The sequence below is a fragment of the Loxodonta africana genome, chromosome 5 (genome assembly GCF_030014295.1).
Source record: "Loxodonta africana isolate mLoxAfr1 chromosome 5, mLoxAfr1.hap2, whole genome shotgun sequence".
NCBI classification, from domain to species: Eukaryota; Metazoa; Chordata; class Mammalia; order Proboscidea; family Elephantidae; genus Loxodonta; species Loxodonta africana.
In genome coordinates, this window is record NC_087346.1 from 72365653 (window position 1) to 72437741 (window position 72089).

Here is a 72089-nt window from a genome sequence, read left to right on the forward strand (position 1 = left end):
TGTCACTGTATCATAATTCATTTAACCAGTTCCTTAATGACAGGCATTTAGTTGATTCTAGTCTTTTTTTTTTTTTTATTCTATGAGGAAATGAGTAACTCTGTGTATTATTTCACATAAAGGGTAGAGTGTATCTGTAAGATAATTTTCCCTAAGTGATACTGCTTGATCAAAGGGTGCGTGCAGATTTGTAATTTTATTATATCCTGCCAAATTGCCTTCCTGAGAGGTTACACTCAGTAATAGTCTCACCAACAAAGTATGAAAGTGCCTGTCTTCTCAAGTCCTTCCTAATACAGTGGATTTTGCCAATCTTATAAGTTAAAGAAAAAGATATCTCAGTATAGTTTTAATTTACATTTTTGTTACTATGAGTGAAGGTGAGCATTTTTCATCTGTTTAAGATCCATTTGTAGTTTCTTTTCTGATTTGAGCTGTGTCTTCATATCCTTTACTGGTTTTCTTGTAGGTTGTTGTTGACTTTCACCTGGCACAATAATTAAGTTCATGGCAGCTAACCAAGAGGTTGGCAGTTTGAACCCACCCAGAGGCTCAGCAGTAGGAAGACCTGGGGATCAGCTTCTGTGCGGATTACAGTAAAAAAAAAAAAAAAAAAAAGAGGCAGTTCTACTGTGTCACATGGGGTTGCTATGAGTCAAAACTGACTCCATGGCACCCAACAACAACGCATTTGCCATTTCTTAAGTTTGTGGTGGGGTCCAAAAACTCATTGCTGTCTCATGGATACACTATAGGACACAGCAGAACTGTGCCATAGGGTTTCCAATGAGCAGACTTCCAATTCGAACTGCCAGCCTTTTGGTTAACAGCCGAGCTCTTAACCACCGCGCCACTAGGGCTCCGGGTTGTGATGGAGTAGGCTTCCTTCTGGGGAGAAGATAGCCATTCTTATCTCCTTTGAAGCTACAGGTGGCTAATTTGTCAAGCACTAATGAATCATAAACCCAGTGCCATCGAATCATATATCTCTGTAATTTGTTTTTAAAAAATTTGGCCAAAGATGAATGTGAACAAATAGAAGCATAACTATGTCCAAAGTCCTTCTCTTTTTATAGCAGTCCTCCGCGTGGTTGAAATGTGTTCAATATGTTTTTAAGAAACAAAAATTACAGCTAAGACGAACCCCCGTCTTTTTTTTTTTTTTTCTCCCTCAGTAATTCTGCAATCATTTCACCAGTCATTCAATAAGAACTGTAAGGAAAAAAAAAAGAGAGAGAGAGATCTGATCCTTGTCTGCACTATAGCTAAATGATCTAATCTAACCCTGTAGCTAAATGATTGCTCTCTTTTCTCCTCTAAGAGGAAGTTTGAATAAGGTTCTTTTTCAATATATATATGGTTTTCAGAAATTTGGACAATAGTGGTATGTTCTGATTTCTGTAAGCATGCTATAAAATTAACCTCTTGGCTTCATAATACACCATTTAGTAAAAAAGGAAAAGAATAGGAAAGGAAAATGAGGTTGCCTATACTCTGAATGTTACTTAGTTAATAATAACAATTAATTCAGCGTTTATTATTGAGCAGCAATTATGTGTCAGGCATTCTGCCCAACACTGAAAATACGTAGTAGTAAATAAGAATTATGTGTCTCTTGCCTTCTTAAAGCCTGTGTTCTAAACCACTGACTTTTCTGTGGTGAGAATCACCCTGGAGGAGCTTTTACAAAATACCAATGCCTGGGCCCCAGTCAAGACCAATTAAGTCAAAATCTCTACCACTGCAACTTGGGAACACATAGTCTTTAAAACTCCCCCTGTGATTCAAGTGAAGCGAGGGTTGAAATCCATTCATCTCGCCTATACCTCAGAGATGGCTACGAAACCACAAAATACTTTGAAGAGGAAGTGGTAGTGGAAACGTTGATATGATGTCATATGAACTACATAACATCAACTTTGAAGTTGTTCTTACCAAAATCTTTAACTTTAAAGTCATGAAACCTTAAGACCTAAATTCCAATTTATAGATAGAATAGGCATAGAGATAGGATAGAGGAATAAGTTAAATGGAACCTTGAGGAGAAAAAAAATCAGAGAAATCCATAAAAGTGGTATTTTCTCTAAGACAAATGACCTGGTTTCTTAGAAATTATAATGTCAAGAAAAGCAGAAAAGGGTTGGGGGTAAGGTGGAGGGATTAAAAAAAAAAAAGAAACCACAACCAAATAACACATGGATTTATTCCACACTGATTCAGAAAATCCTTAGGACCAATTTTGGGGGATAATATAGGACATTTAAATATGTACAAGAAGTGAGATAATATTTGGGAATATTGTTGAATTTTCATAGGTAGTAACAGTGTTATTGAGTATGTAGAAGAACGTCCTTATTTTTAGGAGATGCATGCTAAAGAATCTGAGGAATGTCTGCCACTTCCAAGTTGTTCAACAACAACAAAATGAAAACACACGTGTAGGTAAACAAATACAGTCACAGTGTTTTAAGGGGTTCAGAAGAGGGCAAGGTATTAAGGATGAAAGAGACAGGTTGAACAGTGATGGTAATTATATTAATTAATCAATTACCATGAATTGAGTGCTTAGTGTGCTCCAGATATTGTGCTAATGACTTTATATACATGGTTTAACTTCATTTTTAAGTAAGCATTACTATTTTAATTTCGCAAAGGAGAAAACTGAAGCTTGGAATAATTAAACACTTGTTCAAATTCACACTGCCAATAAATGGTCAGTCAGGGTTTGAACCAAGTTTTTCCTGTTTCCATTGTCAGTGATCTCGATCATTACGCGGCATTGCCCCAAGGTCCAAGCTGAAACATAACCGCCTCTGTGGTAACGGACAGCACGTAAGCTTTGGATTTACTTCAGTTACAGCACTTATTACAATGCAAATCCATCTAATCATTTATGTGTCTGATTCCCCTGCTAGACTGTGTTCTCCTCATCATATTCGTTGTTGTTGTTAGGTGCTGGCGAGTCAGTTCTGACTCATAGCGACCCTATGCACAACAGAACGAAACACTACCCAGTCCTGTACCATCCTCATAATCGTTGCTATGGTTAAGCCCATTGTTGCAGCCACTGTGTCAGTCTGTCTCATCGAGGGCCTCCTTCTTTTTCTCTGACCCTCTACTTTACCAAGCATGATGTCCTTCTCCAGGGACTGATCCCTCCTGACATGTCCAGAGTATGTGAGACGCAATCTTGTCATCTTTGCTTCTAAGGAGCGTTCTGGTTGTACTTCTTCCAAGACAGATTTGTTTGTTCTTTCAGCAGTCCATGGTGTGTATTCAATATTCTTTGCCAACACCTCAATCAAAGGCGTCAGTTCTTCTTCGGTATTCCTTATTCATTGTCCAGTTTTCACATGCATATGAGGCTATTGAAAACTCCATGGCTTGGGTTAGGTGCACCTTAGTCCTCAAGGTGACATCTTTGCTTATTAACACTTTAAAGGAGATCTCTTGCAGCCAATTTGCCCAATGCAATACATCATTTGATTTCTTGACTACTGCTTCCATGAGCATTGATTGTGAATCCAAATAAAATGAAATCCATATTGTCTACATTAATTATGAAGTTGCTTATTGGTCCAGTTGTGAGGATTTCTTTTTTTTTTTATGTTGAGGTATAATCCGTACTGTACCCTTAGATCTGTTATGAGTAATGAATAAACATGTATCTATAGAATGCACTTAGCGTTCTCTAAATGTTAATCACCTACAACTTCTACCACAACCTTTCCTTAAGTTTTATTTCAATGGCCACAGATAACTCCTGACTATACAAAGCTTCTGATGTTCAAAGTGATGGCCAGGGCTAGATTCTTCAATCATATCTGTTAACTTTTGGCTTGGCGTCGTGACCATGGCATTGGATCCCTAAAACCTTCAACAGGGGAACTAAATAAGTTTTCAAAAAAAATGTGCTTGTTAGCAATATATAGTCAGATACTCATTACAATTCATTTATTAAGGCTTTGCTAGGTGTTATAATATCACTTAAAAAAAAAAAAGAAAGCAGTTCCCATTGATTCAGACTCATGGTAACTCCAGGTGTGTCAGACTAGAACTGTGCTTCACAGGATTTTTTTTTTTTAAAACAATTTATTTTTTTCTTGCTGTTGTTGAGAATATGCACAGCAAAACATAGATCAATTCAAGTTTTACACGTACAATTCAGTGATATTGATCATATTCTTTGCGTTGTACATTCTTTCTTGCCCTCCCTTTTCTGAGTTGATTTCCCTCATTAACATAAACTCACTACCCCTTAACGTTCTTAGCTAATCTTTCAAGCTGCTGTTGTCAATTTGATCCCATACATACCCACTAAACCTCACTGCCATCGAGTCGATTCCGACTCATACATATAGATCCCATACTCATACATATAGATCCCATACATATAGATATTAGAAGAGTGTAATGCTCAATGCAGATATTCATTCCTAGTTAAAGTATTGTTTGGTTTTAAGAAGACTTCAGGGGATATTTTTGGTTTAACATTTAAAGATTATCTTATGGCAATAGTTTCAGGGGGTTATCTAGCCCCTATGGCTCCAGAAATCCTAGATTCCATGGGAATTTGAAATTTTATTCTACATTTTCACCCTTGTGCTCAGGATTCTTATATAGAATCTTTGATCAAAATGTTCAGTGATGGTAGCCAGGTACCATCCTAGGGTTTTCAATGACGATTTTGTGGGAGTAGATCACCAGGCCGTGATTTCCCATGCCTTTTCGAGTGCCTGGCCCATAGAAGGTTCTAAGCAAGCATCTGGGGTATTAGGGTGACCAGCCGTCTCATTTTGCTAGGAACTGAGATGTTGTCTGAGACATAGGCCTTTTAGGTCTAAAACTAACTGGGATAGTTTCTGGCAAATGAGGGTGGAATGTGTATCTGTTGGATGAAAAATTATTCCCTGAAACAGATGTTCCATCAACTAAGTTAATCTCAAGCCTATACCGTGCTACCATTAGTTATAGGCACTGTCTCTAATACAAACCAGTTGCCATGGAGTCAGTTGGACTTGTGATGACCCCATTTGTGTCAGAGTAGAACTGTGCTCCATAGGGTTTTCAGTGTCTGCTTTTTTAAGAAGTAGATTACCAGACCTTTCTTCTGAGGTGCCTCTGGGTGGAGTCTAACCTCCAGCCTTTCTGTCAGCAGCCAGTGTGTTAACCCTTTGCATCACTCAGAGACTCCGTGTCTCTAACATAGGCCCAGAGATTGAGGGAATAGTGAAAGTGGTCCTCCTGGGAATCTTTCAAGGATCATAACAATCATCATAATATTACAGAAATTGGGCTTTGAAGAAAAGATAAGCCAGTGATTACCAAACTCAGTGGAGTTTGAGTCAAGTCTATAACTTCTAGGTCTCCTCAAGTCTCCCAGGTGCTGAGCTATTCAGATAGAATCAGTCTAAAAGCCAACAGTTAAAAACCACCTTAATTTAATGGTCTGACTGAGACTAGAGGAATCCCGTCGGTCATGGTCCCCAAACCTTCTGTTGGCCCAGGACAGGAACCATTCCCAAAGACAACTCATCAGACATGGAAGGGACTGGACATTGGGTAGGAGAGAGATGCTGATGAAGAGTGAGCTACTTGTATGAGGTGGACAATTGAGACTGTTGGCATCTCCTGTCTGGAGGGGAGGTAGGACGGTAGAGAGGGTTAGAAACTGGCAAAATTGTCACGAAAGGAGAGACTGGAAGGGCTGACTCATTAGGGGGAGAGTAAGTGGGAGTATGGAGTAAGGTGTATATAAGCTTATATGTGACAGACTGACTTGATTTGTAAACGTTCACTTAAAGCTCAATAAAAATTATTTAAAAAAAAAAACGCATTAATATGAGGTAGCATTTGAGAGCTAGAAGACACCTCTTTAATGGATTGAATTGTGTCCCCTAAAAATACGTATATCAGTTTGGCTAGGCCATGATTCCCAGTATTGTGTAATTGTCCACCATTTTGTCATCTGATGTGATTTTCCTATGTGTTGTAAATCCTACCTCTATGATATTAATGAACCAGGACTCAATCTATAAGATTAGATTGTGTTTTAAGTCAATCTTCTTTGAGATATAGAACAGAGAAGTGAGCAGAGAGTCACGGGGACTTTACACCACCAAGAAAGCAGCACCGAGAGCAGAGCACGTCATTTGGACCCCAGGTTCCTGAGCAGAGAAGCTCCTAGTCCAGGGGAAATTGATGGCAGGGACCTTCCTCCAGAGCCTACAGAGAAAGAAAGATTTCCCCTGGAGCTAATGCCCTGAATCTGGACTTGTAGCCTGAGACTGTGAAACTATAAACTTCTGTTTGTTGAAACCATCCATTTGTGTTACTTTTGTTATAGCAGCACTGGATAACTAAAACACCTCTGAAATCATGTAGTCCAGTTTCTTCATTTTACAGCTGAGGAAACTAAGCATCTGAGATGTTAACTTCTCAAATGAAGAAGCAAGTTTTACAGCATCCTCTTTATTTGTTGCTGCACTGACTGGAGTCCCTTTGAAATATTGGCCAACTGTGCTTGCCCTACTGGTGAGAAAATGAGTCCCTTCCATTGTTCACTCTCCACTGGCTGTCCTGTTTTGCATTTCCTCCCTCCTATTGTGTGCTCTGGAACAGGTTCTACTAGCATTTTTACATATGACTTACTTTAATATACTGGTTATTTCTCCCTAAAAGAACTCCTGTTTAACAGGTTTAAACACTCCCTCTCCCTTAAAGTGTTGACTGATTACTTTGAGATTTGGTGTGAACATTTTTCACCATTATGTAAATTGCAGATTAAAAAAAAATGCAAAACAGAAGAACTTCTATGAAAGGTTTGAAACGTTATAGACACCATACTTGTCAGATGAGATGTTCTTCAAGTTTATGTCAATTGTGATATACCTTAAAGAGTTGGTTCTGGCTGTATATATGTGGTTTTCTCACCAGATGAAAAAACACAGATGAACGTTCACATTTATTCTTATTGTGTTGTGTGTTTTGAATAGAAAAATAACAATATGTTCTGTCATTAGCCTTAATCCAAGAGCAGAGACAGGACTAACCAAAATTGCATCTATTAAGAGATGTTTTCAAAACAGGATGTCCTAGTTCAACTATTTTGAGCAAAAATACAGCTTGCTGTCAGTATTTTGGAAGTCAGAAAGTTCGGGTTCATGATTGCCTTTCATAACAGCTGGTGTTTGACTTTCTAAGCTTAGGAAGGCAGGGCATTTAAAAAAAGTTAGTTGTGAGTTCTTAAAAAAGAAAGAAAGAAAGAAAGAAACCAAAACTTAAGAGAAATGTTTTATTTATCAGGGGAACTTTATCCAGGCTGAGACATTTTATTTTATCCTTTGCTGTGGATTTCCTGCTGTGAGAGGTGTTAAATGTACACCTCTGTGAATAAGTGTCTATTCTATCTTAGACCTATTTCCTTATATACTCTTTCTTAGGAGAGAATCTCCTTAAAATGATTGAGCAGCAGTCTAAGCCAGAACATTCCTTCCCCTCCCCTCCCCTCCCCTCCCCTCCCCTCCCCTCCCCTCCCCTCCCCTCCCCTCCCCTCCCCTCCCCTCCCCTCCCCTCCCCTTCTCTTCCCAAACTCCACCTCTATGAGCAACAGCTGTGTTCTTCCACCCCAACTCCTTCTGCAAACATCTCCAAACATGCACCTAGAGTCTTGCCACAGACCTGAAGGAAATGGGCCAGTCCAGTGATGCGGGAGACATCTCAATATTCGATCTCCATTTCCCCTTAGTTCTTGGCCACTCAATTGCATTGATAATTGTAGATTCTAAAATTATTTTTGATCAAAATAATTTCTTGAATATACTTTAAGAAACCTGACTAATGGTCTAGTCCATGGTGATTTTAATGACCAAGTAACCAAAGAATTTACTAATTTAATACCTTGGATATTAAATAAGATAATAAATGGTATTAGCAACATTCTGAGAATTCTAATAAAAGGCATTAGTATTCCTGCAGACGCAATGGCTAAGCAATTGGCCGCTAGCTGAAAGGTCAGCAGTTCAAACCTACCTGTAGCTCCATGGGAAAAAAGAACTAGCAATCTGCTCCTATGAAGATTTACAACCTAGGATCCCTTATGGGGCAATTCTACTCTGTCATATAGGGTCACAACAACAACATGAGTCAGTATCAACTTGATGCCAGACAATAACACAAGCCGTTAACAACATCTAGAGAATTCTCTATCATTTTATCAAGAGTTATTTAATGGAGACTATGTATTATTTATATTTGAAAACAAATTATCCTTCTATAATACCAAAGTAATCCATTTGCCATCAAGGTGACTCTAACTCATGGCAACCTCTTGTGTGTCAGAGTAGAACTGTGCTCCATAGGGTTTTCCGTGGCTGATTTTTCAGAATTAAATCGCTAGGACTTTCTTCCAAGGTGCCCCTGGGTAGACTCAAACCTCAAAATCTTTTGGTTAGTAGCTGAGTGTGATAACTGTTTGCACCACCCAGGGACTCCAATGTCACTGTAGCTCCATGGATTTCACTCCTGTGAGAATAATTAGGAAGTAAAATCATGTATATTCAGTACCAGGCATTTCACCAGCACTCTTTGACTGGTGTAACTTTGCTGTTATTTTGCTTCTGGGACTCAATTTCCTCAATTCAGAAAATGCCTTGATGATGATGTGGGGGTAAGGAAAGATATAAAAAGATGATTATTGATATTTGTCCCAGCTATAAAATTTTTATTATATCATTCACTTTTTCCCTTCTCCATTTCCATTCAATGTTCTAAGACATAGGTTGGTAATTAGTCAAAATTGAGGATAACAAACTCTTCTGATTGTTAGCATGATTGACAATGGAGGATTCCCTAGCAAAATAACCAGACTTAACATTAAATGCTATAAGAATTCAAAATAGAAAAACCTTTGATTAATTCATTATAAGATTGACTCATTCAGAAGAAACCAGACAAAACTACTAGAGAAATTAGAAATAGATAATATATTTTATATTTCCTATTCACTCAAAGGAAACCCTGGTGGTGTAGAGGTAAAGAGCTATGGCTGCTAGCCAAAAGGACAGCAGTTAAAGTCTACCAGGTGCTCCTTGGATACTCTATGGGGCAATTCTACTCTTGCCTATAGGGTCACTATGAGTTGGAATCGACTCGACAGCAATGGGCTTGGGTTTTTCTTTTTGGTATTCACTGTAAAGAAGTTATAAGATGAAGGATATTTATCCAAATAAAATCATGTTAAACATAATTGAATTTCTACTCAAAACAGTGATAACATCTGATCAAATGATGCATGTTTAAGGTCATTAAATAATCCCTTGTCAGTGCAGAAAAATCAGATTACTGGGTTACTATGCGTTATATGGCAGGAGAAAGATGTGGCAGCCTGCTCCCATAAAGATTACAGCCTTGGAAACCCTACAGGGCAGTTCTACTCTACTCTGCCATTGACTCGATGGCAATGGACACACACATATGTGCATTAAATTATCATTGATGAGACTGTCTTTGATCTTGTGATCAGGCCAAATATTATTATTTCTCAACATCAGTATCCCTAATGAAGATATTTCAAATCATTACTTTGTAAGAATAAAAAATTGGTAAATGAGTGAAATAATATTCTTATGAAAGGAAAAATAATAAATTTGCCTTTCAACAGTTCCTGTCTAAATGAAAATATAGCAACTTTTTTCTGTATAATACTTTTTTTTTCCCTTAGGGAATTTTGAAAACCTACTATATCTGTTGTGGAATTTCCCATGCAGTTGTTCCATTCTTTTGTACAATTTTAGCTGTCTGGGAGATAAGTGACAATGATTAAGAATTACATGGAAAAGTGGAAGAGACTTCCTGAAGTTATCTTTTCTTGTTAGTTCTCTCCTATTTAGCAGTATCTTCTTAGCAAGTTTAAATGGGTGGCTATCTATAACGTGTTTAGGGATTCCGGAAAGGGAAAATATATGACTTCTGTAATGATCTTTGTCAGAGCTGAATGACTCTCACAGACTCAAAGTTCTCTCTAAAAGAGATAATGGGTAAGAAAGAACATTGTAAACTATAATGAACGTTGGGAATTATTATTGAGATGACCATTCTGAGGCTGACCCAGTCGTTTATTTCATTACAGAAATTCCTTCTAAGTGGCACACTTCATTTTATAGTCATGAAGAGATTGATCGCATCGGACAGGGACTCATGATCTTGAATACCCAGATCTTCTTGTCCTGCCTTGGTCGTGTTTCCCATCATGTTTCAGAGAAATGTGTTACAGAGGTCATGCCAAACACACGCATATTCTTTATTGCTATGAAATCCCAACGCAGCCCCCTAGTAAGGCAGGTCTGACCAGGGACAGAATTTCTTTTATGTAGGCTAGAAGCAGGAAGAGGACGTGGAACCAAAGCCTGCCAATTAGCCTCCTTCTCCCTTGTTCTAGGCCCTCAGGTGATGAGGAAAGGGAAGTCAAGGAAAAGTACACAGAAAAGCAAGGGAAAGATAAGGGATTTTCTCTAAGGTCTGGAGATGGGTGGCCTGGTCTGATTTGCCTGTCCAAGACATTGGCCCAGTAACTTGTCTTACTATTGTAGCCATGTGGGAGAGAGTATCTCAAGAAATAGAACCTGGGTATAGAAAGACCGAACCTGAGTCCTGTGGTTCCCAATATCTTCATCTTGACTTCTTGTTGTGTTGTTGGGTGTTGTTTGAGTCGATTCCAACTCAGCGATCCTATGTAACAGAGTAGAACTGTGCTTTAGGGCTTTCTAGGCTATAATCTTTACGGAAGCAGATCGCCAGGTCTATCTCCCTTGGAGCCACTGAGTGGGTTCAAATTGCCAGCCTTTTGGTTAGCAGCCAAGCACTTAACCATTGTACCACCAAAACTCCTACATCTTGACTTAGTCATACAAAAAAACCCAAATGTGTTGCCATTGATTCAATTCTGACTCATGGTCACTCCATGTGTTACAGAGTAGAACTGCTTCATAGGATTCTCCTGGCTGTAATCTTTACGGAAGCAGATCAGATTGCCAGGCCTTTCTTGTGTGGTGCCACTGGGTGAGTTCAGACTGCCAACCTTTAGGTTAAGAGCAAAGCTTTTGCACCACCCGGGAGCCTCTGACTTACTCATACCGCTACAGCATTTCCTTCTCCTTGGTGAAAGTATGAAGGTGGTGGTGGGGGAGAGGGGTCAGAGAGGGGAATAGCTACATTCTTTTATCTTTAAAGCTGTTCTCTGAAAAATAGCAATTACTTTTTTTCTTTAACATAAAATAAGTAGCTTGGTATCTATACGGTGATCTCGGCGTTACAGTTTTGTTTTGTTTTTTTCTTATCTGTTCAAATTATACTAGAGTAAAAAAAAAAAAAATGAGTTTGTGTATTCCAGAGAAGCTGTGACTAATTCAGAGCTATTCTAGGACAAGTTAACCAGCTACAAAGTCATATTAACATACCCTGCTTAGAAACTGTCAAATGATTTTCTCAAAATTGCATCTGATCATTCTTCATGTTTTTATTTTATAAAAGTCTCCTAATCTTTTGTCAACACACAAGAGAGGCAATGTGCATCCTATTTATCAAAAGCATGTTTGTCTTCCTTGGGTTTGAAAGTGTGAAGGACTAGGCTGTGGTCTTAATTGACTGTTGATAAATAGTATGACCTACGTTTTTGTTTTCTTCCATTTATAAACTGGGGATAAGAATTCTTGGGCTTTTCATCTCCATATTCCAGAGGGACACTGAGAAAATAAATGAAAGAGAAAATGTGGAAGTATTTATGAGAGTTACTTGGCCATTTCACTAGGCCTTTTGAGGTACAAGGAAAGGAAATTCAATGGTGAAAAAGGCTCTCCATTCCACTCTTGACAGCTTTAAAGTTCTTCTTACACTGAAGCTGTGATCCAGTCCCTAAATCTTTCCCTCTTAGGTCCTATCTCCTGTGTTATGGCACCACATTCTTCTTTCACATGACAATTCTTTAAATATTTGAAGACAGCTATGCTTCGTGAGATTTTTATTTAAAGTTCAAGTGTTTTAAGAAAGCCATAAACTATAAATCATAACATTAAACTCATGTCTACGAGACGAATAATAAAGATTGCTTTGCAATGAAGCAACTGGTCTCTAGTTTAATTTAAATACATATATTTATTAGCTTTAACAGCAATACCTTAAACATGTAAAATTAATTAAATTAATGGTGGAGGCTCTTTACAAACATTATTTCATAAATCTTACAGTAAGGAATTAAATCCATTTTACAGAGTGAGAGGACAAGTGCATTGGAATCAGAGGCATATGGATTTAACCCATGGCTCCCCCACCTGTGTGGTCTTGGCAAGTTATTTACCTTCCTGAGCCTTATTCCTTTGTCTCTGAAATGGAGATAATAGTACCTATCTCTTAGGGACTGGTGAGGATTAAAGCTAATGTAAGGAAAGGACTTAACACAAATACACTGAAACACTGTACTGTGGATAAAAGGGATGAACAATGTCAACATATATCAACATGGAGAGATGATTAAAAGCATAAACTGGAAGGAAAGTGGTGAGAAACAGAACGAGATGGATTGCACAATAACGTTCAGATAAATACACTCGTGTAGTATACCCATAAAACAATACCATCATTGTTCATGGAAGGTAGCTCCACAGACTCACACAAACAGTATGAGAGAATAAGTGTCTTTGGGATGGTGAAAACTGGGATTTTAGATGGGAAATGAAAAAGTCTAAAAGACAGAAGGTTGAACACGGATTGGTCATAGTGATTGCTCTAATTTTATACACCTGAGACCCAAGAGAAACCAAAAAGAAAAAACAACAAAACTTAGCACAGAGTCTGACACATAGCAGAGACTCAATACAGGTGGCTATTTTTATTGCTGGGGTGAGGTGCTACTAAAAACAAACCAAGCCAAACCCAGTGCCGTTGAGTCGATTGTGACTCATAGTGACCCTATAGGACAGGGTAGAACTGCCCCACAGAGTTCCCAAGGAGCTCCTGGCAGATTCAAACTGCTGACCCTTTGGTTAGTAGCCATAGCACTTAACCACTATGCCACCAGGGTTTCCAAGGCACTACGAAGCAGGACTTTACTTGTATCAATTTGACTGGTATCAATGAGTTTACCAGTAGGTACATGTACAGGCGTTGTGTCAGTGTAGTCAAAAGACCAGGAAGAAACTATGAGAAACAGAGAAGGGAAAGAATACATGGTCATGATAGAAAATAATTGATATATAATAATAACGGCTATCATTTTTTGAGGGCTTACTATGTTGCAGGCATCATTCAGGAAACCTATATTTATTGAGTGTCTATTATGTGTCAGATACTGTCTAGATATTGGGAATACAGCAGGAAAGGAACACAAAAACAACAAACCCTACTCTTGTGGAGCTTATGGTCTACTGAGGGGCGACAGGCAATAGTAAGTTAAATGAACAGTATGTTCGATGCTGACAAGTCCTACGAAAAACAACAACAACAACAAAATAGGAAAAGGTGATGCAGACTGGTAGTGATGGCAGTAAATAGGGAGGTCGGGGAAGGCTCCTGGCAGGGTGATGTCCCAGATCCTTTACATATATCATTGCTTTTTTTCTTCTCAACATCCATAAAGAAGCTACTTTTATTAAACATGATTGCTGTTTTTCAGATGAGCAAACTGGAGCCCAGGGTCATTTAGTGCTTAAGGTTTGATAACAAAAAAACACAAGTGGGTGACTTTAAAGAACAGAAATATATTTTCTCACAGTTCTGGAAAGAAGTTAAGTCCAAATCAGGGTCTTGGCCATGTCGGTTCTTCCTGTGGGCCTCTCTCCTAGTTTCTGGTGTTTGCTGCTGATCCTTAGCATTCTTTTCGTGTATAGAGGTCCTCACCTGGTGTCTGTGTCTACTTTGCTCTTTCCATAAGACACCACTTAGTAATTAGATTTAGGACCCAGCCTATTCTATGACTTTATTAACATAGCAAAAGAAATCCTGTATTCCCAAACAGGGTCATATTTACAGATCTAAGGGTTAGGGCCTCCACTTTTCATTTTGGAGGACACAATTCAATCCATAACAGTAGCTGTCTAAGTGGTAGAGGAAGGATTAAGGTTTGCGCTGCCTGTCTCTGGAGCTGTCTTATTACCTCTCATATAGAGAGCTGGAACTGGCCATGAGAATGTGGAGCAGGAGTGTAGTTTGGAAAAAGATAGAATCAATATTGTGATGGTATCTAGTTTATATTTTGAGAAACTAATATAAACATCTTTTGTTTAGAGAAAAAAAAAAACCTTCAGAAAGTTAAACTGGGTAAAATCTGGGCGAGTGGGTGTACCCAGAAGATACAAAAGCTATACCAGACTTTTCCATTAAAAAATCCTAATTCAGTTCAACCTTTCAATTTATTGCTACAGAACCAAGAACCTTGAGTGTAACTGACAAGCCAAAGTTATACAGCTTGTGTGTTACAGAACCAGGATGGAAAAATGAGCTTAAAAAAAAAAAAAAACAGCCACCCCAACCACAACAGCTGGGTTGGGCAGTCCAAGCCTCTGTGCTTTACTCTGCATGGCTGGCTCCCTCCAAGCTCTTTTGGTTACACGGTTTCTCTTTTAACTCACAGAGAAGCCACGGTTAAGTCCAAGTCCCAGATAGGAGTGAATTACTGAGTCAGGGGAGCATGATAAAGAGAAGTGAGAGGAAACACAAAAAAAGAAACTGAGCGGAGGCATCTGCTAAGACAAGATGAGCTTCAATAGACTGTTTCCAACCCGAGAAGGAGTAAGGGTGGGACCATGGGGCAGAGACTAAAAGGGATCCTCCCCCTCAATATTCTAATTATAGTCCTATAGGACAGGTATGAATAGCATTGTTTTTATATATGAGGAAATGGAGGCTCGGAAATACTACTTTGCTTACTCAAGGTCACACGGCTGGCAGGAGAGTCTCCCCTTATTTGTTGTTATTTTTTCCATCATTTCTTCCCTCAAGCCTCCTTTTGTTTGTACAAGGTGAAGTACTGAGGGTTTTTTTTTTTTTAAAAAACCTGTTTCTAAAATAGTTATCAAGTATCCAATGATCCAGTGACTAAGTGGTCGCCATGACAACACAGCCTTTCCTGAGAACTAGCCACCTGCTTTGCCTCCAGAGTCGAATTTCACACCACAGCTAGGCACCCTTCCTTTGTGGAACTTATCACAGTCGTAATTTCACATTTGCTTGTGTGATTATTTGCTTAACATCTGTCCCCCAACTAAACTGTAAGCTTCATAACGGCAAGGACCAACCTGCTTTTACTCACGGGTGTGTCCCCCAGAGCCTACTACAATGCCTGACACTCGGACACTCCATAAATATTTGCCGAGTAAATGTTTTGTGGTTCCTCTCAACTCTCCTCTGAAAGTTCCATGGACAGTAAACTTTAAGTCATAATTATGCTAATAGTGTATAACGAGTTGGGCTGGTATTTACAGGTAGTACACAGGTAAGTGAATACACACACACACGACTGCACAAGCACCCCTGGGCAGGCACTCTCAGGGGGAAACGCACGCCTTCAGAGCGAGCCAACCCAGGCCTGGTAAACACGGCTGCTGGGCTCGCGCGCCTACGCAGCGTGGGAGGCACGGGGGCGAGCGCGCGGCGGGAGTCCCCTGCTCACCCGACTCCGGGCCGGTGGGCGGAGAGCGGCGTCCTGATTGGCCCTCAGGGGCCGGCGCGGGGCGGGGCTGGCGGCGGGAGGCGGGCACTCGCACCGAGGGGGTGTGCGCGGGGGCTAGAGCCTTAGTTTCAGTATAAACAAGGGACCGGACTGGTTAGGTGGATTATTTTTTATTTTTTTCCTTCTTCCCGCCCGCTTTCGCTCGCAGTCCTTTGGCCGCATTCGTGGGCGCGCGGCAAACAGCCGGGAGGCCGAGGACCCGGGTCGATCTGCCGGTAGGTTGCTCCCTGGCTGGGCTCTTCTCCCGGGAGCGGCCGGAGCTCGGCGGCCGGAACGCGGGACTGTGATGAGCGCGGGCGGCCGGAGAAGCGCGGTCCCGGGCGCCTCGCCTCCGCTGCGCTGCGCTGCGCGGGGAAGGAGCGGGGCTATCAGAGTGCGCCCCGGCTGCCGGGTGCGCCCCGAAGCGGCGGTAGAGCCCGGGGCGAGCGAGCGCTGGGGCAGAGCGCCCTTCAACAGCCCAGGATCGGGGGAGCCGGACTGCCGCCGGCGCCTGGGGCTGCCGCTGGGCTCTCCCGGCCCCAACAGGTGCGTCGCCGAGCCCGGACCGGACAGGAACAGGCTTGGCCTCTCGCTCCCAGATCTTGCTGCCAGACCGCTGTTGGCGATTTTGGTGCCGTTTTTTGAGAATTCGTCTGAGTTCCAGCCGCGCTCCTTTTTTCATCGCCCGTTCCCTGCTGCGCACTGCTAGGTTGTTGCCTTCTACTTCTTGGCTAGGTTGTGTGTGGGGGGGTTTTGGGGAGCTCTTTATTTTTTGTGTCGGCGCCAATAATGTAAGATCTGACTCTTAGGAAGGGCCAGGGGTACAGAAGTCATGGACTCGCCACTGACGAGGTAATGTTTATTCATCCCTCTCGTTCACCTGGCGAACTCAGAAAACACCGAGTTGCCATGCTTTTGCCTGAGCTCCGGTGAGCCGCCTCAAGTCACCTGGCCGGGCGGTTATAATGTGAACTGGGAGTACCTGAAAACCCCGCGAGCAGCCAGTGTGAGGCAGGCTGCTCTTTCTAGGTGAGCGGTGGGAGCGAATCCAGTGCTGTTTCAAAGAAAAGGGGCGAAACGGGCACTAGTGTGTGCACGCCGGGGTGTGTGTGTGTGCGTGTGTATTTACCACTTGAGTATTGCCTCCCACCTTGTCCCATCCGTACTGGATCAGTTCGGGCGACAGCAACGCAGCTAACTGCTCTGACAGTGCGGAGAGTGACCCAAGTGTGGTAAATACCACGATGAGATGGTCTGGGGAGCAACTTAATTCTTCCAAATGTAGATGTGACTGTCTTCGCAGATGAATTCGGTGGATGCAGTGTGTTAGAGGAATATGCGCACAAGGTTTGTTGTATGTGTGTGTCTGGGTCGTACGCGTCTCCAAGGAGCTCTCCGTCAGCAGCACCGTGTGGCGATCGTCAGGAACTGCTAGTGTGCGTAGAGCTATATTTAGCTCTGGATGATCCACAAGTCTCTAGTGACCTAGGGAGGGGCTCTGAACTGGGTGCATAAAGAGGAAGAGTCCAGGGGTAGGGATTTTGCACTCTTGGATGTCGGGTACAGTCAGACTCAGATGATGGGAGTAATTAGTCTTCCCTCCTGAGAACAGTAGCAAGAGCGTGGCATGTGATGGCTGTGTCTTAATTTAACCACATAAGCCTGTGCTAAAAACTAGGAGGTTAACAAGTAACCAGTGTATATCCTTGGTTTCAAGGGGAAAATTACCGGCTAAATGAGGTTTACAACAAATGAATAATTGTTTTCTAAAAAAAATAAAAATAACATAAACCTTTGGCTGTCGAGATTTTCATAACAGAAAAAAAAAATGACAGCTTAAAAAAGCTTATTAGACCTTATAATTAATGGGTAATTTAATGTTTTTTTGGGGGGGGGGTAGTTGAGCCAATGAGGGTCCAGGGCATTTTTGACCGAAATCAGGGTTCTCAGGTAGTGCTGTATTATGCCTTTCTGGTAAATATGCTAGCAAAGATGAGAACAGCCACTGATTAGCAAGGTTCTCCTTGGCATTCTTCACTACTAGCGGGTCCATCCTTTGTTTTTTTAAACGTGGCAACATTTCTGAGTCCTAAGCATACTGGCCCGGTACTTTCTAGTTGTTTAACAGAGTGTTAAATTCTTAGAATTAATTTCTTGCACAGTACATTTTCAGTCCTGCTCCATTTTATGTGCTTCCCTAGATATTTTATCTGATGCTGCCACACCTGATACCTGGGGATCATGCTGTCTTTTGGGGGGAGAAATCACCAGAAAATATTCACATTTATTGTTCTTTTTCCTCAGTTTACCATCTAATCTATTTTTAGGTACATACTACTAAGTATTTCTCAACATAATATTTGCTATTTGTTATAATACATATTTATTATATTACCACCAACATCTCATTTTTACAATTTAAAAATTAACTGCTGGCAAATAGAGTACAATACACCAAAATAAAACCAGTTAAATTAGACCCATCTGGGGAGGGGAAAAATTTGAAGGCAAGAAGCTGGGGAAGTACCCATGCCAGGTAAGGTGCTGCCCACAGGGTCATTTTCTCAACCTGAAAAGGCTTTCTGGAAGAATTGGGCTTTGGAGGAACGTTGAATGGCTCCATAAAGGTCCCTTTTTGAAAAGGAGAAGGAGGGAAAGAAGATATTCTCCTTTGCTTAGGTGAAGAATTTGGAATCACTGAAGCAGGAATTGAGAATATTGACTCTGGCGCCACAAATAATAAATGGAAAAGCCACTCTAATATTTTGTGAGGTCTTAAAAGCTGAAAATGCTGCTTAAGATTTATGGACTTTTTGTTGTTAGTGTTGATCCCCCACCCCCTTCACTTTTCCAGAACTACAGTTGTCCCCCCCCCCTTTTTTTTTTTGCTTTTTTAATTAAACCTAAAAATTTTAGACCTGTGTAGCCTTTTATTATCCTAAAATGATGGATGCTGTAGCCTAGTGCTGGGGGCAGATTTCTGCCTTGAGGATATGGAGGCTTGGGCTCTGGCAGGATGGAAACCTTAATCAGTCAACTTAACCTTTCTGTGTACTTGCAATATATATAATATGGCCTGGAGTTGAGCTCAATGATTTATGAGTCCCTTTTAGCTCAGTGCTGTGCTCTTCCTTCATGTATCTGTCCTGCTCTGTCCTGGGTGGGAGAATGAAGGGTGAAGTAGTGTGTAAGTGGGTATTTAGCTACTTTGTAAAAACCAAACCAAAGCCAACCCAGTACTGTAGGACAGAGTAGAACTTCCCCATAGGGTTTCCAAGGAGCAGCTGGTGGATTTGAACTGCAGACCTTTTGGTTAGCAGCCATAACTCTTAACCACTGTTCCACCAGGGCTCCTTAGCTACTTTCTAGGTACATGGAAATGAAGACAGGAGAGTGAAGTTTCTTTCTATTGATGAAACTTACGAAGAGATCTCATATTTTCTTTAACTGCTTTTTGCTTTTGTTTTTCTCCTGAAAGTGTACTAAAAAATTATCAAGATGGTTAAGCCACAAATTATTTTTGACCTGAATCAGTGTTACCATCTATATTAATAATCACCACCACTTGTGTGTCAGTTTAAGTGACTCTCCAGGCCTATTTAGAGTTAAACGGAATGGATTTCACGTACTAAAATGTCGCTTTATGTTTTAATAAATTGCTAACAAGATTTTCCAGGATTAAAGATGACAAACCCTAGCTTTTGTTTTTTCAGGGAAACCAAAAATGGTAGCTATTTGATTTGGATTCCACTTCTTTCATCAATTAAGTATTAGTACAGAATTTTTTAGAGTAGCATAGTAGAACAACCAAAGCAAAATGCAAGTTCACTTTTTGTATGGAAGCCTGTAGCCCAAATCAGAAAATGATATGACTGCCTTATTCTAGTTTTAGAGAAAAATAGTATCTTCCATCCTCAAAATTACTCTGATTTTTCTTCATGACGGTGGAATCTAGTAACCATTTGGGGCTCAGTTCCAAAGAATGCACTTATCTCGGACTTGCTCACTTTTTGTTTACATGCCAAAGAAGTGAGCTGATTCAGAGTTGTCTATACATTATTGTTTGCACACTCAACACAACACGTTTTCTTTTGAGGAGAGTTAGCAGAGGTGTAGCATTTCTGCAGTTTCCAGGGGTGCTTTTAGAAATCTCTGCTTTTAGGACTTCTCCTGGATAAGGAAAGAAATAAGAAGATAATCCTCTAGACATTTTCAGGCTCAAAATAAGCCAGGTTTTAGATAGTGTTAAAAACTCGACTCTTACCTTTCATGACTCAAATCCATAGTTAGATACCCCTATGAGAATGTAGACAATCCTTGTATTCTCAGATCTACAGTGTCAAAAGGAGGCTAAAAGTAGTCGTGGTACCAGCTGGAGTAAAGTGGAATATGCAGATTTTCTGATTCAGATCTCTGGAACGTTAAGTGAAAAAAGGAATCATGTCTTTGAATGTGCATATCAGCAAAGCACAAAGTTCTTTTGGAATCTAGGGGAATTGGGAGCCAGTAATTCCAGGATATTAAACCTCTCCCCGCAAAACAAATATGCTTTCAAAGATCGTCTTTGATAGGTAGGCCTTCATCTACTTTAGTTTTTCTCTCTCTTTTTGAGTGAGCTACCTGCACAGCATTTCAGTGAGAATGAAAATGTAATGATTAACAGAAAGGCGTTGCATTTATTGAATATTTCACTGAAGCACTGTGATGAAATAGGGATTGAGGAAAAAAAAAAGTTGTTTTTTTTTTTTTCTCTGACTCCTACCTTTTTTCTTTCATTCTCTTGAGTTTAAAGGAAGTGCTGACTTGACGTTCTGGTAGAGATTTACAAAGCACCTCTACGAGGTGTTGAAGAATGGCTTTTGATTTCATTCCCACACCCATCTTCTCCTCAACCGCTTTTCCAATTTGAATTGTCACCTGAAACCACCTTATCCTGGTGCACCTGCTTCGTCATAAATAACATTGTGCCAAAGCAGCCGCTAATTCAAACACAGTCTGCTGTTCAGAAAAAGGCAGCTTTTCATTTGGTGCTTTGGTTGGTTTGAAACCATTAGGCATGCCTTTCAAATCCAGTCATCCCTTCAATCACCGAGACCTTGCTTCCTTGCCTCTGGATCGATGTCAGGCTGAACTTTTTCTGAGTCCTTGGAAGAACATGATATATCTTTGTGACTGAATTAGCTGCCCCTCTACGGTATCTTGTCTGTCAACCAACTCTTCAGCTTATCGAATTAATTTTAAGAAAGAACATTCATCTTGTATACCTGGGTTGAGCGTATCTTTCCTTCCTGTGGGACAGTTTTCCAGCAAAATCTGTAATCTGTATGCTTATTAAAAAAAAAAAAAACAGATCTGATTCCCATTGTTTCTGCATTATCTTTCCACTCCAAATTGCTGCCTTTGTTTAGGGGAGAAAAATGTCTCTTTTAATACTCTACCCAAACTAGAATTATTATTATTATTTTTGGATTTTAAACTCTGTTAGACTGGTAGTACCTGAAAACATAGGTATTCCATGAAAGAGCCAACCCTGACTGTGTTAGACCAGGGTTCTTTTCAGAGCCACTTGGTTCTTCTTTAGGGTAGAGTAGATAAATAAGATCAAGGTTCTGTACAGTCGAGCACATTGGCTTTTTAATCTGGGTTCTGTGAACCCCCTGAAAGTGTATGCAAACTTGTTGGTATGTTTTTCTGGGCACAGGGTGATGGAGAAAGGTTTGTCATCTGGAAAAAGTTAAGAACCACTTGCCTAAGAGAACTTACTCTGAGTTGTGAAGAACTAGCTTACAAATGAAACATGGGAAGCTAAATTACACCTGAGGAGCTTCACCTGGTCTCTGCCTTCTTATACTTACTGGTCGTGATGTAAATAGATGAGCAGCTTTTCAGGTGTCTCATACAAGTCTCTCCTGCCAAAAGAAGTAACTACTTTGAAGGTTAACTTAGCAGTAACTTAGTGCCAGTGCTGAACTTGCTGCTCTATCACAGCTTCTAATTTGGGGGAAGAATCAGTTTGTCCTGAACAGCATTTTTTGTTTGCAGGTTCCCATAGATAGGTGTATTGGGCTGGCAAAATCAAGGCAGACAGTGGAGAAGTTGGTTTTGAGGAGTAGGCAGAGAGTAGTAAATTACCAGCTTGTGGGACTTTTCCCTCCCTCCCGAAAAAAAAACCCCACAAAAAACACCCAAAACTCACACTCGTTGCCATCAAGTCAGTTCCCACTTATGGTGGCCCAGGTGTTACACAATACAACTGCACTATAGGGTTTTCTTGGGTGTAATCTTGACAGAAGCAGGTCACGAGGCCTTTCTTCCACAGGACCTCTGGATGAGTTTGAACACAAACTGTTTGTGCCACCTAGGGACCTTTGCAGGACTCCAGAGAAAGAAAATGTTAGTTGTGGGAGCTAAAGGTGAAAGCAAGATGGCATGATGCAGGCGAGAAGGCATCAGAGCTGCATTGGGATAAAAAATACATGGAAGCTGTGGGTCAGAGCAGCATCCCGCTTAGCTCATCTTCCCCTAGGGAAATCACCCATAAATGATTCCTAGTATTAATAGTGTCTAGGGATAAAGGCTTCTCTGGGTCCTGATTTCTAGTACTTGGATATTGGGTTTGTGTTCTTGAATAAGAAGCAAACCAATGTTTAGTCTTCTGGACTCTCACTTCTTGATATCAGAACTGAAGCAGGTAGAACTAAAGAGCATCAAATCTGAGGAACACTGAGCCAACAGGAGCTCTCAGTGATCTGGGTAGTGAGAGGCAAGATCCTTGAGAGGGAATGAGCTTTATGTTTATCTCCTAAGAGATTTAAGAATGTGCTTCACAAACAGTGCTTTCTGTAACATTCACAATACTGGCCTTTCCCCTTGTTTTATCAAGTCCATCTATTACACAAGGCTTCAGATCCTCCCAGAAAACGGCTAGACTCAGTCACTTGTTAGAGATTGTCCAGCAATGGATGATGAATATTATGACCCGTGACTTTCTTTTGGTCATTTATCTCATTAAAATTTTTCACCGAAAATCTATCAACTGCATATAAACAAGTATTACTGTATCTCATCGACTCTAAGATGCCAACAAATTTAAGATGCTCTCTTATTTCATATATAGCCAAAAAAAAAAAGGCTTTCAATTAAACAATGACGTATTTTCTTATCACAGTGATTATTTAGATGCATCCTAAGTTTCAAGATACTAAAATATTTTAAAAGTGCATATTAAAATCTCTGAAATCCCTTCTAGATGGAACTGTGCTATGATTGCAAAGGTCAGTAGCTTAAGTACTGCTGTTGACAGTGTTGCTTTTTAATAAGAGTAATTTATGATGTGAATACGTCTTCGAAGCCAGGATTTATGTAAAACATATAAATTGTTCTACTGTCCTGCAATTTGGGACAGACTGACAGGCTTTTCATTTTATTGTCAAACATTTCAAGTTCAAAAAAGACCTTTTGCAATAGAATATGACGTGCTGTAATCCATTTCAACCTGCTATCTGTAGACCTGGGTTTGAGACCCTGCGCTTTCTGTCCCTTACTAGATGTGTAACCCCAAGTGACTTATTTTAGTTTTTCTGAACCTCAGCTTCTTATGCAGTCTGAAAAGGATGAGGGTGCCTGCCAAACTGAGTTGTTGAGGAATCCCAAAAGGCGTTTGTGTAGGCAGTAAAAAATTACACAGATGGGAGCCACTGCAATTCTCAGAGGCTTCCACACCCGGCATCTAGGGATTTCTCTTGAGGCAAGAATTCATAGAAGTAAAGGACTGTGGAATGTGGTGACCTTTTCCAGCACAGGTGATCCAGTAGAAACAGAATGTTCAACTAAGGATGGGAGAAGGGCTTAAGGAATTGGAAAAACTGCTGTCCTGAGTATATGGCAAGGTAGAAAAGTGTGACCGTTGTGTATAAATAAGGAATGGAGTTACTTGGAGTGATTGGAATCTTAGCAGTTGGTTGTTGTTACAGTGCAGGCTCAGCAGTTGCTATCAAGGTGGCACAAAGGAAAAACAAAATCAGCTGATTAGCCAACAGCACTTTGGGCTAATTAGAAAGCAGGAAACAGTCTGTGGCACACTCTGTTCTTACAGTTGATTTTTTATATATAATGAGCTATTATTGTTGTTGTTAGGTACCATTGAGTCAGTTCCGATTCATAGCGACTCTATGTGCAACAGAACGAGACCCTGCCATCCTCACAATAAGTGTTATGCTTGAGCCTCAATCCACCTCGTTGAGGGTCTTCCTCTTTTGCTGACCCTTTACCAAGCATGATGTCCTTCTCCAGGGATTGGTCCCTCTTGAGAACATGTCCAAAGTACATGAGACAAAGTCTCACCATTTTCACTTCTAAGGAGCATCCTGGCTGTACTTCTTTTAAGATAGATTTGTTTGTTCTTCGGGTAGTCCATGGTACATTCAGTGTTCTTTGCCAACAGCATAATTCAAAGGCATTGATTCTTCTTTGGTCTTCCTTGTTCGTGTCCAGCTTTTGCATGCATTTGAAGCAATTAAAAATACCATGGTCAGGTGCACCTTAGTCCTCAAAGTGGCGTTTTTGCTTTTCAACACTTTAAAGAGGTCTTTTGCTGCAGATTTGCCCAAATGCAATACATCGTTTGATTTCTTGACTCCTGCTCCCATGTCACTGATTGTGGATCCAAGTAAAATGAAATCCTTGACAGCATCAATACTTTCTCTCTTAAAAAGGTCTTTTGCAGCAGATTTCGCTAATTAAATTACCAAATTTAATTTGAATTCCAGGCTATTTTTAGTATTTTATTCTGGTGCCTGGTTGGAGGGCTTATCTAAATGTTGATGTTTTGTACCTCCTGAAAGAAATTCTGTGAGTGATACATTTCCAAAGAATAGTATAAAAGCTTTTTGCCATTGTCCCAATAATAATGCTCCAAGAAGAACTTTACTATAAAGTTATGAGTAGTTTTGTTAGAATTTAGGAAGGGGTAAGAAAAATTGGAGATAATTTTTCAGATGAAAAACTTACCGGTGGGGGCAGGGACGATAAGTGACTCTCTGGTATTTTCACCGCTATTGAGTGCCGGTACTGGAATTTGATTAAATCTGAATCCTTGTCCACTTTACAGGAGTAAAGAATTAAGAAGTCCAAATACTTGGTGGCTTTTGGTGCTGAATCCTTGAAAGGGAACTCTGAATTACTCATGTCCACTTTGAGGGTTAGTACTTACTTTTAATGGGGGCATTGGTGATTTAGTGGTAGAATTCTCATCTTCCGTGAGGAAGACCCGGGTTCTATTTCTGGCCAATGTACCTCATGCACTGGCAGCCAGCACCTGTCTGTCAGTGGAGGCTTGAGTGTTGCTGTGGTACTAAACAGATCTCAACAGAGCTTCCAGACTAAGACAGACTAGGAAGAAAGGCCTGGTGATCTTCCAAAAAACAACCAATGAAAACCCTATGTTTTACAATGGTCTAATATTCACCTGATCATGAGGATGGCACAGAACCTGGCAGCATTTTGTTCTCCTGTGTGTGGGGTCTCCATGAGTTGGGTACAGTGTGACTCAGTGGCAGCTAACAACAACAGCTCACTGTTAATAAGCCTAAGGCAGCAGGTGTGCAGGGTTTAGGGGAATTCACTCACTTAAATAAAACTCACTTGGTACTGTAGTCACAGCTTGTGTGACCTTAGGCTAGTCACTTCATCCCTCTGAGTCTCAGTTTGCACAGTTGTGGAAAGAGGCGATTAGGCCTGATTGTGGATGGCACGTGGACTGGGACTTCTCCCAAGCCTGCCTTGCAGTTTTTGTTGATCACATAGAACACACATTCTCCCACTGAGCGATGGTCTTTGTATCCTTCTCACTCATCCTCAGGCCTCTAAGCAACCACATCTCATTGATTGCAGCTAGAAAGTAAAATGAAATATATTGGCCACCCTGGACAGATGATTTCTCAGGTGCTTTTGCACTCTTAGTATTTTCTGGAATTCCCAAATCTAGGCCAACCATCTCCCAAAAGCACTTTATTTAGATAGTTTCAATAGCAACCAGTGAGTGAAGAAATCGAGGAAAATATATGGTTCCTGGCAGAAAAAAATGAACTCTGGCAGCATGATGGGGTGAGTCTTACTCATCCTGTATGTGAAGAGCATTGTGTGCTTTATAACCATTTTTAAAAAGAAAAAAAAAAAAAGCACCTTGCTTTGAGTCAATTCTGACTTATGGTGACCCCCTGTGTTAGAAGGAACTGAGCTCCATAGGGTTTTCTTCACTGTAATCTTTATGCAAGCAGATCGCCAGGCCTTTCTTCCGTGGTGCCACTGGGTGGGTTCAAACCACCAACCTTTTGGTTAGTAGCTGAGTGCAAACTTTGCCGCTCAGGGACCTATAACCATCTTAAGCTTTTTAAAAACAGAGACAACCATGTCCAGACAGGAGGGTCTCCTTCGAGGATCTCAAAGTGACTCTTCTCATCTTGGACCCTACTTTCCCAATTTGAGAACATTTTGATTTTCTCAGGGCAAGGGCAGACAGGCTTTTTTAACGTCTCACCAGGGACAACCCATTTGCAAAGTGTTGTATTGCCCGTGAATTGTACTCATAGAAAGCTGGCAGTTTGAGGAGGGAAGAAATGTACTTTGTCCTTGGTCTCGTAAAATGTCTAACATTAAGTTATTTATTTAACCACTGTTCTACGTGTGAGGTCTTACCAACAAGGGGGGTGTTTTGGACATTTTTGCGTTAGTGTTTACATTCCATAGCTCCTGATTCCTTGGCTGTTAACAACTGTGTCCTGCATCAGAGAGAGGCACAGAAAGATGGCCGTGGCAGCGACAAGTCTCCCAGATAGAGTGACTCTCAGCAATCACTTTCTTCCCATTTGTGGCTATTATTTCATGGATCCTTTTAACACTTCTTCAGCTCTGGCTAAAGTACAAAGTACAAAGAGCTGAACCTTCTTTTTTTTTTTTTTCTTCTTTCTTCATTTTTTTTTTTTTTCTTTTTGCTGCTGCTTTGCCTAAATGATGATATCTCCTGCCACAATGGCCTCATAATCTATGTTTTTCAATACTCCGCCCCGGCTGCCTCCCACCGAGGCACGTGCACACACTGTGGTCTCTGTCCCCCTCTCTTGCTGTAGCTGAAACAGATGCCCTTGGAGTGAGGGATGTGACTCCTCAGACCCAGCTCCACACCCCTCCCCCATTCTGATGCAAATATCTTTGGCATCTTGAAAAGAAGGATTAGCCCAGGTTGTGTCCTCCTGCAGCCTCCACACGCCCTGTCCCTGTCAGTCCAAGGCCTGGAGTTTGCCTCCTACATTGTTGGCCTTCTGAATCCCGAGTCTCAGGGCTTTTGAATGCATCCTTTGTCCAGACATGCTGCCAGAAACCGGGAGTCTGTTCTCAGAGCCCGGTGCTCTGTCCCCAGGAATCCAAGTAATAACTTAATTGCCTCTGGCCTCCACTGAGCGCCCTCTGACAGGGCTTTGTGAGTTGCGCGGCACACAGATGGAGAACAGCAGCTTATCTCGGGACTGTCACAGCACTGCTTGTTCCCCAAATCAGGTGCCTTCCCCGCCAGCATATTTACTGAGAACTGAGGCTTCTTAGAGGCACCACCTCCCTCAAAAAAAGTTGACACAAAAGGGGGGAAATCAACAGCATCTGATCTTGCAGTGAAAGCTGGGGAGTCAGGATTATGCATTAAATTTCTTGATACCTACATTTGTATATAAATAAATACACATACAAACTTTCTCTCTCTCACACACATACTCTGTGTACTTCAGTTCTTTCAGCTTCAGCTTTCGCTATCTCTTAGCATGCCCAGTACTGGTTGGATATTTCTTAACTAGTTGCCATTGAGTAGATTCTAATTCATGGCAACCTCATATGTGTCAGAATAGAACTGTGCTTCATAAGGTTTTCAATGGCTGAATTTTTGGAAGTAGATCACCAGGCTGCTCTTCTGAAGTACCTCTGGGTGGTACCACCAACCTTTGGGTTAGTAGCCAAGAGCATTAAACATTTGTACCACCCAGGGACTATGGGTATTTCTTAAAAAAAAAAAATAAGTATCATATAATTCTTCCCAACCAAATTTGAAGTCTTAATACATTTCCTACCTGAATAACTTATTTGACTCAGTGGGATGAAGCACTGCAAAGCTCAGTTTCAACCCCCTCCCTGCCGCCCGCCTTTCCAATCAGATGTGAAGGATTAATATCTAAACATGGCAGCCAGAGACTTGAAGCCCAGATTACATCCTTTGGTCTACACATTTTATGATATTTGATATAACTACATTAGTCTTCAGAAGCATGCATGCATGTGTTGCCTAAAGAGCAATTTGGTTCTCATTCGGCTCTGATACTGTATGAGAATCTAAATTATTTTTTAAATTGCTTGTTCCTAAAGTACTAGGATTTAGTCCCTATTAAAGCTTATTTTTCTTTTTGTATTGCATCTTGCTGACTTTGCATTTTTTCCTTTTTTATTCCTTTTAGGAAAGCATGCCTCAGACTCCTCCCTTTTCAGCAATGTTTGACAGCAGTGGCTACAACCGAAACCTCTATCAGTCTCCAGAGGAGAGCTGTGGAGGGTTGTATTACCATGACAACAACCTCCTGTCCGGATCTCTGGAAGCACTCATCCAGCACTTAGTACCGAATGTGGATTACTATCCGGATGTAGGTATTCATGTTTCTTTAAAGCACATCCTTGGTACTGAGCAGAAGTTACAGTACGGGAGGCAGGGACCACTGATACTACAGAATTGCATCTGGGTTGCTAAGAATTGTTCTAATAATAAATTGCACATTGTTTATGCTGAAGGTATTGTCTCTATATCCTTTTTGAGTGCCTTGAGATCAAATTGAGCCTGGGTATGGATCAGATTTTGGTGTTGTCTGCATATCTGTTGCTTTTCAAGTTAGGTACTGCATTGAAAGCAGTCAGGTAGCACCTAAATGAAGAATCCGTACATTTGTGTTGGTCTTTAATAAAAAAATGCCAGAGAACACTGAATGCTTCTAGAATCTTTTTTTAACCCCCCAAGACCGTTATTATGATGAAAATAGTGAAGTTAGCCAGGGAACATACAAAGAAGAGAGAACAAGACTTATACTCGAGATGTAGTTCTTTGTAGATCGGACATCGGGTGACATGTTCACTTGTGTCTCACCTTGATAACCTACACTTGAATAGGTAGGACATCGGGGGACATCTTTATACATTTTCTCAAACTTTACAGTAATTCTAAGAGATTAAAGAGGAGAAAAGCCCTGAAGTTCAAAGTGTTGGGTAATTTGCACATGGGCTTGCTCCCAGCATCAGCACTTAGACATGTGTTTCTGTTTTGGGGGCCAGTGACTTTTTTTCCCCTCCGTTGTGCCACAGCTGCCCTTTTGGAGTTGAGCTCAGTAGTATGATGAGATTTAGTGACCAGCTGGTTGTTGATAAATATTTCATGAAAATATCCAGACACTACATCTGTATGTTTTCATAAATATAATAATGATCTTGGTCTGCAAAGGATAGTTTGTGCTTGCCACAGTAATTCAACATAATGTTTCTGACTGAGTTATCTCTCTGTGTCTGATTTGTTACATAGCATTTTCAAATATGCTGCGACACAGAGCAAACTTGTAATCAAAAGTAAAAGGAATGCCTTGTTCAGTCCTGTAAGTGTTTACGAGCTACTTAAGGCACTAAGGAAAAATAAATAAAACCCCATGGAATTTTGCTTTTCATTGGGAGTCTGAAACTATTATAACAAATAAGCACTACTTCATTACTGGCTTCTTGAGAGACAATGTGGTTAAAGAAAAGTATATAGTGTTACATTGTGCTTTTATCAAATTGCTGAGCCTCTGAGCAAGCAAATAGGTTACTTGAAAGCCAGCCTTCGAATGTTCTAACACAAACACTGCAGTGTGCCACACTGGACACACTAGAGAATTCTTTTTTTTGGGGGGGTGGGGGGTTCCATTGAGTTACCGTAATATTATAACATGGAAGAAGATTCTTGGGTGATATATTTAAGCTAGATTTCTAGTCAAGGAGAATTCCATTCCCCTTGACTAGAATGAGTTATGTGTCCTGGTATCCTGGCTCCCTGAGAACGGACATGAAAATGTCCTCTGAATGATATTAGGAGCTAAACTTATCCTGTACTCCTGTTATTTTTAGTATGGTTTAAGGGCGAAGATATATCAGAAGGTTAAGGAGAAATCGATCTCACGCTGTGTCTTTTACTACTAGTAGGTATCACTTTTGAAGCTGCAGCATATTAACTTTGATCAAGAGAATGTAATAAAATAAGACGTATAATTTATAGGAGAGAGGTATTAGTTTCAGAGAGAACGTAACCATGCTGACTCTTTCTTTTGCCACAGAGAACGTACATATTTACCTTCCTGCTCAGTTCTCGGTTATTTATGCATCCGTATGAGCTAATGGCCAAAGTTTGCCACCTATGTGTTGAACACCAGAGACTAAGCGATCCTAGCTGTGATAAGGTAATGATACCTTTTGAACATTACATTTTTTTTTTTTCTATTAGGTTTTGTAACTTTATGGCTTAATTTTTGTGAAGTAGATTCCTTTAACCATTCCTAGTATGTCTTTACCCCAGCCCCAGCAGCCTGGGTATTGCAAGTGGTTTGTGGATGCTAACCTAAAGGTTGGCAGTTCAAACCCACCCAGTGGCTCTTTGGGAGAAAAGCCTGGCGAACTGCTTCCATAAATGTTATAGCCAAGAAAACCTCATGGAGCAGTTCCACTCTGTACCACATGGGGTTGTCATGATTCGGGGCCAATTCGATGGCAGCTGTCTTTGCGTAGGAAGTTGGGAATGTTACAAAGAACATGGCATGTAAATCTAATGCCATGGAGGACCCCTTGATCCTACCTTATGTTGGTGGCACTTGGCATTGCCATAGAAGGTAGGAGGAGGCTGAAGGTTTTCAACCCCAAAGACTTTGCACTAGAAGTTTACCAGTGACATTGTTGGAATTATTTCCTTGGTGTAGCCCATGTGACAGATAGTACTGAATTGCATTTGCTTTTTCTCCCTAGAACCAGATAAGAAAAATTGCACCGAAAATCCTTCAACTTCTGACGGAATGGACAGAAACATTTCCTTATGATTTTCGGGATGAAAGAATGATGAGAAACTTGAAAGATCTGGCTCATCGAATAGCCAGTGGCGAGGAGGTTGGTAACGTGAATTTAGCACAGCACTTGAATTCCCATGCATAGCCTTGGAGGGTAATGATGCTGAATTATGCATCAGCATCTCCTTTGCCTGCTTTCTGTTTTGCCTTTGGGCAAGTCCTCTACATAACGCATTGATGTGTTTGGTATGTCAAACAGGGAAAATTGTATCATCCTGCTTCACAGGGCTATGATGTCGAGTTCTATGTGATTCATTTGGGGTATGTTCACGTTACTTCATGCACAGGATTCATGTTATAAGTCATGTTTTAATTTTACTTTACTTAAACCTTTCTTAATAATATTTGGACACAACTAGTTAGGCAACAGATATAAATAAATAATATATTAATAGATACTAAGTTGCATATTAATTAAACATAAATAGAAATAGATTATCTAGACCAAGGCAAGGAGAAAACAAATATACTTATCTTGAGAGCCAGTAGAGGTGCTTTGAGTTTGAACTCTAGATGAAAGGGAGACTAGAGTTGGCTATATAAGTTTCACTGTCAGAAAAGAGAAAGCATACTCATTCTTCAGGGCATTGAACTAATATAACTAAATGAAATTTTTAATAATGTTCTTATAAGGGGCATTGCACACAGGCTATAGAATAAGATCATGGAAAATGCCCTTTATAGTGTTTACAAGAAATGTCCCTTGATAAAAGCTGAGGCCATAAGATAAATGCCTAGTTTAGCAAAGATGATTCTTTTGGGCAGGAGAAGACAAAGAGAAAATGATGCAAGCCTTCTGGTGCCCGGAAGTTGATTCATGGCTAGCACCTTGAATACCTGGAGATGGAAAACAAGGCTCTTAGATAATCTGCCATAAATATCACTCCCTTCAACTGAGCCTTTGATAAGAGCTAACTAGCTGTGACAGATTCAAGGTTGTCCTCTTTGAAGCAGGCCTGGAGGGCTGGTATTCTATGTTGAGGCTTGTTGGGCAAGGATGTCTTTGTAGTTTCCGTGTTGCAGCCGAGTTCCTAAGAACAGGTTACTTGGCCACAGATACAGCGTTTTCACAGAAAATAGTAGATGAAGCATTTGGCAGTTTTAATGATGCCTTGTTTCATTGGTCTTAAAAAATGCATTTCCCAGTATGAATAATCTTCCTTGAGAAATCATTCTTTCAGTGGTATGTTCTCTTCTTGTGAATATATTTTAATGCTATTTCCCCCTGACTTAAAAAGGAGAAAAGGCAGACTTAGATTATATTAAAAAAAAAAAAAAAACCCAAACCCATTGCTGTCAAGTCAATTGCGACTCATAATGACCCTATAGGACAGAGAACTGCCCCACAGAGTATCCAAGGAGCGCCTGGTGGATTTGAACTGCCGACCTTTTTGTTAGCAGCTGAACTCTTAACCACTATAAAATTAGTGCTTGAAAAATTTACAGTTGGCCTCTCTGCATTATGTTCTAGCTCATGAAATGGAATTAACCCTTTTACTGCTCTCTTTTGACATTATATTAAACCCTGGTGCCCAAGACAGCCATCATTTCTGCAAGGCTGAGTGGTTTCCTGAGTCATTTTGCAAGTTAGGGGTGTTAAAATCAGCTTGCCTATTACCGATTCCAGCCAGGCATAAATGGGTAGATTTCTCACAAAGGCAAAAGTTAAGCATCACAGGGTAGTTTTGTAGTAAATCGTATATTAGAGGAGTCAGCTGTTGGGTAGCTTGGCTGAGTCAGTGCGGGCTCAGTGGCCTTGGTTTATGACAAACTGCTTGAAAGATTAGTGGCATCTTGAGGTCATTTTCTTGTGTGAAAGCTGAGACCTTGAGTCAGACAGGCAGCACTTCATTTCGGTTAAGTTGTATTTAGGTGCTTTGTATGTCATATGTCACTCAGCTAGTGAGCTTTTTTATTAACTTTTAAGAGCTAGAAATTGCAACTTGGTTCTTTCCAAATGGGGCACCTTAAGATTTTTTTTTTCTTAAGATAAAAAGTAAGCATTTTAAAATGCCAAAATGATAGCTCTAGATCCTTCTTGTCATGGGAATAGAAAAGGGAGATAATTTCTATCTGTATTGGTCAGAAGGATGTGATCTCTTTTTGTAGGATCAAGCCATTCAGTGTTGGCGTGGAACTGAGCAAAAGCCCAAACAGCCTTCTTACCCTGTCTCCTTTTCAGCACTGTTGTGTCAATAACATATCCTTGATATACCTGCCATAGATATGGAGAATTTCAAGTCGTTTTGAGAATGAAAAGAGGAAGTAAAATATAAACCAAGTCAAACTGAGGACTTGATAAAACTAGGGGTTGAGTACAGATATTACCTGCCTGTTCAGAGCAGCTTTCACAGTGAGATATTATTTTCTTCAGTGGTTTCTATCCACTATTCAGAAACCAAGTCCACACTTAGCAGCTGGTTGAGCTGAGGGTGCTTTGGCAAGCCCCCTAAATCCCTTACTCCTTGATTTCCTCATCACTATATAAATCATAGAGGTAACTGCTGTGTGTTAATGTCCTCTTCAGCTTTAAAAATGTGTGATAAATGCTTGTCGTCAGTTCTTTGCTTGGCAGGCTTCTTATCTGTGATGGATGTGCTCAAGTGTCTGTCTTCCGAGAGGCCTTTTCTTACCACCCCAGCCCCCACCCCAATATTGGCTTTCATCACTAGTACCCTATTTTTCTCACAGCGCTCTGCAGTTAGCCATTATCTGCTTGTTTGTTGTCTGTTTCCCCCACTGGAGTCCACGCTGCACTTTCTTTGCTCATCATAGAATCCCTGACTTGTAGCTCAGTGCTTGACATATAATAGGCACTCAGCAACGTTTGAATGGATGAGTGAATGAATAAATGAATGAACAAACCAATGAATCAATTGTTGCACTAGGAAAAAAGTGATTTCCCTCCACTGAAAGGAGTGTGGGTTTGAGGTGGGACTTGTTGCTGCTTGCCTGGGAATTTTGGGATTTTTTTTTTGTTGTTGGCGGTCGGTGAATCCAGGTGTGCCCTATATATAATTTAGTCAGGTTCTTCTGAATTGGCTACCACAGTTCCACATAATTTGGCTTAATATGTCTCCCCCCTGGGGATTTGCCCAAAATGAAGTGGTTTATTAGGACTTGCTGGCGAGAAACATAAAATGAAACTAATGATTGAATTACATGACAAATGACTATAGCGGGTAGAATGCAATTTTCTCTTCCTTACGGGGCTGGTCTTTATAATAGGAACTTCTATCTTTATTTCCCAGGTAATTACTGTCACTGGCATTTGAAGTTATAAAAAAGAATAAGTACATATTTAGCAATTCATGACTCAGTGAGGAAGCATGCTTAACAACACGAACCTTGGTTTCTTTAATAGAATCAAATGTCAGCAAGAGACTTAAAGAGGTCACACACTCTCCAACACACACACACACACATACACAGAGAGAGAGAGAGAGAGAGAGTATTTTGTTATTCGAATAACTTTCCCCCTATTCCTTATTGGGTACATATTTCCCTGATATTTTCCTGCTTCTTTTTGCTCACTAGCAACCTCTTTGGAGCTGAGTCCTTAAGTGTATATTCCTCTGCGTCTTCCCCCCTAAAAAGCATTTGTAAAATGCAGGAGTCCCTGGGAGGTGCAAACTGCGAAGCACTTGACCTCTAGCCAAAAGACTGGCAGTTCGAACCCACCCAGAGGCCCCTTGGGAGAAAGACCTGTTGGTCAGCTTCTGAAAGGTCACAGCCTTGAAAACTAGGGAGCAGTGCTATTCTGCACACCTGGGGTCTCCATGAGTTGGAACCAACTTGATGGCAGCTAACAACGACATCAACAACGCCGAAGTGCAGAATAAAAATCTTTCACCAGATATGCTCGGTGTTCTATAGAGCATTAATTCTACACTTTGCGCAATGTTCGAATCTCCCGGGGTGTATTTTTACTTAGGCTGGCTGCAGAGCCCTGGTGGCACAGTGGTTAAGAGCTTGGCTGCTAACCAAAAAGGTTGGCAGTTTGAATCCACCAGCCTCTCCTTGGAAACCCTATGGGACAGTTCTACTCTTATATGTCGCTATGAGTTAAAATTGATAGCAACGAATTTGGTTTTTTTTTTGGACCTAGACTGCACCCCAGACCACTTAAATCAGAATGGGAGGGACAGGTTGCTGCCTGTTCTTATTTAGCTGTTTTTGTGTTCATTGTTTCTCAGCTAGTACCCTTAGGTGGTGACCTGCAGAGAAGTGGGAATTTCTGACAAAAGCATGTTCCTTGGTGATCCTGTGAAGGGGGAAGGTTCATGATGTAGGAATGATAACATGCTCGGAAGCACTGCTGAAACATAGGGTAATGGATGAGGTTTTGAAATGAGTTGTTTGTGGCTTTTTTGAGTGGAAAGAACTTTCTTATCCGTGTTAATGAAGAAATCCCATTTGATAGGAAAGTCTTTTAAAAATGGTTTAAATAGCCAAAATGGTGCAAGTATGTCTAATCAGTATGCAAGAATTCATGGAATACTTGGAGTCCATTGATTTTCATCTGCATATGTATAAAAGCTTATAAGCAAGGTGTTTGCCCAAATACATGGTTTTAAAAAGTGTTTGGGTAGTGTAGTTTATGTATCAAGTATCATAGGGATAGATGATCTGAGACTAAATAATATGATTGTATCACTGTCGACAAGAGAGTGGCCCAAGAAACTGGAACATATTCTGAGTGCCTGTGTTCCTGTAGGACTTATCACCCACAGACCATTACCCAGTATGCAAACCTACTCCTCCTCTACAGCATGGGAATTTTAACACCAGTAACCCTGTTTCTTTCCATTCATTCTCATTGTTAAAAAAAAATTTACAGATAATTCACACAAAGTAAAGGGTACTCAAAACTTCCATCAATCTTGCTTCATTCTCAGGAGGAACAGTAGTGGTTAGTTTTGTATGTATCCTTCCAGAGCTGCTTCTCAGTATACATATGTTTATGCACATATATTTACACCCATGGAAGTAGTATGTATAGGTTGTATGTGTATGTGCTTACCAATTGTTCTTCATTTTTTTTTCCCCCGAAGTCATTCAGATGTCCCAGAAACTTCCATGCCAGTGCAGATAGCTGTGTCCTCTTTGAACCGTTGCAGAGTAGTCTGGTCTATGGTTGGGTCATTGGTATATGGTTTGGCCATGTTTCTTTTATTCCTTTGTAAAAACTGTTTTGTTGGAAACAAGTAAAATTTTTCTCAGAAAATTCAGAAATTTTCTCAGAAAAACCTATTGGAGAAGATAATTCCCTTATCCATGTCACATAATGTTTAGTAAAATTCTAAGATAATGACAGAAGTGGATTGCTTTTGTAAATAGGCTTTAATGGCCGTGAACATCCACTTTATGAAATGTACATTCTACTCTGGATGGTACATGCCGTAACTAAAGTACCTCCAAGAAAGTGTTTATTATGAGTAACACTGGGAAATATTTGCATAATTTTTAGAACTAGTATCTAACTCTCATGTATACATTTATTGGGGATAAGGGACTGAAGAAAATATTTTAAGTTTTTAGGTTTTTAATGTAACTCAAAAGCTATAAAGGTCGAAGGAGCAAGGGAGTAAGGGCGAGTGATTTTAAATAGCCCTCAACTTGGCTTTGATCAGCTTGAAATTTCAAAGAGACATTTATTTTCCTTGTGTGGCAAGCACATTACCAAATATATAACATCTTCTAAACTGAAATGCTGTATGGAAGATACGGTTTCGAAGGTTCAGCTTTTTTAAACACTTAATCATTTCATTAGTGATTTTACAGTGGCCTATGAATTTTTTTTTTTTTTATGAATTTAGAGAGAAAAAATGTCCAATTTTGGACGAGTTTAAAGTACTCACTGGAGTATACAGACAAGAAGAAGAAAAGAAGGCTGAATGTGTTTTTTTCTGAACCGACTGTGGGAGAATTAACCACTTCCAGAAGCTGTTGTAAATTTTCTCAGCTTAAATTTACAAATGTTTATTCATTTGGCTTTTCATAATATGCTCTGGTAAACTAATTGCCCATTTAAAAAAATAGAATTTTTTTTTTTTATTGTATAATTCTCATACTTGGTAAGATGCCATTTAATCTTCAGATGACTAATCTCAGAAAAAGATGCTGTAGTACCTGCTAAAGAGCTGATTAGGGACTGAAAACCATAAACATAAGCCTTTCTGTATTCACTGACCACCACCTGCCTTGTCAGTTTGTTGTTCTTTGGTGGCTTGCATGTTGCTACAATGCTGGAAGTGGTGCCACCGGTATTTTAAATACCAGCAGGGCCACCCATGATAGACAGATTTCAGCAGTTTTCAGACTAAGACAGACTAGGAAGAAAGGCCTGGTGATCCACTTTCAAAAAGTAACCAATGAAAACAGTTTGAATCACAACAGAACACTGTCCAATATAGTCCTGGAAGGTAAGCCCCTTAGGTTGGAAGGTACTCAAAATACACAGTGACTAAAACAATGTATTCGCACAGACCAATGATCATGAAGATGGTACAGGACGAGGCAACATTTCCCTGTTTTATGCGGGGTCGCATGTGTTGGAGCTGACTTGGCAACAACTAACAACAGTAAATTCACTGAGTCTATCTTCCTCTGGAGCTGTTAACCTAAGGACTGCATTGTCATTGAATCAGCCTGAATCAGCCTGTTTGCTGTTCTTCTGATATGGGCATCACCATTTACCTAGAAGATTTGTTGTTTTTCAGCTTCTGGCTAGTACGGGAAGAATAAAATAACTCAGTAACCTATATCATGGTAACTATATCCTAGGAATTGATTGATTTTGAAGTTTCTTTGACCTAGAAGTGTTTTAAAAGGCAAGAGGTTGACATTTATCTATAGTACATGAAATGCTTTTTAAACCAGTTTGTCTTAAGTGTTGTGGCTATAGAATAATAAAGTAGCAAACAAGGTGGCACCTGCCAATACCATTACTGGAACAATTGCCACGTGGAAGAGTTTGATTGGGAATATTAGTATGGACTCATAAACTCAGAAGAAATGGACATGAGGCAAGTGGAGGTCAGATACCAAAATGAGTATCTGCTGTTTCCTCATGGCAGCGCATGATAGATGTGGAAGTCAGGAAGGTGGTTGGGTGGTGGGTGGGAAGTAAAGGTGTATTTTGGGTAGTTGTCCACATCCTTAGATTAATGAGATTGGCAGTTATAGGAATGGGGAAATCAAGAAGGTGGCCCTAAAGATAAAACGTTAGGAAAAGGATGCTCTTTCTTGGTATCAGTGCATTTGAACCCACCAAAAGCAAACTGGTACAATTCTGTATTGGTCCAGGGAAAATTAGTTACAGAGGCAGTCCCTGGATTATGAATGAGTCCATTCCTAAATCTGTCGTTAAGTCGAATCTGTATGTAAGTTGGAGCAGTTAGGTATGGTTTGTGTCTAACGTCGGTTAGTCAAATGTTTGTCTTATTTAGTATATAGTGTACCTTTCTATTCCTAAAAAAATTAAAGAAAAACTTCTAGGTACACTAAAATATCTTTAACATAGTAATACAGTACTAATGTCATATTTTGATGCATGCCACAAAGTAGTGCCCATTTGTTATCATGAACCATTGTAAATACCTCAGATTTTTAATATAATAAGCTTTAGGGGGATTGGCTTGTAACTACAAGTTGTAGGTGAGGTGGATGTTCATAACTTGGGGACTGCCTATATATGGTTCTCATTATACTGGATCCCCTCAATAAAACCAAACCAGTTGCCATTGAGTGGATTCTGACTCATAGCGACCTATAGATTCCTTTAATAGCTAATCTAAAATATCACTGTAATGTTTTCATGGCCAAACCTAAATTGTACCTTCTCTTTTAGGCTGTTAGTGCTAGGCTGAATCCTTCTATGAGAGCCCTGAACTAAGGCGGTTCTCTTACATCAGAGTAAAACAGTTTGGGGCATAGTCTTTGACTGTGCATAGTGGTGAAAATTGACATACAGAGCTAGACTGTAATCCTTTGCTTATGTCCTGGCAGACGTATCGGAAGAATGTCCAACAGATGATGCAGGGTCTGATCCTCAAGCTTGCTGCTCTCAGCCAGTACGAGGAGGTCCTGGCAAAAATCAGCGCCACGTCCACAGATCGCCTCACAGTTCTCAAGACCAAGCCACAGTCCATACAACGGGACATCATTACTGTCTGCAGTGACCCTTACACGTTGGCCCAGCAGCTGACTCACATAGAGCTGGTAAGGCTGTTATCATTCTTGCCCTTTATGAGCACATATTTGGTTTGCTTGGCAACCAGACAATGCAGTTGTCAGCAGTAATGTCACAGGGAGGAGTTGAAATGATCCAAATGGGAAATAATCTACAAAATAGTCGGAACATGTTTTTAGATATTTGAATATAATGCTCTGATTTTCTGAGAATTCACTTTTAAAGAAATACTAAATGAGACTACAAAAGACCTGAAAAGCAAAGAGTTTATTGACCTTCCTCATCTTCCCCCTCAAATTATATTTCCTAAACCAGTTGCTGTCAAGTGAATTTCCACTCATGTGTGTCAGAGTAGAACTGTGCTCCACAGGGTTTTCAGTGACTGGCTTTTTGGAAGTAGATCTCTAGTCCTTTCTTCTGAGGTACCTCTGGGCAGACTCGAACCTCAAACCTTTTAAGCATGTTAGGTATTTGCACCACTCAGGGACTCCTGTTATTCCCTAAACAACAACAACAACAACAACACCAAACTTATTGCCATCAAGTGGATTCTGACTCATAGTGACCCTATAGGACAGAGTAGAACTGCCCATAGGGTTTCCAAGGAGTGGCTTGTAGGTTCAAACAGCAGACATTTTGATTAGCAGCCAAGCTCTTAATCATTGTGCCACCATATTATTTCCTAACCCACTCGGTATTTCAGTATCTTTGAGAGCATTGACCGGAGTAGAAAATTGCCTCTGTTCAGATCTTTCTTGAAGGTAATGAAAGTATTTGGGGATAATGACTTATTTTATAAGCTACATAAAAAATAGGGGTGCCAGAAGTCAATAGAGGCAACTGTCTATTTCTTCTAATTCTCCTTAATATTGTTGACCTACTGGGTTTGTATTTCAGGAGAGGCTCAATTATATTGGGCCAGAAGAATTTGTTCAAGCATTTGTGCAGAAGGACCCTTTGGACAATGACAAGGTAAAGTCTATCAGTGTCCCAGGAGGTCAGCCCTGGGACCAGAAAGGGAATTCCTTTATCTGTGATAGTGGGCACAAGAGACAAAAATCAAAACTATTCTATTTTAGGTGTTAAAATAAAAAAAAAAAAATTTTTTTTAACCATGTCTGATTCATAGCAATTTTTCTTGAGCAAGGTTCTTAAGTAGCTTTATAATATTCTTACCCCATTGCCAACTTTTAGCCTCTTTTTCCTCCTTATTGGGAAATTTAATAAGCCCTTTACAGCAAGTAGATGCAGGCATTTGTGGTGATGAAGGTAGGAGATAAAAGCATAATGGTTTTAGCAGATTAAATCAGAAAGAAAATACAAGAAAAGGCTCTGCTCATGATTCAACAATAGAAGGGGCAGTAAGAGGAAGCACATCCAGCCTGCTGAGCAAGGGTCTTTACTGCTTTGCCTCTTATTTTCAGGTGAATCCCTTATGACAGGTTTATTGCCTGGGTGAAGCCCACACGTAAAGAAAATAATACGGGCTGCAGACTGTAATATCAGTGTACACACATAAGGAATCTTTTTTTTTCCCCCCTGACTTCTAGAAGCATTTTGAATTGTTCGCCAAAAACTGCATCACCCACTGATGAAAGGCCTCCTCTGGGAGCAGGGGCAACAGCTGTCTTCCGGCCTTAGAACAGTTTCCCATAATACAGGAAGTGAAGAACACATTTTGCAATAGAAGACTAGTGGAGGTTTTTTTTTGGGAAGGAAGGAAAGCTTAACCTGTCCAAGCCTGACCTTGAACTCCAAGATGAGGTTAAATCCTTTTGCTTTTGAACAGTGTGTCACCCACCCTACTAAAGTCTATTATGCTGTAGACATTCATTTGCCTACCTTGGAAGATATTTGGCTTCCTGCTACCTGATGCTAAAAAATTTTGTCCAAAGACCTAATTTCAGGAGAAAATTTCCTAGTCCCCTGCAGACTTAGTCCTCCTTGCTGTGTCAACAGCAGTTGGTATTCTTACTCCATTAATCAGTCAGGATTGTTTTTAAGAGCCAACAAAAATCCTTCAGCCCAGACTCCTTTGGATTGTGTTTCTGAGGACAGAGCAATCCCACTTAGAGTAAGTTAGCTTCCTGAGAGGGAAGGGCGCCTTTACAATTGTGTCAGAGTGTACTTCTAGACCTTAGGGCTTTCACTGGGCTATTGTAAGAGATTCTGCTTCCTCTGTAAGAATAGTCGAGAATTTCAGCAGCTCGTTCTCTTTTCTATTCTCTTATTTTCATCGTCATCCTTTTTTTTTTTTTTTGGCCTTAGGAAGGCTTTCTAATCTATAAACTGAGAATAAAGGCCTATATCTGACAAAATGAGAGCCCGATATATTCTTTTTTCTCCAGCTTATCTGCTCACTTTGTTTTATCTGTAGACTTGCTACAGTGACCGGAAGAAAACACGAAACTTAGAAGCTTATGTAGAATGGTTTAACCGCCTCAGCTATTTAGTTGCTACAGAAATCTGCATGGTGAGAAAATTAATCTTCTCTGTCTCTTATCTCACAGTACTGTTTTTCCATACTTTATAAACTTTGGGCCTGCATGCTGGATAACTGCCCTGTATTCTCTTTTTCTACACAGCCTGTAAAGAAGAAGCACCGAGCAAGAATGATTGAGTATTTCATTGACGTAGCTCGGGAGTGTTTTAATATTGGCAATTTTAACTCGTTGATGGCGATAATCTGTGAGTATTTTCCAGAGGATACGTGCCCTTTATAGATTCTATGAAATGTAAACATTGTAAATTTGCAAAGTAGTATAGTTTTGTTAATGAAAAACGTGCTTTTTAATCCTGAATTATTTCAGGACATTCCAAATGGTTTAAATAGCTCAAATGGTACAAGTATGCCTAATTTTTTTTTTTATTACACAAGAATTTATGGAATACTTTTAGTTCATTTATTTTCATCTGAATATTTATAAAAGCTTGTAAGTGAGGCATGTGTCTAAATAAACAGTTATGAAAAGTGTTTGGGTAGTCTGTGTATCAAGCATCATAGAGATAGATGACCTGAGGCTAAATAATATGATTACATCACTATGGAGGAAAGTGGCCTGAGAAATTAGAACATTTTCTGACTGCCTCTGCTTCTACAGTACTTATCACCAGCAGACCTTATCACCCATTATACAAACCTGCTCCTCCTCTACAGCTTGAGAATTTTAATGCCAGTGACACTGTTTCTTTCCATTCATTTTATAAGTATTGTACATAGGGTGACAATATGTCTTGGTTTTCCCATTTTATACCTGTTGTTTTGCCATAATTGTTAATAATGACTCTTTCATTTGAAAAGGATCCTGGTTTATATGATCAGTTAGATGGTCATATAAACTAAAAAGTATAGTATAGGTATACTTTGCGGGTACTCAATAAACATTTGAATAAAAAAAAAAGTCAGAGTTAATTTGAAGCCCAAGAAGTCACCAAATTTAATTCAGTAATCTTGCCCTTGATAAACCCCCTCTCTCATCAGTCCTTTTCTCCATATCGTTTCTCATTTGTTTCCTCATAAAAATGCTGGCTAAGTTTTAGCTCTATTTATCTGGCTCACTCCTTGAAAATAGTGAACAGGAAGGTCCTCTAAATCTGGGGCCTAAAAGGTCTACAATCTAGGTAATATAATATTACTTAATTTGCTTCTTACACTGTTACGAAACTGTCAAACAAAACACAGCCTTGGAGAAAATATTGTAATGTAGATAGCTGACAAAGAACTTGTTCTAGAAACGTATAAAGAATCCTACTAATCAATACCACCATTTGTCTGTCAGTTTGGTGTACTGTGGTGGCTTGTGTATTACTGCAGTCCTGAAGCTGTGCTACTGATATTTCACATACTGGCAGGGTCGCCTGTGGTGGACAGGTTTCTGTGGAGTTTCTAGACTAAGACTAGGAAGAAAGGCCTGCCAATCTACTTCCAAAAATTAGCCAGTGAAAACTGTGGCTTACAACAGAATATTGTCCAATATAGTGATAGAAGATGAGCCCCCTAGGTTGGAAGGCACAGTGACTGCAACAAAGGGATCAGGCAGAGCAGTGATCATAAAAATGGTACAAGACTGGGCAATATTTAGTTCTGTTGTACATGGAGTTGCCATGAATTGGTGCTGACTTGACCGCAGTGAACAACAACAAATCAATGATGAAAAGGCAAATAATGAAAAAATAGACAAAAGACTTGAACAGATATTTTATAAAAAAAAAAAAAAAAGAAGAACTACAAATGAATAATAAGTATACTAAAAGGTGCTCCACATCATTATTGAGTAGGGAAATGTGAATTAAAACCACAGTGAGATACCGTCTAACACATTGCAATGACTGAAATGAAAAGACCATACAGTGGTGAGAATGGAGCAAGTGGAACACTCAGATGTAGCTGATGAGAGTATATAATGGTACTACTACTTTAGAAAATTGTTTAGAAGTTTCTATTAAAGTTAAATATGTACCTGCCTTATGATCCAGATACCCCACACCTAGGTATTTGATAGAAACGCAAACATATGTCAAATCTTTTTATAAGCAGCTTTGTTCATAACAGCCAAAAACTGGAAGCAAGCCAGATGCCATGTAAGGGTGAATGGCTAAACAAATTATGGTATATATTCATACTATTCAGGAATGAAAACGAAATATATATATATATATATATATATGTATATATATATATATATATATAAGACATGAGTGAACAAAATCATTATACTGAGCAAAGATGCCAGACACAAAAAATATATATACAGTATGACTCCATTTATATTAAGTTCTAGAATAGACAAAACCAGTCTGTGGTGGTAAGCTACCACTGTTGTAACTTTTATGGGTGGTGGGGACTGACTAGAAGAGGGTGCAAGGGAGCTTTCTAGGGTGAGTAAATGTCTATATCTTGATTAGAATGGTGATCTGCAGGTTTACACATTTGTCAAAATTCCTCTAATTGTATATTTAACATTCGTGTATTGCACTGCATGTACATTTTATCTAATTAAATAAAAAAAGAATATTCTTATACTAGTTTTTAAACTATGAATGTTGGTGCATAGACTTAATATACAAAATTATTTAGGCTGGTGCAAACTCTCTGTATAAACAATCTCTGTAACATTTTTTCAAGTAGGCGTAATACAAAAAGCATCATTCGGGAAGGCACCATAGCATGTTCAAATGTATGTGGGTTTTGGTGTCAGATCAGTATAAGCTACCATCTTTGCTACTTGTTAACTGGGTGACTTTGGGAAAATTTCTTATCCCCTGGAGCTTCAGCTTACTTTTATAGGAATAGAGGATATATGAGATCATATATGGAAATGTTAGGTTCTAGGTCAAACTACAACTTGTGAGCCAAATCCCACCCACCACCTGTTTTTAATGCCCAGTGACCTAAGAGTGGTTTTTGTATTTTTAAACGATTAAAAAAAAAAATTCAAATATAAAATTCAAATTTCAATGTCCATAAATAAAATTTTATCAGAACACAGCCATGTTATTGTTTTCATAGTGGCCATGGCTGCTCTCGTGCTACAATGGAAATACAAGATTGTTTGTGTAGTTGTGACACAGACCATGTGGCTCACTGGTCCTTTAAAGACAGTTCTCTAACCCCTGCTAAAAGTAAATGGGAGCAGTTATGTTATTTGTAGGCTTAGGGGGAATTTGCAAGAAAAAAAATTTCAAAATTAGAGTTTATAACTTTCTATTAACTAGTAGAATCTTATTTATACTTAACAATAGATACTTTTTAAAAACAGTGTAAGTTGGAATGGCTATTCTATTTCTTTATTTCAACCTTCTTTTTTCCTCTCTTTCCATTTTATCTTTGAAGCTGGCATGAATATGAGCCCAGTCTCTCGACTAAAGAAAACTTGGGCCAAAGTGAAGACTGCAAAGTTTGACATTCTTGAGGTATGCAAAGCTGACATCTTGCTGTTGAGTAACATTTTACACAGGAATGTGGAGTTTCCATGTGTGATCTTGCCCATTGATCAGACAGGACTACAGATGGAAAAGCCCATCTATTCTTGCAGACCCAGAAAAAGAAAAGGTAGATTAGAATTGGAGAGAGAAATAAATCAGGTTGTGGACTAGTCATTTTATAGACAGGTTTCCACTTTGTGGTTGATCAACTAGAGAAATCATGACCTGTCGGTCATATCACATTGCATGCCAGGATAGAATTTGGGTCCTGAACAACAGAGAATTTTCCTTCATCGGGGACCTGCTAGCTTCATCTATCTTCAGTGTGTCTGGGGAGGAGTTCCTCATCCCCTAGAGAAATGCACACCTACCATCCTCTCAATGCACTTAGCCAACCTTTAAAAAAGGCCTTCCACTATATCTCTGAGGTAGTAAGATTTGGGCAAAAGACATTTGTGTTTGAATCTTACCCATTTTAATACCGTATCTTTTCACAAATGATGTGCCCACGTAAGTAACAAGCTCGCGCATATAATGCTCAGCATAGTATGGTAACAAAAATAGTGGTGGGGGGGAGGTTTTGTGCTGTTAGAAAAAGACTGTGTATTGTGCGTGCTATTTGTGTAAAACACGGGATTGCCTTGGTGTGCTGGTATTTTCAATTTTCTATCTTTGGAGGTAAGAAAAGGCTCTTTCCCAAGTTTTCCCCCAAATTAGGAATTATTATTAGATGTATTATGTGACTCTTTATTCATACAGTCTAATTTCATTTCTGTTTTGCAAGATAAATCAAACTAAATCCACTGTTGTTGAGTTGATTCTAACTCATAGCAACCCTATAGGACAGAGTAGAACCATCCCATAGAGTTTCCAAGGAGCGCCTGGTGGATTCGAACTGCCATTCTTTTGGTTAGCAGCCGTACCACTTAACCACTATGCCACCAGGGCTTCCTCTTGCAAGATAAAAAAACCAGTGCTTTAATTATTTGTGAATGATTTGCTACCAAGGACAAGGAACAAGTCCTACAAAATGTTGTATCACTGTACACGGTTAACTATCAACTGGCCCATTGACCTTCACATAAAACGAGTAGATTTTTCTAATGCTGCTGTTTGACTACTAGTTATTAGTTTTAGGTCTAATCTCAGCAGTTAACCTGGAAGGAATTTAGTCTAGGTTTAACATTATTGAAATTGATATCAGCTTGTATAAATAAACCAAAGCTCAGGAAAGAAAATCTTTGTGTTCTAATATGTTGCATGTGTATATGTGTTTATGAAAGAGATAAATGATATTCCTAATGCATTCTCTAACTTATTTTGAAATTTTTATGTACAGTTAAAAATGTCATCATGTAAACTTCTTGCACGTGAGAATCAAATAGTTTATCTTCTTTTCTCTTCTGTCTCCAGCATCAGATGGACCCTTCAAGCAATTTCTGTAATTACCGAACAGCTCTTCGTGGGGCAGCACAAAGGTCTTTAACAGCTCATAGTAGTAGAGAGAAGGTAGGTACTTAAGCAGTGATCTTTGTGGTAGAGTTGGCATGTTTTGCTCTGCAGGAGACAGCAGTGTAGACTACTACACTGAGCTGCTTTTTCCTGTTCACATTTAAGGAAGTTGGTATAACGTAGAAATTTTATCACTTGCCACATAGGGGAAGAGTATGCTAAAGGAAATTTGGGCATTTTCTCTCCTTTGGAAAGGAAAAAGTGACTTGGTATAAAACTTTGCAAATGTATGCTACCATGTTATTACTGTATTAGTTAAATGATTATTTTGTAGTACGTCTGAGTTGTGTTTCAAGCAATAATTAAGTCATATGTTAGGATGACTAATAGCATTAGAGAGTAATTGACTGCAAAGAAAATAGACATTTAAGCTCTGCACAAGGTAACTGACTTGATATAACCTTTTCTCTTAAAAGAATTAAGTTACTCCCCCACGGTGAAGTCATTTATTTTCAGAAAGTAGGTTAGTTGCTATAGCATTAAGCCTGCTGTTACTAATTGGATCTGTGGGTGGCATTACAAGTACAGGGATGATGTCTGAGAAATTAATGACCCTGACTCTATTTTTTTCTTACTCTATTTACCCCACCTTTAAACGATTTAATATTATCCTGAATCTATCATCCTCTTGATTCTGAGGGTATTTTCTTAGCACTTTTCAATGTCACACCTTCTTGGAGGAGGAATAAGTTGTTTCACCATTTGAAGATGATCTTATTTGAGAAATTAACACTTGGCTGTGGTAAAGGGGCTAATGAAGGTTGCTTGATGAACACTATTGTGTTTCAGATTTTGTTTCGATTTTAATTTAAACTGTGTCTTCAACAAACAAACAAAAGTGAGGGTAAAAATCATTACAGGACATCTCAATTATACCCTCCATCCCCCTCAAAAAGCTTCAATCTTAGTTATCTGTAATAAAGATCTTAAATACAAACACAAAACGAAGCCCCACCTTTAAAACATGCTGAGCCTAGTTCCCAAGAAAATACAAAGACAGTTTCTAATAGTTTGAAAGGTATTGTAAATACACTTTTTTTTTTTTTTTTGGATAATAAAGTTACCGCAGAGTCTGAGAGGGAGGGAATGAAACAAAAATAACCGTCTTGCTATAGCCCAACAGAGTTTACCAGCTTTTAAATTTTACCTGGCAAATCTTAGTACTCCTGTGACTAGATTGAGAAGAGATGTAGTCTGAGGGTCTTTTTAAGCTTCAGGAAACAAGCACATACATGAGGAGATCCCAGCACCCTCTAGTGTGAAGATATTTTGAAGGCCCTGCATGTCATCTGGTTCATCTCTCTGTGTTGGGTACAAAGACCTCTCTGCATGGCCTTCAGTGAGCATTTGTTGGGCTTTGTTTCAGCAAGGAGGCCGTAGATTCATCTCTGTCATCAGGGAGCTGCGGTTACCTTGGCCCAAGTAATCTGAAGCCCAGTCCTTTCAAAAAGGCTTACTGACTATTGCACTTGTGTGAATGTAGCATCCTTTTCCAGAAAAAGTCCGAAGTATTTACCCGTTACATCATTTAATAAACTCTTACTCCTTTAGTTATTTTTTAAAATGCTTCTATGTGAGAAATATGGATTGAATTCTCAAATGAAATCATCACCATGTTAAAAGACTCTGCTGTTTTACATTTCACAATTGGTCCCAAAGGGCAAGAATGAAAACATTTCTGGATAAAATCTATCTTTTATTTAAAAAAAATTGGGGTTCATTTTTCTTTTTTGAGGCAAGGGGAGGAGTCTTTATTCTGAAGTAATTTTCTGTTTTAAAATCTCCCTTCCAACATAGCTAGAGCAATAGAATCTTTAATATTCTTTCAAATCCCAAGTTTATTTGTCAAAGCAGCACATCCCTAGGTTCCTTAAAAATTACCAAAACAAAAAAAAAGCCAAACCCAGTGCTGTCGAGTCGATTTCGACTCATAACGATCCTATAGGACGGAGTAGAACTGCCCCATAGAGTTTCCAAGGAGCACCTGGCGGATTTGAACTGCCGACCCTTTGGTTAGCAGCTGTAGCACTTAACCACTACGCCACCAGGGTTTCCCTAGGTTCCATAATAAATAAATAAATAAATAAAGCAAATCACATCTGTCTTTCACACAGGAACCCTTAAAGTATCTTTAAATGGCTTTTTTTTTTGTCATCAATGGGTGCTTGTGTCTCCCAAGTTTTCAACCATTCCTCATTATGACTACATGGTTTTAAATCCTTCTGCCATTCTGAGTCTATTCTTGTGCCCTCAGTCCTGCTCATTAGCATTTATCTCCATATGTGGAATTAGTAATACCTTTGAGGTATAGTTTCCAAGTCTCTGAAATGAGAATAATTTGAAAAGGAATTGGAAAACATTAATACTTGAACAGCTTTCCACTAAAGTCATCATCTAAGGCCTTCTAGAAGCCAAACTTTTACCTTGCCCTACTAATAAACCCATTGCCATTGAGTCGATTCCAACTCATAACAACCCTATAGGACAGAGTAAAACTGACTGCCCTGTAGGGTTTCCAAGCTGTAAGCTTTACAGAAGCAGACTGCCTTATCTGCTGGTGGGTTTGAACTGCTGACCTTTCAGTTAGCAGTCTAGCGCTTAACCACTGCGCCACCAGGGCTTCCTCTGCCTAATAACCTGTACATTTCACCTTAGCTCATGGAAATTCAGAGTCCTTAACGTCTTCTGATTTTTGCTATGGTAAATTGGTATAGTGGCTATAGATCTGAAGTGGATTACCCACAAGTAAATGAGAAATTGAAGCCTGTAAGACTTCTTTCTTGGATCTGGGCATAAGGAACAGCAGTTGAGTATCCTAAGTGAGATTAATTATACATCTGTTCCCTTGAAGGAGTGATTCAGACATTATTACAGCATCTTGCAGCGACCCATGGGTGCAGAAATCACATAATGTATAGCCCCTGCCACCCAGACCTTATAATCCAGTTAGAGGTACATGACATAACCTTGTGAAAAGTTTAAACATTGAGATGAGAGAATAAATGAACAGCACCACAAGAATCTCAGAGAGCAGCATACAGAATAGAACACAGATATAAAGCTCTTGTTTCAAAGCTGTTATAATCTGCAAATGTTACATCTTGATTATAATTTTGTCCCCATTCCAGGAGCTGCTTTATGGTGTTTCCTTACCTTTTCAGTGTATCAATAATATGTATCCCCTGTATGGAGCCCATTCGTTTTTGGGGGTGCTTATTTGAGATCAAATCTGTTTTACTTAATTTAATTCTCATCACACCTCATTGAGGTAGTTACTGCTGTCCCTATTTTAAAGTGAGGAGATTAGGTTTTCTGAGCCTGTTAAGCTTATGGCAGTGGTCTGCAAACTTTTTCTATAAAGGGCCAGATAGTAAATGTTTTAGGCTTTGTGGGCAATACAGTCTTCTGTTGCAACTTCTCAACTCTAATGTAGTAGCTCAAAAGCAGACATTGGCAATATGTAGACAAATAAGTGTGGCCCTGTTTCAGTAAAACTCTATGACTGTAATTTGAATGTCATAGAATTTTCATGCATCATGAAATATTCTTTTTGATTTTTTCTAGCCACTTCAAAATGTAAAACGGTTCTTATCTAACAAGCCTTACAAAAATAGGCAGTGGGCCCAAGTTGGCCCAGGGCCTTAGTTGCCAACTCCTGGCTATACCCCAGGAAATCATGGAGCCGTGTGTGTGTGTGTGTGTGTGTGTGTGTATTCTTGTTGTTGAAAATATACACAGCAAAACATATACCAATTCAACAATTTCTGCATGTACAGTTCAGTGACATTGATTACATTCTTCGAGTTGTGCAACCATTCTCACCCTCCTTTTCTGAATTATTCATTCCCCATTAACATAAACTCGCTGCCCCCCTAAGTTTCCTGCCTAACCTTTAGAGTTGCTGTTGTCAGTTTGATCCCACATAGGTTTTTACAAATGCAATAATGACAGGGCCATATTTTAGACTTATGTCTGATAGATCCTGTGGCCCAGCACTGTCCACTCACATATGTCTTTCACAGAGGCAAGCTTAAGGTGTGCTTTCGTCATTTTTACTAAAGCTGTTTAATTCCACAATAGAAGAGAAATATGAAGTAAGATTTGAAGGAGATGATAAAAAGAAAATGAGATCTTTAGTATTTCAGCTTTAGAGACTTCCACCAATAGCAGCAAACGAGTAGAAGTATATTCAAGTAGTTTGTCAAAATTGAAGGTTCTCTTCGGTTATTTTCAGAGATCAGTGAAACAAAAAATGATCAGAACTTTTGTTGCAAATGACTTTAGAGGAAAATCTGAATTTCTCTCTAGAGGTGAATTGATATTTAATATTTTCATGTGTGAGCCAAAAAACATTTTTCCGACCTTCCATTCATTTAGTATAGACACACTACGTGAGTCATGAGCTTAGAAAAAGTTAAAACCTGATCATGGAGAAACAAGACCCCCAGTTTGCGTTTGATGCATTTCTTGCATTGTGGCAAATTTGGGATCTTATAAAAATGTGTTGGCAGTTGAGAGAAAGTGGAAGTTATTGTATCTGAGCTTTGTTCTTTGTTCATTATGGGCTTAGAAAGATTTAGGGTAATTTCTTAGTGCTTATTATTTTAGATTATTTAATTAAATAATCACCTCATCAAAACAAAGATTTGAGGCAGGAAACTATTACTAAAAAAGGTTCATTGTTTTTTAAGCGACCATTAATTTTAATTTACACATTTATATTCCTCCTTCACTTGGGGGCACATCTCACAACACATCGTGCAAGTTCCTACTGAGGTGATTCCCACGAGAATGCGTGCTAACTTGTCAAGTCTCCTCAGTATGAAGTTTACCACAACGATTGCCTACAACCCCGAGCTCTCCCATTACATTGAGCAATGTGCTCAAGGATAAAATAAAAGTATCATCTAAAAAGCAAAAAAGTTCATCTGGAATGTAAAAATCTAAGTAATATGGCGATATTGATTCTAGCAGAGAGATGGGTCATCTTAAAATCTTAGTACCTATAATGACAGGTATTCTCTAAATATTTTACTGCAAACAAGGGGTTGCTAAATGGAAAAAGAGAACTCTTTTAGATTTTTTTCCTTTCATTATAGCTAGAATGTACAGATCTTATTGTCTACTATTGCATTGTGAAAAATAGGAAAACTGTAGCAACAACACTGTCCCATCCACCCCCACCACCCACTTGTCTTTGGCATGCTTTAGTTACTAATAGCATTGTATTACCTAAGCGAGGAAACTGCTGACATATGAGGTAAATAAAACACCAAATCTTAATTCATTGAGGACTTTCATGAAATCCAGAATTAATGTTGTTTGTTAATCTCTTATTGTTTGATGAGAAGCTAAATATTTATTTGAATAAACAAACCAGAATCTTTTGTTTTCTCCAGATTGTGATACCCTTCTTCAGTCTCTTAATTAAAGATATTTACTTCCTCAATGAAGGCTGTGCCAACCGCCTCCCGAACGGCCATGTCAATTTCGAGGTAAGTATGATAAGGTAGGGTACAGAACAGAATACAGGGAGGAGCAGCTTCTCCAGCATCACACCCACTGCCAAGCACCCAAAGCTCACTCTGATTTTGAAGCTACAGAACCAAGTTTTCTCTTTCCCTACTAGTTTATAGGCGTTCCTGGGTGGTGCACATGGTTAAGTGCTTGAGTACAAGCCAAAGGGTTGACAGTTCAAACTCACTAAGAGGCGCCTCCGAAGACAGGGCTGGTTGAACAGTTCTACTCTGCAACATATGGGGTCTCCATGAGTCAGAATTGACTCAGCGGCAACTAACAACAACAACTAAACCAACAACACATTTTTAAGAAATTTATGATACCAAGTGGAATAGATTACCTACATTATTATTGTTGTTGTTTGGAAGAAATGATTAAATTTTTACTAAACCAAAAAAAAAACGTGTTGTGGCCAAGTCGATTCCGACTCATAGTGACCCTGTAGGACAGAGTAGAGTTGCACCATAGGGTTTCCAAGGAGTGGCTGGTGGATTCGAACTGTCAGCCTTTTGGTTAGCAGCCATAGCTCGCCATAGCTCTTAACCACTCTGTCACCAGGGCTCCACATCTTTACTTATACCTAGCAAATGCAATCTTTGTAAAATTAAGAAAATTATTTAACTCAGAAGGTTAGAAACCAGAGGGAAACATGTTAAATGGAACTGTCTCAATTTTTGATGACTGCCTTTAAATTCTTCCTTTTTTTTTGTTAATTGTTTTCCAGAAATTTTGGGAACTGGCCAAGCAAGTAAGTGAGTTCATGACATGGAAACAAGTAGAGTGTCCATTTGAGAGGGATCGGAAGATCTTGCAGTACCTGCTAACAGTCCCAGTCTTCAGTGAAGATGGTGAGTAAGCCCTTTGTTTGCAGCTGTCTTATCTACCCTTCAGTTAGGAAATTAGTGTGTAAGTGCTTGGTGTATAGTATGAGGTCTGTCCCTTGACGACCTCCATTTTAAGAGTTTGTCATCACACAGAAAACCTTATGATTTGTTCTGAAAATATTGAATCAGGCACCCACTTAAAATTCACTCATAAACAGTATGTTTTTGTGTTTAAAGATTATAATACCAAATCTTCAGAGCTTTGGGTACAAATGGAAAGTTACTGAAGGAATTTTTTTTCTCCCTTGTTTGGACTGGCTTCAGCTTCAGTGGAGATAAAGGTGTTTTATGGTATGTTGGTGTTGAAGGCAATTTTTGGGGAAAAATAAGTTTATTGCTACCCCATACTGTTTGGAAAAGTGGTGGAAAGTTAAAATATTAGGGGATTTCAGGCGGAAAAGTGATAGAATATCTACAGAAAAAAATTCACCTAAAGAGAGTTAGAGTTTGTAGAAGACTCATGGATTCACACCAGTGATTTGTTATTTTAATAGTATAGGAATCAGTAGCACCTATAGATTAACAGTTTCCCATAATAGATTGGTAGTGATCATAATGAATGAAGCACATGAAAGATTAAGCCCACCAGATTTTAAATGTGATTATTAATGTGTTTTAATTTTTGGAAAATTAACAATTTATGCATGTATTAATTTTATGTCAGTGCAAATGTTTGCCACAACTCCTATTTCCTGAACAAAACAAACAGTTAAGAGCTCATTGTACTTCCCAATTTGAGACTATATTTACCAGTGACTTTTGATTCTTACTATTAGTGATATCCATTCTGGAGGGGATTTGATCATTTTTTACCTCTACAAATGGGATTAATAACAAGCTTTTTAACCTTTGAGTGAAGGTTCCTTCTGATATAAAATGAAAAAAAAAAAATTAGAAGGGTGGAAAATTGGCCTGGAAAACCTGGCTTTTTATGAGTTTTTAAAAACAAGGATGCCAGGAAAGGATCTTCTCTCAGCCACCCCTTTATAAAAAACATAATTCTGAGTGTACGATAGCATCATACAGCTAACATTTATAAGCCTTTTTGCATTATAAATTATCTCTTTGCTAATTAAAGCTCCTTTTTGGCCTGAAGGCCATTGGGTTTTGTTATGGTGGCCAGTCAGAGGCAAAGCACTGTCTTGTGTTCTTAATGACACTATGAATCTTTTCAGTCATCACTTAATGTAAAAGAGTGTGTCTTGCAATAGGGTTTGGCTTAAGTTGAACAAAGAGATAAATGGTGGTAGATAGTTTATTGGGAAAAGGCTTCAGCGTTAATGCACTGTTATTGTCTGTTGATTATAGCTCTCTACTTGGCTTCTTATGAGAGTGAAGGACCTGAAAATCATATAGAGAAAGACAGATGGAAGTCTCTAAGGTGAGTCTCATTGTTGTTTAAATCTAAGGGAGATGTTGGTCTCACTTGAAGAAAGCCACATGCTTTCTACGGGAGATCCCTGCCTACCTAGTCCTCTTTGCCTTATGTCCTGTTAATCGAATTCTCCTTGTGGCATAGAATTCTGTTTTGCCACCATTCAGTTTTAATGACTTCCAATTTTCTTTTTTTTACTGGTAGATATACAGTGAGTGTAGTTTTCTCCTCTTTTCTCTCCCATTATTTTGTGGGATGAGGAACCGAAATAACCTTTTGTAGTGAAAGAGCACCTCTGGCTATCCTCATCTAAAAGATCAGAAGTTCAGATCACATTTCTGAATAGTTCTTCTAACTCTAAAATTTTGTTTGACCTGAGATAAAAGAGACTTAAGTACCGTCTAGTTTAATAAAGTTGGGTATGTCATTTACCTACTGGATCTTAGTCTCCTCTTTGGTTTGAGAGAGAGTTGGGACTTCAAACCTAATCCTGAGTATTTAACGTTTTTATTCGGTTAGAATTTTCAAACAAAACTAGCATAGGTAAATTCATCCTTTAATCATTCGAAACACTTTAATGGGCATAAAAAACAGGCCAGGATATAATACAGTATAATCAAAATTGTTTTCTTTGTTACTTCCACGAAGAAACTGAGGATATGTACCTTTTCAGACCAGGGTTGACAAGCAAACTTTCCCTTCTTCATTTTGTGACCTCAGAGGCATTTGAGAGCCTTCATTATACTGCATATTAGACTAAGTTTCATGAAACAAGATTTCCAAGATAAGCTTAGTTTTGTCTCATTTTGTCTGTTTCAAAAGAAAACTAGAGCTGCTTCTTTTTACCTGTCCTTGAGGAGAGATGAGTTACAGAAACCTTGGAATTACTATCTTAGAACAATTCCTGGTGACAGGCAAAGGATTGCAGGTGTTTCTTGTATTCCCTACACAAACGTGAAAAAGACATGGCCGATGGCCCAGAATCATGGGGGTGTAACACCTGCAGGGCTGATGCCCGGTTACATTTTTATGAAAATTTGTGCCTGCCAATGCACATTGAAATTAAAATTCTGTATTATTTTACATTTGTATTAAAAGATATTTACTGTACTCTTTAATATTATTCATGTGTAAGACATGAACCTAGAATATCTTTTTGGATAAAAGATTTGGGAATTAATCCTTTTGGTTATCTTTTTAAGATGAGTTTTGCCTTCCATATTTCTCTTTTTAATCTCCTCTGTCTCTTAAAAGCATTAAGTTTGATATCTCTAGGTACAGCTTAGCTATTATTACTTTTCTTAAAGTTTTTTTTTTTAATTGGTAAATAAATTGGCTATGGACAAATGATACCTGATATCTATATTATCTATGGAATCTAGACAGATTAAAATTGCCCAAACCTACCCATAATTTCTGTTTGTTATTCTTTTATGCCATATTGCTATTGATTATTGGTTAGGTTGGAAGGGGCTGTAAGTCAATGATTTGTTAGTAAGAGGTAAAGACTGAATTGTTTAGTCTCTTCCCATGTCTCTGTGTACCAGACACACAGTATACAACAACAGTTAACATTAGATTGGTTCAAATGTGACAACATAATATATTGGAGATTTTAGAAATATGAGGTGAAAAAGAGAGTGTACTGCTTTAAATTTAGGCACAAATCTACCCTCAATTGTACAGGAGTGCAAAATTACCCGATAATAATCCCTCTGCTAAGGATTCATTGAAGGACAAGCAGTGGCACGAATAAAATGAATGATATATAAGGAAATATATATATAAGCTCAGTAAAAACCAAAAAACCAAACCCATTGCCGTCGAGTCGATTCTGACTCATAGCGACCCTATAGGACAGAGTAGAACTGCCCCACAGAGTTTCCAAGGAGCGCCTGGCAGATTTGAACTGCCGACCCTTTGGTTAGCAGCTGCAGTTCTTAACCACTATGCCATCAAGGTTTCCATAAGCTCAGTAGAGATGTACTGTTTGGTGTAAAAGACTAATTTCCATGTTACAGTTTTTCTTCAAGGGGCCATGGGCTCCACAGTCTCCCCTTCATGCTTGTGTTTAATCCATATACTGCCTTTCCTGTACCTTGCCCCTTCTCAAGACTCAGCTCCAGTGCCTCCCCTCCCTGATCTATTTCTCCCCAGAAAAACTTCACTTTTTTTTTCTTCTTTAATTTATTTTTAGTGAAAATATACAGAGTAAAACATGTACCTATTTAACAATTTCTACACATACAGTTCAAGCGACATTGGTTACATTCCTCTCTTTGTGTAAACAATTTCGGTATTTCTACTCAAATTGTTTCACTACCATTAACTTAGATTCATTGCCCCCCCTAAACGTCTCGTCTGTGCTTTAGAGTTACTGTTGTTGATTTGGTCTCATATATACAATCTTTTAAAAGAGTGCAATACTCAGGGCATACATTCTTTACTAATTGAGCTAAACTGTTGCTTAGTTTAAAGATGACTTCGGGGGATAATTTTGGTTGAAGGTTTAAAGATTGTCTCAGGGCGGTAGATTGGGAATTCCTCTAGTCTCACTGGGTCCAATAAGTCTGAAAACTTTAAGAATTTGAAATACTGTTCCACATTTTTCCCTTTTCTATCAGGATTTATCTTTCGTGTCCCTGATCAAAACGTTGGGTAATGGTAACTGGGCACTATCCAGTTCTACTGATCCTGTGACAGAGGAGGCAGTAGTTCATGGATGCAGTTAGTCCTATAGTCCAGTTGAGAGTACACTTCTTTTACCAAGCAAGCCTTGTTTTGTAATGCATGCAGGTCTTTGCCTACTAATATGTAATATCCAGGGTCTCTACTTCATATCTGCCACACCTCTTGACATGGTGTCTTACGCACCATTGCTCTTTAATCCATGCTTCTACCATGCGGTTGAATGATGCTAGGTTACTACAGGTGTTGGCCAAGGCATGGCGACCATGAGAGGATAAAGAAAAGAAATAGGCTATTACAACTTACAAAGCCACATGTGTCAAGTAGTTGCTAAACTAACTATTCTAAAATGATAGTACCTACTTGAGAACTTGTACCTTGTACCTTGGAAGGCAGTAAAGATATTTTTATGTAGATGCTTTTCCTGCTGGCCCTAGAGCCATTCATTGCAGGCAGTTGGATTCAACAATGGCAATGACAGATACACCTCTGAGGGCAGACACCTTTTTCATCCCTACTCAATAAGCATACCCACTGGTCATGGAATATGTTAATGAGGATGTCCTTGTCTGTCTGTGAAATCAGGTCATCTGTGAGAAGACAGCATGTACCTAAAAGCTGTTTTTTTTAATCATTAGTAACCTTTGTGTGTTTGTTTTAATATGAAGCCATACAAGACATAGATTTCCCTATAAACAACCCTTTTACCATTAATGTTTGCTTTAAGTGATTAGCAATCCCTGCCCCCCCAAAAAAGGGGCTTCACAGCTGAATTCTTTTTCCTGTTTTTAAATACGTAAAATCAAGCTTAAAACACAAGAAGCATGAAGCCAATATAAGCAAGGCATTTTAATCCTAGTTCACATATTCTCCTGCATTCTTTCTTATATTGTCTTCCTTATTACTCAGGTCAAGCCTCTTAGGCAGAGTTTAACATATGGGATGCTGACTGCTCCTGCCACCACCACCACCAGCTCCGCTGTTGCTGCACTGCCGTCATGCAGATCATTGAGGGGCTGGTCTTTATTTTCTGGCATCCAGCACCATGAGAAATCCTGAGTACCCCGGTGCCGCTGGAGTGCTCCAGTCAGCAAAGAAAGCAGGTTCACTCCAGAGCAGATGGGGAACTTATCTCCCACAGCTGACAGATTGACTCGGATTTCATGAGACTGAAATGTTCACTGAAGACGCTTGAGAAAGAATCCTCTAAAGATCCCAGCTCTGCACATGATTCATCTCCTGGAATTTCCATGTGAATCACAGCTCTGCACCTGGATGGAGCTTTCTTTTGTGTATGTGTTTATTTGGTTGAACATTTGCTGCTAATGGGACTTGCCCAGCTGAGTGCTGGCTCTTAGGAAGCCCATGTTTCTTTGTTAACTTAATGAAAAAGGGAGAGGAGGGAGGGGAAAAAAAACCCCTCCATTGAGGTCCCAAAACTCAGCTCTGTCAGTATTGCCAGAGAGGGAAGAGTGGTTGGATGCTGACTGCGGAGTTGCTTCCTGTTAGTGTGTGTTGTGTTGTGAATTCCTCTCCTCCCTCTTCCTACAAGATTTTGAGTTGGCTGCTGGTTAGCAAACTCGTTTTTACCCATATAAGTTATTTAATATAATAATGAAGCTCAACACTGTGGTAGGAAAATAGCCACTAGGAGGAAAGCAAAAAAAGCAAAAAAAAAAAAAAAAAAGCAGAGTTTGTCACTAGACTGCTTAACGTTCTAGAAGGACTTTTTGTTTTCTTTGCCCTTCTGAGCTGTTTACAACAGACCAGTGTATTCTACAGATATATTTTTTGTTACTTAGTTTTCCATAACACCTTTTTTTTTCTCTTGTAAATTTAAATTATCTGACATTAAGTGTCCTGAAAAACCCTACAGCATAATTACAATTCGAATTTTTCTTTAACAGATTTTATGTTTGTTTGTTGCATTACCTTTTGGAGCCTGTTGATGACTAAACATGTGAAAAGAATAAATGGAAACTTTAACCCTCTCCACTACAGCAGTGAACAAAACAAATGAAAAAGACCTTGCTGTTCATGCAGTGGCTGTGAAATAGTTCACCTTGTTAAACACCTAAGTAAGTCTGTAGTTGCCCTGCAAACTTAGCCAGTGTATTTATTTACTCTAGGAGAAACTGTAGAGTAGTAACCTGTGCTAATGGAAACAAACACCACCACCATGTGGAAAACAGAGATGTATTTAAAAATTTAATGACTTGGTTAAAAAAAAAAAAAAAACCGCATGTATGTATGCTGCCCGTCATCTCAGCAGACCGACCATTTGTCTGCAGACTGTCCCTTTACAATCATCAATATATTTTACGCTCTGCGACCAGCAGTTGTGGCGTCTTCTTTTTCTTTGATGGGTGGGGTTGCTGGTGCGGTGAGGTGGGGCGGGGGGACTCTAGTCACAGTAGGTTCAGCTCTTTGAAAGTGGCTAGAATGTGTCTGTCCTTGAGGAGGTGGACATTAGGAGTATGCATTTGTGCACTTGTTTTTTTAAAGTGAATGACAGGAAGCTTTTAATAACTATGACTTGCCAAGGAATTTCTCAATGTTTAGCATAGATTATTATCTCATCATTACCTCCACATTTTAGGTGTGCAGACAGGCGTGTAGAGGTTAAGTAATTTGTCCAAGGTCCCAGAGCTACCGAGAGGCACAAAGAATATGTACTGGACCTTATAATTCCAGAGCCCAGCCTGGAAATCACATCATCACTGCTTCTCAAACTTCAATATGCTTGCAGATACCTGGGGGACTTGGTTACATGTAGGCTTTGATTCAGTGGGTCTGGGGTGGGGCCCAGGAAACCCTGGTGGCATGGTGGTTAAGTACTACAGCTGCTAACCAAAAGGTTAGCAGTTCAAATCCACAAGGCATTCCTTGGAAACTCTATGGGGCAGTTCTACACTGTTGTATAGGGTTGCTGTGAGTTGGAATCAACTTGATGGCAGTGGGTTCAGTTGGTTTGGTTGGGGCCCAGGTGGTGCTGATGCTTCTGGTCCTGGGACCCCCACTTAGAGTAACAAGATACAATGGTGCCTCCTGCCCCCTTGCACTGCCTTTCCCTGACCTCTCTTCCCCTTCATTCTCTTCTGTAATGGCGGCAATATTTATCCTTCAACCACCTGCATCAGGGTCTGGAAAACTGGCCCGTTGGCCAAATCCAGCCTGACGCGTTTTGTGTGGCCCGTGAGCTAACAATGGTGGGGGGAAAAGAAAAAAAAAATATATATATATATATACACACACACACACACACACACACAAAGACTCTTTCATGGTGTGTGAACATACTATGAAATTCAAATTTCAGCATCCGTAAATAAAGTTTTATTGGAACATAGCCACTCTCATTCATTTTTGTCTTATGTCAGGTTTCTGCTACGACAGCACAATAGAGTAGTTGCGACAGAGACCGTATGGCCTGCAAAGCTTTAGATATTTACTCTGCCCCTTTACAGAAAGCTTGCTGACCCCTAATCTAAGTGGTTATTTTGAGCATTACAGTGATCGTTTGCAAAAATGGCATTAAGTACCTAAATGTGGCTTCTGAAAAAATTTCCTAAAGTGGTATTTGGACTGAAACTTGTGATTTTATGGATATTTGAACAAACAATTTTCATACAGTTACTACTCTAATACGTAGACTCTAGTTTTAATGTTCAGGTTAGCCAGAGGCCCAACCCATGTATTATCTATGGAATCATTTAATAGTCTCCCTTTGATGCTGTGTGTATTTGAATTACCCAGCGGGCTTAGAGGTGCATTTATAATTTATATGGCTGGCGTGGAAGCCTTGGTAAATACCAGTGTACACAGCACTGGGTAATGTCAGTAGTCTGCGATTCAGGATGTGTTTCGTCCAGACGTGCCATGTACTCCAAAGCCGCCAGCTTGGAGCTGGAGCATGGGGGTGCTTCAGAACAAACTGGGTCTATATAAGTAAAAGGAGAGTGCACGTTTCACTATTTCAGGTATATTGTAACCATTGTCGTCCAGTCGATTCTGACTCATAGCGACCATATAGGACAGAGTAGAGCTGCCCCATAGTGTTTCTAAGGAGCAGCTGGTGGATTCTAACTGCCGACCTTGGGGTTAGCAGCCGTAGCTTTTAACTAACTACTGCACCACCAGGGCTGTACCTGAAGAATGTCTCCCCCTTTTTTGGAGACCAGGGTCTTGCATTCCCTGGGGGTGGCAAGCCTTTCATCTTACAAAGAAAACATATTGGAAAAGGGTAGTCCTGTCTTTGTCTTCGAAGGCTTTCAGTTTCATCGTTCTTTCGTTTTAGGTCAAATACAATTAGGAAATTTGTTCAGAAGCCACATTTAGGTATCTAAGGCCATAATAGAGACCTTACGGCATTTTTGCGAACTATCATTGTAAAGCTCAACTCATAGCTCCAACTCATAGTGCCTCCAAAATGTTGCCTAGTCCTGTACCATCTTCATGATGATTGGAATGCTAGAGTCCATCGGTGCAGCCACTGTGTATTTTGAATACCTTCCAACCTAGTGGTCTCATCTTCCAGCACTATATTGGATAATGTTCTGCTGTGATCCATAGGGTTTCCATTGGCTAATTTTCAGAAGTAGATTGCCAGGGCACTCTTCCTAGACCATCTTAGTCTGAAAGCTCAGCTGAAACCTGTCTACTGCGGATGACTCTGCTGATATTTAAAATAATAGTGGCATAGCTTCCAGCACTGTAAAAACACATTTACATTGCCACTTTCCTTAGCTCTGGCTCCTCTGCCCATTTTCTTCCAGCACACTTTTTCTGTACGTTCTTTATCTAGCTGGTGCCCACACCCTCCTGGGTTTGGAATTGCAAGAAAACATAGTCTACCACTGGAAGATGAATTGCTAAACTGTATAAAAATGCTAGGTTGTGAATTATTAACATCACCTACTTTCCACAAAAATCCTCACAACTGGACCAATAAGCAACATCATGATAAACAAAATATTGAAGTTGTAAAGGGTTTCATTTTAAGTGGATTCACAATCGACACCAATGGAAGCAGCAGTCAAGAAATCAAATGATGCATTGGGCAAATCTACAAAAGACCTCTTCAAAGTGTTAAAATGCAAAGATACCACCTTGAAAGTGCACCTAACCCAAGACATGGTATTTTCAAGTGGTGAAGAGCCATGGCTGTTAACCAAAAGGTCAGCAGCTTGAATCCACCAGCTGCTCCTTGGAAACCATATGGAGCAGTTCTACTTTTTCCTACAGGGTCTCTGTGAGTTGGAATTGACTCAACGGAAACAGGTTTGGTTTTGGGTTTTACATGCATGGGGAAGCTGGACAATGGATAAAAAAGACCAAAGAAGAATTGATAAACTTGAATTATGCTGTTGGTGAAGAACATTGAATTGGATTGCCAGAAGAATGAATAAATCTATCTTAAAAGTAATACAGCCAGAATGCTCCTTAGAAGCAAGCATGGCGAGACTATGTCTCACATACTTTGGACGTGTTCTCAGGAGGGACCAGTCCCTGAATAAGGACATCATCCTTGGTAAAGTAGAGGGTCAGCGAAAAAGAGGAAGACCCCCAATGAGATGGGTTGACACAGTGGCTGCAAAAATGGGCCCAAACCATAGCAACAATTGTGAGGATGGTGCAGGAGCAGGAAGTGTTTCATTCTGTTGTACATAGGTTCACTATGAATCAAAACCCACTCATGACACCTAATAATAACAACAACAACTTTCTATTTTGGTATTTTTTGCTTACTCTGTGATAGACCTCAACAGAAGACAGTGCCTGCCTCATTCCCAAACTTGTCTTACTATTCTGATGGAGAATGCAGGATAGGAATAGAAAAAAGAATGAGGCTAATTTTTTGTTGGAACTAAGGGCTCAAAGGAGTTCCTGATTTAGGTTCCTGGAAAAAATGTGGTTTGTGTCCTGGAGACTACTGACTAAGCATAGAACTTTTAGATATTCTGATGGCGATTCTATTACATTTACCCTTAAGAAATTTTAGGAGGGAGACCTGGGCTTTCAGAGTTTTAATAGAAAATTGGGCACTTCTGGGATAGTTCAAATTTTTTTCGGATAATTGCCTCATTTCTTTGCTTCATGTAACCAAGATCACTTTACAGCACTCAGTGCTAAGAAAGAGATAATGGAGGTTTGAGGTTTATGTATTCAAACCCTACAGTGTAGGGGCCTGATACTCAAAAACAGTAAACAAGACTGACTCCATGCAGAACACAGCACTGTTTTAATTCTGTACTTAAGAATAGACTCCTCTTAAATGATGCTTATAAAAAAAATTTTTTTTTATTGTAGGTGAAAGTTTACATAGCAAATTTGTTTCCATTTAACAGTTTTTATACAACTTGTTCCATGACATTGGTTACATTTTCTACAATGTGTCAACATTCTCATTATTTCCATTCTTTTTTCATTAATCTACCTTTCCTGCCTCTCCTAAGCTCCTCATCTTTGTTTTAGGATAAATATTGACTGTTTGGTCTGATATACTTGATTATTTAAGGGAGCACAGTACTTATAGGAGATACTGTTTATGAGCCAATCTATTGTTTGAATGAAAGGTGACTACCGGGAGTGACTTCAGTTTCAAGTTCCCAGAGTACTTTAGGATGATAGTCTCTAGGGTTCCTCAAGTCTGTATTGATCCAGTAAGTCAGATTTTTTTTTAGGAATTTAAGTTTTGTTCTACATTTTTCTCCCTTTCTGTCAGGGACCTTCTATTGTGTCCCTGCTCTGTATGGTCAGTAATGGTAGCAGGGCACCATCTAGTTCTTCTGGTCTCAGGCTAGACAAGGCTGCTGTTTATGCAGACTATTAGACCCGTGGACTAGTTTCTTCTTTGAATGTTTGGTTTCCTTCATTCTCTTTTTTTCCAGACAAGCAGAGACCAATAGTTGCATCTTAGATGGCCATTCTCAAGCTGTTAAAACCCCAGATGCTACTGACCACACTAGAATATAGAACATTATAAACTCTGTTATGCCAATTGACCGAGTTGTCCCTCGAGACTATGGTCCCAAGCCTTCAAACCCAGTGATCCAATCTCTTAAGACATTTGGTTATATCTAGAAAGTATCCATAACTGTGCCCCCATGGTGCTCTTTTTTTTTTTTTTTCCTTAATACAGTGGATTTCCTAGATAGCCAAGTCACTTTTTAGTGCTATTAAAAATAATCAAAACTCAGTGAAATATGAACATAAGGTTTATTCTGAGCAGTTACTCTATATGCATATACCCATTGCTGTTGAGTCGATTCCGACTCATAAAGACCCTATAGGACAGAGTAGAACTGTGGTACAGGATTTCCAAAGAGTGCCTGGTGGATTCGAACTGCCAGCTTTTTGATTAGCAGCTGTAGAACTAAACCACTATGCCACCAGGGTTTCCTATACGCGTATAGGGAGACTATTTTGATTCCAGAAAACGCAAATGGTTTGAAGAAGCTAGGTGCAGTGAGGCTTATAAAGAGAAGAAAAAAAAAAAACTAGTGAAGAGGAGGGAGAAATATAGAAGATTAACCATTGGCTAATCTTAACATGATTGATTGAACCCTGCCCTTCCCCTTTTACTGAGATCAACTGATATCAGGTCACAAGATGGTCTCTGACCCTCCACCCAGCCATATCTTCTAAAATTCAAACTCAGCAAACCAGGCGTGGAACAGGAAAGAAAGGCTTTGCCATTTCGGGTGAGAGAAAAACCTCTGGCAGGATTGATTTTTGTCAGATATTACTTTAGAGTGAATATTTGGTTTCATGAGTAAAAAAAACTCAAAATCAAAGCAAGATAACTGCTATCAATCTCTTTTGACATTGCTAGCAGCCTTAAGTAGGCTTAAATTCTACAAATCTGAAACTCTGGTTCTATAATATTGTATCTACTAAGAGATTAAATATCCAAATGTGTGTAATTACATTCTGGACAGTATTAGTCTTAGAATATAGTTAAATATTAAAATAAGTTTAAATGTGCACATAATTCAACATTTTATGATTCAGTGGTTAAGCACTGTTCTAGGGTAAAAACACCACCAAGTCCCAGTCCAAGGAACCTTACAGAGCCATCAGTGTATGTTAACATTAGAAACAGGCAAAACCGTTGTAAGCTTCACCTTTTCACAGATTGGCTAGAAACTGCTAAATCTCCATGATTCTACATTTTTAATTGTCTCCCTTAACAATCATTGGTACAGGCTTCAGTAAGGACAGTCAGGAGGCTCTTCATTGGCCCAACAAATCTTACTATTCACTACATGCTAGAAGAAAAAGATAAGAGTGGAAAGTATGTGGGTCTTTTATGATGTTTATGGTTTTTTTATGTGAAAGTTTCCTTAAAAGATGTTTTCCAAGATTGTCCTAGCTATTGTCTTTATATCTCAGGGCCCCATCGATGTGTCTTTGGGAGTCCAGCTCGAGGTGGGTCACATTCTCTATGCTCAGGGACAGGGAATAACAGCTCCAATATTACCTCCTAAATCAGCACTCAGCTATTAACCAAATTATCGGTGGTTCAAACGCACCAGCCGCTCCATGGAAGAAAGTTGTGGCAGTCTGCTTCCATAAGGATTTACAGCCTTGGAAACCCTACGGGCAGTTCTACTCTATCCTAGAGGGTCGCTATGAGTAGGAATTGATTCAATGGCAGTGAGTTTGGTTTGGGTTTTTGGTATGTAGCAGCTTGTATATTATCATTGAGGAAATAAAAGCCTCTTTAAGAGAACAGGTATATCTCAAAGAAAATTATGTGCTCGTTATGAGTGTCAAACTAGTGGGTTTTTTACCATGAAACAAAGTTGCTTTTAATGTCCCTCTTTCCACCTACGCTGCTTGGAGAAAATGAGAGTTAGCATGCAATCATTTTCCTCTGGATGAATCATGTAGCAAAGTAAATTTAGCATGATGTGTTGTCAACTTGGTTGAGATATGGCAGTTGGAAGAACGTGGGCACTGCTAAATTTTCCGCAATGAGATTATGCATCCTCATTAGTGAAGGTGAGCTGTGGTGGACAGGTAATGTTTGCTTAGTAAATATATGTTGAGTACATGAGCAAGTCCATTATCAATCTAGTTATCATTGGAGATTCACAAGTTTTTGCTTTATGTCATTGAATTGGTTTTTTTATATGGCCAATGCATTTGTATTTAGAAAATGAGTATAAATTTAAGTGCATCTTATCCATTCTCCTGGGTGCCATTATTTCTATAGAGATACCAAACTAAACCAAACTCACTCAATTGAGTCAATTACAACTCATAGTGACCCTAAAGGACAGAGTAGAACTGCCCCATAGGGTATCCAAGGCTATAAATCTCTATGGAAGCAAACTGCCACATCTTTCTCTCAAGGAGGGGATGGTGGGTTCGAACCCCCAACTTTTCGGTTAGCAGCTGAGTGCTTTAACCACTGCACCACCAGGGCTCCTTCCCATAGACATAAGTAAAGGAAATCCAAGCCACTGAGGAGGTTTTAAAAAGCATTATTATGTATTGGTTAGCAATCGCCCGTGTTTATTAATTAATACCCATAATCATGTGAAGAAGCCTATCTTTAACAATAAAATGAAATTTACTATTAAAAAAAAAAGCTTGGGATTAATGTTGTTTAGGGTTATGGAAGAAGTGTAAAATACACCAGGTGAGAGCATTAGACTAAGCCTTACCCTCACAAGATTTCGGGGACTCTAGGAAAATCATCCCGACTTTCTTCTGAACCTCAGTGTCCTCAGCTGTAAGTAATGGGCCTGGGCTTGGGGAAGTGAAATGGCCTTTCCAGGCCTATCGGTCTGCGCTTTTGGAAAGCACTTTCTCACCTGGCTGGATTAGCAAGTGAATACAGCATCCTGCACGACAGCGCCTCCAACCTTCCCTCCCTTCTCTGGCTCCTGTGTGTTTTAATGGTGTTTGAAGAGGGAAGGAATTAGAGACTAATTGCTACTTGATAGCAGACAAAAGAGTGATAAAGCCTCCACTCACCGCCCCCCCAAGCTGTGAGCCACAGTTCTTTAAAGTCATGAGTGAGTGTTTCTCAACCCAGAAATCAGAAAATGCCTTTTGTGTAAGATCAGTTGTGTGATTTCAAAAGCACCAGATTAAGAAATCATCGTTTCTGAAGACTACAGAAATAGCTTTGTTGTGCAGAACGCATATTTGTCATAGCAGGTGTTGTAATTGTGCTTGTTTATATAGATAAAATCATATATAAAGTGACTTCACACCTAGTCATTTACAAATGAGTCACTATTTGCCTTAGAAGACAAAGAATCAGAAGACTGGTGTGAGAATCCACCTCTGCATTTTGCCAACTTTCATTTCTTGGTTTGGAGGGGTGACCTACTCTGAAGGCTTTCCAGGCTATCTATGATCAACTGCTGGATTGGATGTGCACCTTCAGGAAAGTTCTAGACTGAAGGAAACTAAAAAGGGCATATGCCAGTCCTGTGACGATTGATACCTTCTTTTTTGGGGCTATAAATGCCCCATAAATCCTAACCCAAAAAAGATCAAAAGAAGAAAAAGACACATAAGAACTCAAGATAGAGAAAAATGTAGAAAACGAAAAATGAAACCCATAGCCTTCGAGTTGATTCCGACTCACAGTGATCCTATAAAACAGGTATGTAAATAAGAGAGGGCTCTTTCATTTAAGGAGAAGTGTTTAAGGAGAGGTGTGACATTAGCAATATCTGAGCTTTTGAAATACTAAAACTCATTTAAAATCTAGTAAGACAACAATGATCTTAGGAAATACTTTCTCTTGGGAAATTGCAAACCATTTGTGATTAAAAGAGATACTAGATAAATGAGTAGAAATTGATAACTAGGAGAATTATTTTCAGTTACGGTAACTTATTGAACTGACCCCATAAAACAAATTTTATAAATTAAAAAATGATAGAATTCTTTGTGTAGAGCACAGGAGACCTGGTTGGAAGTGCTTGCTCTCTCAACAAGTTTTGACTTAGAAGAGAAAAACGAATAACCAAGGGTGCCCCCCAAAAGGCTCCATAATTGTAAAGCCTGTTCATTCCCTCAGGACATTCTCTTGGCCACAGTCAAGTCTAACCCCGCTGTGACAGCCCAGTACACAGTGGAATAAATGTGATTTCTTAGCTCTGCTGTTAAATTGTATAAGAAGGTGAGGGTGCAGGTCTACTACCAAAACAGTCATTCTATTAGAACCCTTTATGATCAGAGTTCTGGAGGAGCCCTGGCGGTGTGGTGGTTTAACGTTCAGCTGCTAACTGAAAGGTCAGCAGTTCAAACCCACCAGCAACTCCTTGGGAGAAAGATGTGGCAGTTGGCGTCCCTAAAGATGATAGCCTTACAAACCCTCTGGGGCAGTTCTACTCTGTCCTATAGGGTTGCTATGAGTTGGAATTGACGACAATGGGTTTGGATTGTTTTGGTATGTTCAGAGTTCAGGTTACCGTGCAAACAGTTGTTTGTTTTCCCTTCTTATGCTCTGTGGATCTTGGATGAGCTTAAAGGGAGTCCTTATTCTCCCCTTACCCAGGCTCAGACCTGGTGTGAACTACATTGGTGGTTCAGTGGTAGAATTCTTGCCTTCCATATGGGAGACCCAGGTTCAATTTCAGTCAATGCGCCTATTATGCACAGCCATCATCCGTCTGTCAGTGGAGGCTTGTGTGTTGCTGTGATATTGAACAGGTTTCAGCAGAGCTTCTAAACTAAGAGACTAGGAAGAAAGGCCTGGTAATCTGTGTTTGAAAATCGGTCAGTGAAACACCTATGGATTACGGTCATCCAAGCCGCAACTAATCAGCATGGCAATGCACAGGACTGAGCAGCATTTTATTCATTGTGTACGTGGTTGCCACAAATCAGGAGTTGACTGGACAGCAACTAACAACCACCACCACCACAGATGGAGGAAACAAATCCAGATAGTTCTACTGCTAATGTTGCCAAGAACTTTGAGTTCTGCTCAGTGTGACTCCTTCAGGGCCAAATAGAGACTGAGTTGGGGCGAACAAAAGGCAACTTTATTGGTTGGCCAAGCAGGGAGACAGACGGAGCTAAGTGTCTTCCAAGACTGCTGGCAGGAAGCTTGCTGAGGCTGGTTTATATAGGTAGGATCAGTTTCAGAATACAAAACGGCACACGCGCAGGTGCAGAGTGTTTTCAAATGGGTAAGCATTTTCCAAGGCCCAGGTTCGGTTCCCCAAGCAGGAGGAAGTTAGCTATTTTTGTTCATTAGCATGTTAGATCTCCACCCAAAACCAAAAAAAACCAAACCCAGTGCTGTCGAGTCGATTCCAACTCATAGCAACCCTGTAAGACAGAGTAGAACTGCCCCATAGAGTTTCCAAGAAGTGCCTGGCGGATTTGAACTGCCATCCCTTTGGTTAGCAGCCGTAACACTTAACCACTACACCACCAGGGTTTCCATAAATCTCCACCCAGGGGCAGAGAATTTACCATGCATGAGGCAGTTTATGAGCTAAAGGTCACCTGGGGTGCCAAGATGCAGGGCAGGACTTGTTTCAGCTGATTTCGGCTAGCTGGTAGCTATTTCTTTTCGAAGAAGTTCTGAGGAGAAAAACAACTTCAGGAAATGGGCTGGTGAGGAGCTGTCTAAAGGCTAAGAAAAAATGGTTCTATGGCTCCAGCTCTGTCTTACTGGATTGACTACTTCTTACAGCACAATTCCCAGGTGCTGTTATTCCAAGAGAGTCTCTCTTCTCTTTTCCTCAACACAAGTCAGATCTATTATCCTTGCTTAGAATAGGCCTGGGTTCCAGGAAGTCAGTGGGCGGGAAGATGATGGGAGGAAATAGACCTGCTGACAACAAGGTTGGCAGTTCCCAGTTCCTACTTTACTTCCTTAACATGCTTAGTGTCCTCTCTATCCTCTCTCTCAATCAAGATAGCAAATGTCTTAGGCTGGGTTCTCTAGAGAAGCAAAACCAGCGAAACATGTACATACATACATACATACATATATGTATGTATATGGAAACCCTGGTGGTGTAGTGGCTAAGAGTTCAGCTGCTAACCAAATGGTCAGCAGTTCAAATCCACCAGGCCCTTCTTGGAAATCCAACGGGGCAGTTCTACTTTGTCCTATAGGGTCCGTATGAGTCAGAATCGACTTGACAGCAGCGTGTTTGTTTGTTTTTGGTTATATATATATATGTGTAGAGGGAGAGATTTATCTCAAGGAAATGGCTCATGCGATTGTAGAGGCTGGCAAGTCCCAAGTCCATGGATCGGGTGTCAGGCTGAAGGCTTCTCATGACTCACGTAACTGCAGGGGCTGACAAACCCAAGACTGGCAAGTCAGACAGCAGGCTGATGGTTCACAGGCTGCTGAAGCTGACCAATCTATGATCGGCAGGCAATACTGCAGCCCTCTGGCTCATGTCTGAAGAACCAGAGGACAGATGATGACGAGCTAGATGTAGGATCCAGAGTGAGCAAAAGGACCTGCTGATCTTAGCTAGGGATTTTAAAGATTTAAAGGCTTAAATTCATTAATCTAATTCATACTATTATGTGACTGAGAATCCTTTCAAGTTAGCTTTCTAGCGGTGGAGTTTTATAGTAGAGTAAAATTTAAAAAAATTCTGGCAGTGTTGGGAGAAATGTGGAGGGAAGGATTTGTTAACAATAAAATATAAGAGTTTTAATGGTATTACCAAACTTATTTTCACCCTCAGTTGCCTCATGTGTAAAATGAGGGGATTAAAGTTAAGAAGTGATTTATTCATTTACCTGTTAAGCTTGTTGGTGCCTTTCCTGGGACTAGAACCACATCTAGAACTGGTCCTTGTGCTCAGAAGATTCCCTCCAAACAGGCTGGCTTGTCTGATGCTGAACAGGTTTCAGCAGAGCTTCCAGACTACGATGGATTAGGGGGCTGAGTCCATGGAAGCTAACGACAGCAGCAGTGCAACACGAGTCAGTCTCTCTTTGGTGCTCTATTCCTGGCTAGTCAGATTGGGAGGTTAGAGAACTTTTGCATCCTGAATGCAAACCTGGTATTTTATGAATGTCTGCCTGGAGAACTCTTACTGCATTTGAGTAAGGGACCAGGCAGCCATGTATTGGTGTAACATTTTATCCTGCACACCGCACCCAGCAGAGGAGGACGACTATGGACTTAAACCCAATCAGTTCTTCAGTCATCAAGCTATGAACTGAGTTTGCACCCAGACACCTCCACCTAGAAGAAGGGATGCCTCACTGTAGTACATCCTCCCCAAGAAGGCACCTTTCCCTTATTGCACAAGGCTCTTTGTATGCTGTTGTTATTGGTTACCGTCAAGTTGATTCCCACTTATGCAAGCCCATGTATGCAGAGTAGAGCTGCTCCATACAGTTTTCAAGGCAGTGAACTTTCTGAAGCAGATCTCCAGGCCCTTCTTCCAAGGAGCCTCTGGGTGGGTTCTAATTCTCAAATTTTCCTCTAGTAGTGGAGGGAAGCTATGAGTTGGAATCGACTTGACGGCTCTGGGTTTGGTTTGTTGTTTTGGTTTTAGTGGGGGGAAGAGCTCTTAGCCGTTTGTGCCACCCAGAAAAAAAATACAAAAACAGTACCAAATCCATTGCTGTGGAATCGATTCTAACTCGTAGGATGAAGTAGAACTGCCCCATAGGGTTTCCAAGGAGTGGCTGGTAAATTTGAACTGCCGACCTTTTGATTAGCAGTCAAGCTCTTAATCACTGCACCAACCAGTTACTCCCCTTATATGTTAACAGACTTCAAACTGAGGCTTGAGAGGCAGTCAGGGACCAGATGGAGAGAAGGCTTAGGCTCTATGTTAAGGAATTGCACTTTATCGTGAAGGCCTGTGTGGGGAGATTTTTAGCAGTGAGGGGACAGTGTCAGAGGGTCTGTCAAATTTGAGGTGCATTTTAGCAAGACAGCACTGGCTGCTCAGAAGAAGATGGATGATGGTGTCATGAGATAACATAGAGGAATTGAATGGGAGATTCCTGCTTAGTCCAGCCAATAACTTAGGCCTGAGCCAAGGCAGAGAAGATGGAAAGGAAGAAAAAGGTTTGTTAAATGTTAACGAGGCAGAGATAAAAGCCCTGGGTGAAGGTAAGAGAAGGTGTGGGTGCCCTTAAGGATGGAGAGGAAATGAGA

The 72089-nt window shown here is 39.8% G+C and overlaps 1 protein-coding gene across 3 annotated transcripts; it reads left to right on the forward strand.

Moving 5' to 3' along the window:
* Window positions 1-15787: 15787 nt before the first annotated feature.
* Window positions 15788-58953, forward strand: RASGEF1B (RasGEF domain family member 1B). 3 transcript variants are annotated; one of them, XM_023553327.2, is made up of 15 exons: window positions 15788-15936; window positions 24810-24899; window positions 28195-28377; window positions 30085-30207; window positions 30767-30904; window positions 38875-39087; window positions 39956-40030; window positions 41436-41531; window positions 41644-41746; window positions 44892-44971; window positions 46397-46492; window positions 51895-51990; window positions 52740-52863; window positions 54208-54280; window positions 57872-58953. In XM_023553327.2, exons 2-15 carry the CDS (start codon window positions 24885-24887, stop codon window positions 57894-57896), a joined length of 1440 nt encoding a protein of 479 aa, XP_023409095.1. In that variant the 5' UTR covers window positions 15788-15936; window positions 24810-24884; the 3' UTR covers window positions 57897-58953. The 3 variants fall into 3 exon arrangements, with proteins under 3 accessions (XP_023409095.1, XP_010592416.1, XP_023409096.1); XM_010594114.3 differs by lacking the exon at window positions 24810-24899; XM_023553328.2 differs by lacking the exons at window positions 15788-15936; window positions 24810-24899 and adding an exon at window positions 16253-16409.
* Window positions 58954-72089: the final 13136 nt, after the last annotated feature.

Coding starts and splice junctions, on each gene's coding strand:
- RASGEF1B (XM_023553327.2), top strand. Junction 41,532..41,643: donor TTGCTACAGAAATCTGCATG/GTGAGAAAATTA, acceptor TTTTCTACACAG/CCTGTAAAGAAGAAGCACCG. Junction 51,991..52,739: donor ACGGCCATGTCAATTTCGAG/GTAAGTATGATA, acceptor ATTGTTTTCCAG/AAATTTTGGGAACTGGCCAA.